This window comes from Arachis hypogaea, chromosome 15 (genome assembly GCF_003086295.3).
Source record: "Arachis hypogaea cultivar Tifrunner chromosome 15, arahy.Tifrunner.gnm2.J5K5, whole genome shotgun sequence".
NCBI lineage: Eukaryota > Viridiplantae > Streptophyta > Magnoliopsida > Fabales > Fabaceae > Arachis > Arachis hypogaea.
Window position 1 is genome coordinate 14,593,622 of NC_092050.1, and position 63,720 is coordinate 14,657,341.

At 32.0% G+C, this 63,720-nt stretch overlaps 5 protein-coding genes across 5 annotated transcripts; 2 read left to right on the plus strand and 3 right to left on the minus strand.

Moving 5' to 3' along the window:
* Positions 1–1,355: 1,355 nt before the first annotated feature.
* Positions 1,356–3,287, minus strand: LOC112749594 (MYB-like transcription factor ODO1). The gene is made up of 2 exons (XM_025797890.3): positions 2,790–3,287; positions 1,356–2,338 (listed from the first exon to the last, which is right to left on the minus strand). The coding sequence occupies exons 1-2, from the start codon at positions 3,050–3,052 to the stop codon at positions 1,819–1,821; spliced, it is 783 nt and encodes a 260-aa protein (XP_025653675.1). The 5' UTR covers positions 3,053–3,287; the 3' UTR covers positions 1,356–1,818.
* A 36,635-nt stretch (positions 3,288–39,922) lies between these two features.
* Positions 39,923–41,782, minus strand: LOC112746898 (non-specific lipid transfer protein GPI-anchored 7-like). Its single transcript, XM_025795012.3, has 3 exons — positions 41,417–41,782; positions 41,265–41,309; positions 39,923–40,188 (listed from the first exon to the last, which is right to left on the minus strand). The coding sequence occupies exons 1-3, from the start codon at positions 41,730–41,732 to the stop codon at positions 40,091–40,093; spliced, it is 459 nt and encodes a 152-aa protein (XP_025650797.1). The 5' UTR covers positions 41,733–41,782; the 3' UTR covers positions 39,923–40,090.
* Positions 41,783–44,710: 2,928 nt separating this feature from the next.
* LOC112749595 (uncharacterized) lies at positions 44,711–46,590 on the plus strand. The gene is made up of 8 exons (XM_025797891.3): positions 44,711–45,183; positions 45,263–45,409; positions 45,502–45,599; positions 45,670–45,742; positions 45,820–45,880; positions 45,961–46,046; positions 46,143–46,232; positions 46,310–46,590. The coding sequence occupies exons 1-8, from the start codon at positions 45,067–45,069 to the stop codon at positions 46,370–46,372; spliced, it is 735 nt and encodes a 244-aa protein (XP_025653676.1). The 5' UTR covers positions 44,711–45,066; the 3' UTR covers positions 46,373–46,590.
* A 619-nt stretch (positions 46,591–47,209) lies between these two features.
* LOC112749596 (pectinesterase inhibitor 9-like) lies at positions 47,210–48,397 on the plus strand. The gene has a single exon (XM_025797892.3). It carries the CDS (start codon positions 47,628–47,630, stop codon positions 48,243–48,245), a length of 618 nt encoding a protein of 205 aa, XP_025653677.1. The 5' UTR covers positions 47,210–47,627; the 3' UTR covers positions 48,246–48,397.
* Positions 48,398–52,642: 4,245 nt separating this feature from the next.
* LOC112749598 (hsp70-Hsp90 organizing protein 1) lies at positions 52,643–55,984 on the minus strand. Its single transcript, XM_025797893.3, has 7 exons — positions 54,790–55,984; positions 53,927–54,215; positions 53,700–53,785; positions 53,381–53,604; positions 53,221–53,287; positions 53,049–53,108; positions 52,643–52,975 (listed from the first exon to the last, which is right to left on the minus strand). The coding sequence occupies exons 1-7, from the start codon at positions 55,702–55,704 to the stop codon at positions 52,862–52,864; spliced, it is 1,755 nt and encodes a 584-aa protein (XP_025653678.1). The 5' UTR covers positions 55,705–55,984; the 3' UTR covers positions 52,643–52,861.
* Between the last annotated feature and the right edge of the window lie 7,736 nt (positions 55,985–63,720).

Here is a 63,720-nt window from a genome sequence, read left to right on the forward strand (position 1 = left end):
TCCGATCTAATGAGTTTAGTGCGAATCGAATTGAAATTTTGGTCATATATGATCTGCAAACATTATTAGCAATAGTAATTAAAAAAATTTATAATAATTATACTTTTAATTAGGAGGAAGTCCAAAAAAAAAATACTAAATACAATATAAGAAAATTGTACTTTAAGTCAGTTGGACTTTTTTTGCTCCTATAATAATAATATGGTAATTGTTTTATATGTCACACAAATATAAACGTTTTTTATTATTTTTTTATTTTTTGTGAACTTAAGAAACGTGATGTGAATCTCTCTAGTGCTATTATCAATTTTTTTGGGGTGAATTATATGGTAAAGATATAAGTTTACAGATGTTTTCTTTAATAGAATGAAATAGAGATTAATAAAGGTAGGACCCACATTTTGAATAACAATAAAATAATACAAAATAACTATAAAAAAATTTATATTCTCTCTCTGTACCACTTCAATCTATATAGTAGGGTGTTTTGTTTTTTGGTATTAGTCCTATCATCGATTTGATTCATATATAATTCAGATGATAAATTATTTGGTGATGTGCTTCCGTTTTAGTTTTTACTGTGATATACTTCTTTTGTATAAACAATATTTAAAAAAAAAAACTAATAATTAAGCTATTTCACTTTTTGTTTTAGCCCAATTCAATTTTTTTGGAAAAAAAAATCTTTTAAAAAGTTTAATAATATGTGAAAAGGAATACAGAATAAGTTACATAGGAACAAATTAAAATACAATACAAAACTATTATTAGCAAAAGATGAAATAAGAATTTTTTACCTGGGATTTGGCTCTTCTAAAATTATATTGTCACTTTAAAAAAAATACACCATTAATCAGTCTTAGACTAAGACAGTGAGGCTCACAAATAATAAATGTTACAAATTTAAAGGTGATTAAAGCATCATTTACTACTTTATTAACATTGTCACTTTAGAGAATTTTTTTTTTACCTAAGTGGTCTTCTTAAAAAAAATTAATTAATATGTGTCCTAAAGACATATGATAAGTTTATCACTAATAAAAAAATTTAAATATTTTTATTAATAAATACAAAATAAATACATTAAAAATTTAAATTTTGTATATTTTCAACAATTTTTTTTTTAATTTGTAATCTTAGCAGGTACTCTTAAATCTTAATAGATAAATTCTTAAAAAAAATTCACGTTTCAACAATTAACACAATTAAAATGAAAGTATGACATTAACCACTACTTTATTTAGGTTTAAATGCCGATGGTAACTGCTTAATCATGCATGTTCATCTCAGAGTTCTCCCTGTCTAGCCATGAGGATGTGAAATAAACAAAGAAATGGAAAGAAAAAACAGCAAAATTTATAACCGCAATAAAAACAAGATTTACCATTATATCTGCTTCAAGGTCAACATCCATGTACAATAGGTTTTATAACCGCAAAAAGCAACACACAGTTTGCAGTTCACAGTTCCCAGATTTTGTCCCTAAACCTAACAGAGACACAAATGATTACAGCATTTTTAAAATTACAAGCAATGCGGCATTGGGGGGATTTGGTTTGCTATCACTTTTGCATTTTGGTTGGCGAGGAACCTCATTAAGAGTAAAGGTTCACGTCCACCTTCCTAGAATATTCCGGAACATACAATAGTAAATTTCAACTTCACTTTAGTTTAAAACCATGGTATATATTTACGTATTTATGTACGTATATATAGATTGTATTTTAATTAAAAGGTTATATCTGTTATATATATATGTTCACCTTCTTAAACATACACAGGTCACTCATCACCGTACTCCATGTATATCCTAAAATGCTAATGCCATTTTGTTTCCTCTGTTTCCAGAGTTTGGAGAGCATTTGACTCAGTCTCATTGAAACAGTTAAAACCAAAGTCATGAATGCCAAAGTCTTGACAGTCCAATAACCAAGATGTAGGAGTAGTATCCCATAATGCATCAATGAGTGGAGTATCATCAAGCCACAAGCTGTTCAATATTAGAGATTCATCCCCATCCCCCGATGCAGAACAAGAGTTTTCAGTTGGTGGTGACGAACTCGACGAGTTCTCCTGCTGTGAATTGATGGGAACCGGTACCCCATTATTATCGTTGTTGTTATCAACAGTTTCCCTGAGCTGTTGTTGAGGTTGTGGCAATTGCTCTGCTGATTCGGATGAAGATGATGATGATGAAACTAGTTGTTGCTTATCAAGAGGTTCATGAGTAACAGGGTCAATACCCATCTTAAGGAGCTTTTTCTTGATGTGTGTGTTCCAATGATTCTTAATCTCATTATCTGTCCTTCCTGGTAACCTTGAAGCTATCTTAGACCACCTGAGACAAAGAAACTTTACCATAAGTAGTTAAGTAAGCTTTAGGGTGCGTTTGGAATGGAGATTAGGAAACAGAGACTTAGAATCTGAGATTAAATTAAGTTTTTATATTATGTTTTTGTGTAAAATATATTGAATTATATCTAAATATTATGTTTAGTTTAAGATAAATATAAAAATTAAAGAATAAATTTAAAATTTAAAAAATTAAATAAGAATATTATTAAAATTTCAATTTTCAATCTTAAAAATTTCAGTGTTTTCTATATTGAAAGGACTAAATTTTGTGTCCCAATACCAAAATTTTAATTTTAGTAAACAAACACTACCTATGTGTTTTGGGCCTTCCTTATTTCTTGCTTTGCATCCAAAGATAAGTATTCATATATATAAAGTTAATCTTGTGTATAGCAAAAACAAGGGAAAAAGTGTTGGAATAAGATTGTATGTACCTGTTGCCAAGACGGGCATGGAGATCGATGACAAGTTGCTCCTCAGAATGAGTGAGGAGGCCTCTCTTCAAGTCAGGGCGAAGATAATTGGTCCAACGAAGACGACAGCTCTTTCCACAACGCTTAAGGCCTGCAAGCTTAGGCACAGTTCTCCAACAGCACTGTCCATTGCTCATGATGAAGTTCATAAGCTTCTTATCTTCTTCACTTGTCCATGGACCTTTCTTCACCCCAACTTTGTCACAGCATGGTTGTCTCCCCATACTGCTATACCAACACACTACTTTCTTAACTTTGATTGCTCCAATAACCCAATTGCCCCACACCCACCTATATATATAACAAAAATTAAAAGGAGGCAGAGACCAATTGGGGGCCACCAATAGGTTCTGAAAGCCACCTTGGAACTAATATATATATTTAAGGGGTGTTCTCGTGTTTATTATATATATATATGACGCTGACCCAAAGACACACCTACATGTGTTATATCATCCCAAACAACTCTTAGAGACGAAAATGATTTATCTTTTTCCCATCTCCCTTTACTGATCCACTCCCCTGATTCAAATCTTACTCAACCATTTCGTCATCACCACGTATATGTGTCGCTAATTTATTGATGGAGTAGGGTAAGAGATGATGAAAAATAATACTTGTGTAACTCTTTTTCTCTTTTTGTTTAAATATAAAGTATATGTAAATTAAGGTTTGCTTTCAAAGTGAGTGGGAGTCATCATACATTGTTTGATTAGGATTACAAAGTAGAGATGGCCATCGTATCATTAGTTCATTACTACTAACACAAGTCTTTGATGTAATGGATATGTAAAGATGTCTATGGCTTAAAATTTGATGTGCTTGAAGAAGGTTGATCAAGATCATTGTCGTGTGTAGTATACGGTGTGTGTGGGACAAGTAGCTGCGCCAGGTGTGAAAATGTTAAAGCATTTGAAGATCTTTATCTATTTGACATTATTGGTGTTATTTTGAATGGACAATAATGATCTATTGAGTTTCGGTGGCCACAATTTTGATTTGATTTTCCTCTCACAAATAACCATTCCTAGCCCGCTCGCTGACTTTTGTTTTTCCTATGCCCCTGTTTATAATGAATCATAATCTCATTAATGCATTTGGTAGAAAGAAAGATATAATACAGAGGGGACATGCATGCCTAATAATATGACTCAATTCAAGGGTTAAGAAAATATTCGTCAAGGCTTAATTAGGACTACAGGGAATATGATGTTCCAGGGATAAAACAGTACAATGACAGCACCGCTCATTAATTGAAGCAAAATATAAGTAGTTATTAATTATTACAGATGGATATTTATCTAACTAATAGAAAAAGATTAAACAATTTCTTTCACAAATCTTCTGTTACACTGCTATATTTTATATATGATGCTCTATGGCTCACTCCACTGCTGGACAAGTATAATAAGGATGCGTGCATGAGTTGGTAAATTAAATCACAATTTTGGTTTAGTATCTTTGGCAAGTACCAAACATGCATGAACCGTAAAGCAGGCTGTGTATTATAAGCTAAGATTATTCCATGCATTGATCAACTATGAGGTTTATATTCAGGGCGTTTTCAAACATTTTTGCCTACCGTAACAAATGAAACAAATTAAATTTTAAAAAAGAAATGGGGGTTGGCAAGGTTATCAACAAGGCCAAGAGCCATTATAATATGGCAGATTGGCAGTAGTATCTTAATTCCGTGCGAAGAATAGATCATATCAAAGTCAAATCTCTTTTATCAAACAACATTGAGGTAGTGATGCATACATACATGTCCTTGTTGTGCATCTGCCATGCGGCTATTTAATTTAACATGTTAATATTTTATTACATGCAGAAGATTAGAATAGGGTAGGTGACAACCCCAATTTTTGGTCTTTGACTTTATAGTCTTCCCCTGCGTCTAAGCTTCAAATATCAAATTATTATATTAAAAAAATGATAAAACTTCTTTGTGGTAATTGGTAGAGGACTCATCGTATATAGCTGATGCAGGGGAGATGTGGTTTTATTTGATTTTGTTATTTTCTCTTATTTTCGTGTGGAAAGCTCTGAAAAGGAGAGGTTATATATACACTCAAACATTTTTTGTAGGTTATTATCACATTTTGAGGTTAAGGCAACTCAAATAGACAAATGCCACATAAATGTATGTTAGCTTTCAAGGCACTGTATTAAGATAGTATATTCTAGCATCATTTTGTTTTAATTTGTGAATTTTTAGAGACCATAATATACATATACTATTAGTATATTAGCTAAAGAGAAAGTGAATATTCAACATAAAAGGATTGGCCTCAGAGAGTACTCAATATGGAAGTTAGGTACAAAGACCAAGGGTGATATATATATATATGTATATGCAGCAATAATATATAATGGTCATATCAATGTATAAGCTAATTATGATTAACACGTTGCTTGCAAGTTGGAGCTGTCTGGAACCATATTACTGTAGCAGTTGTGAGTTCATTATCACACGACCCTTCGCCAAACATCTTCACAATTCTACTCAATTCCTTCCCTTTTAAAATCTCTTTGGCGCACTCATTCTCTTCCCCTTACACCATACAGAATTTAATATTTATGACCAATGTACATGGTAAACAATAATAAGCAAATATTGAGTAATGCCGTCAGTTCTTCTTATTTTATGTATATATAAAAAGAAAGGAAATTATAAAATTCTAACTATATTTTGGGGTAAACGGTATAAAGTCTTATCTCTTCTGTTGTACTGTTGTAAGTTAATCAAATCTTAATTGATTAGACATGTAAGTAATAAGCTTTATAAAAGTTTCGATAATCTTTTTTCTTGATGTGTTGAATCACTCACAGACCATAAATATAAAATATATATAAGTATATAACTTATAAGCCATCACAACAGTGGAATAGCAGGTGGACTGGTTGAAACTAGGACCAAGATACACAACGAATGCAAGAAAGTATAAGATAAATTACTTTAATCCATTTACTTTCACTTTAATGTTTATTAAGAGTATATTCATCCAAGTCAACGAATTATAGTTTAAATGTCTTTATACTCATCTAAGAGGTCGCGAATTCAAGTATTTCTATTTATATTCCAACATGTATTTTATACTAGTGGCTGACTTTGATGGCATGGACGGATCCAGAAATAGTATCTTGAGGGGCCAATAATATATATAAGAGGAATGCTAGGGGACCAGCAACTTTTGTGATTTGTAGCCATCAAATAGCCATCAATGATGGTTTTAATGGTGTGAGATTTTATCCAATGGCTCACATTTCTTTGCTGGTTACATGCTGGCCAGAATTTAATAAAGTTGCTGGCCCCCTAGACTTTTCCTATATATAATATTAAAAAATTATGCAAAAAATTATATAATGTAAAATGCATTACAAAAATATAGTGATAGAGAATATATTTTAAAGTACAAAAAATATATATGTACTTTTTATTAATGAAGTGGTCGATTCCTCGTTTCATAAAATTCATCGATAATAGAATTTGTGTCAAATTTTTCTGCAATTTTCTTTTCAATATAATTAAAAGACAATTAGCAAGAAATTTATCTTTCATTTTGTTTCTGAATTATTCTTCACAATATTCATAGCTGAAAAAGAACTCTCAGTTGTAGTAGTTGAAACAGAAAAAATTAATACCAAATGAATCAAGAAAGACGCTCACAAGAAGAAAAAAATCTACTTTATGAAAATTGAAAAATTTTATTTAATTAAAAAATATTAGTAATAATATCTTTTCATATTTTCTTAATATTGTTACTTACTTTTTAGATATTAGAAATCATTAATATTTAGGTTAGACTGAATTTTTATTTATATTAGACTAAACACTAAATAAATTTAAAAAAAATAAATCATACTTAATAACTTATTACTATTAATCTTTTTTTAAAAAAGATGGGGCCGAAGCCTCCATTCGCCCCCGGTAAGTCGTCCCTGTAAAATTGATGGCTGATTTTAATGTATACGTAGCATAACCCTTTTAATAAAAGTGTTTAAAACTTTTAAAAGGGAAGCATGCAATAAAAAAGATATAACCAAGCATTTCATGGATTCCTTACCAGATCAACCATATCATTGTACGACCACCATTGTCTACTGGCACCAAACAGCAAGTTAGTAAGTTTTAATTTTATTGATGTGTTCAAAGTTCAAACTCTACACTCTACATTATCCACACTATATATATATATATAGTACTTCAAACTCTACACAGCAATTAAAATCTTCATCAAGCATACACTACACTGCATACAATACCAATTTTGCTACTTAGTATTTTAATAAAGAAAAAATAATAATTATTATATACTGTTAGATCATGTAATTTTGTGTGTATAATGTGGTTAAAAGGATAAAGATTACTCCATGTTATGCGGTTAAACTGAGATTAATGTGGGATTGGAACCCATCCCCATTGGAGTGATATCCATGACAGCTTTAGCTAGCAAACAAAGGCGCCCCTTATATTCTGCTGCCAATACCACAAGACACTGATCTTACCACCAAGGAATCATCATCCTGACTGAACTTCAAAACAAGTGTCCATTTGAAAAGTCACAACTATAACTATGAGTATTTGGTTTAATATTTTATTCAACAAATATATGTTTTATTTTCTTTAATGGCATTTCTTTTTATTTGGCTTGGCTTTTTTTTTTCATCAACTTTTAGTATTTTTTGTATGTACGTTTTTTAAAAGTAATATTAGACTTACTTCAACATTCAATGAAGAATGCTGTTGAAAATTTATAACATACTAATTTATTGTTTACTAATCATATCCTTTTCTTCTTTTATCAAATTTATATTTTAAAAAAAATAAATAAGTTTTATCTTAATTTCATTCATATATTTATATTTACACATCATTCTATATACATGTTTAAACTACTACAATACACCAAAAAAAACTAATTTGTTAATCATTTTATCATACATGTCAATTTACACAACACATAATGTCATATTTATTTTATACTTTCTCATAGATATATATATTTAATTTTTTTTTTAAATTATATAATAATATTCATTATTTAAATACATTTTAATTAACATATTATATTTATATAATAATATTTACATGTAATAATATTTAACTTTTGTATAAATAATATAAAAAATGATATAAATTATGTCTTTTTTAATAATTTTATATTCTAATGTGATTTTGGTCAATATAATTTAAATATGATTTATTTTCTCGAAAACACATTTTACAAAAAATATTTAAATATAAATTACATTGACACCAATCTAATTTTGATTAAATTTAATTTTATAAAAGTACATTTATATCAACGTTCCTTTGGAAACTTAATCCAAACACACACTAAATCTATGTGTTATGTATAGCAATACATCCTCCCAAAAGATATATTAAAGGTGCATGTGCTTGTTCAAATTGAATTCAATTATACACGAAGTAGTTCAAATTCTTCATTAATAAAATAACTTAGTAACTTCCCAATATAAAATAATTGTTAAAATGCATTGTCACCGAAGAATCCCTATGACCTAATACTAACTATTTAAAGAACATAGCTAAAAGTAATTAAGTTATAATGTAAGAAAGTAATTTGCGTAATAAGAGAGTAATGCAGTCGTCATTAAGACAAACATGACTCGAATTAAAAATCTTATATACCACTACTATTTGACGAATTTCAAGGCTAGTTAATTAAACAAACAGATTATTAACTTTGGGATAATGTTCAATTCATTCTCGAAAAATTATTTATTCTTCAAATTATTTTTCTAAAAATTAAATTAGTTAATTGATCTTTAAAAATTATTATCACAAGTCAAATTAATTTTTCTATAAATTAAAAAATAACATATTACATTAAGTGATACGTGATATGATAACAAATTAATGTTATATATTATAAAATAATTGATTGATGTGTCATTATAGAGTTAAATTAATCCCTTAAAATATACAAGACTAATTTAATCTTTAAAAAATTAATTTAAAAAATGAGTGACGAATTTGATTATTATATGATCCTTTTTCTTTTAAATTTTGTTCAATGTGTTAGTGCATCCTCGTGTATTCCTGTGTACATTTGTGAGGTGTTTTCATTTCTTTTCAACACATTGAAGGAGTTGGATTAGAATTTGGACCCATTGGTCCAAAATTTCAACAGCGTAATCTTTGGTGTGACAAGAGCAATTCCCAGAGTGCATTCATGACACAAGGACTTTTGAAACACAAGTGTGTCTATATATACATATTAGAAATTTGGATGATGGTGGGTTGATATGAAAATTTGAAGCACAAGCAAAAAGAACGGGACAAGTGTATTCTAATTGACCAATAAGTATGTCCCACATTAAATAACGTCATTAGGATGGATCAATTTTAGTTCTATTTATATTATATAAAGAAAAAGTTTAGAGATCAACAACTTTATTAAATTTTGATTAGTATGTAATCAGCAAAACAAAAATGAATAATCCTATATTATTAGATGAAATTTCACACTATTAAAAATATTATTAATGACTATTTAATAACTATAAATCACAAAAATTATTGATCACCTAACACTCCTCTTAAAAGTTAACACTAATATTCCTACATAATGAAAAGTTGACAACTTAACATTTTATAATTTTATAGTTTTGTCATATAAATATTATTGTATAAGTATCTATTTTTTCTTTGCATTACCATCCAAATTTAATTATTTTCTATCTATAATGATTCTAATTAAAAATAGTTATAATTACATTTATTTTCTCGTTAATTGTAATTATTAACTCTTAATTAATTACCATCATTAACTACGGATACATATATATTTTCTCTCATTTATTTTAAATCATGATCATCAAATTCATTTTTTTTATCTTTATATTTACTTCTACAGTTTTACTCATTTTTATTATATAAATCAAAATTCACTTCATATATTTTTTTATCTTCTTCTATGTAATTCTATATCTCTTACTCTTTCTCCCTTCCATTATATTCTTGCTAATTTGCACAATTATTTTTATAATCAAATTTTTTTCTTACTTTGGATTTTCTAGAACAATAAAATGTATGTTTTTACAACTTTTTTTTTTTTACTTTTGTCTGTCTAATTGTATTTTTTCATTGATTATATATAATTTTTGTAATATATATATCATTTTTTATCATTTCATCAACAACAACAACAATAATAATATTAAAAATACATAATATCATCATTTATGAAAAATAAAATTAAAAAATTAAATATTATTTTTAATTATAAAAATATTATATACACGTTTATATTACATCTAATAGTGTTATTCTTATTTTAGAGTATTTAAATATAACCTAAAAAGACAAAAAAAAATAAAGTGAGTAATTAAAAAGAATGAAAATAAAATTGATTATATAAAATTATAACTATAGTAGGTGTACACTACTAAAACTAGCACCAAATTAGTCATCATATAAAATATATAGTGAAACATAAAATTGTTTTGTCGATTTTTAACAAATTGAAAGTGGTTCGATAACTAGTGGTCTGGGAGCAAAATCTATTCCGCTTTTTGAGTACTAATTTTATTAAAGTACATCAAAGAACCTATTCGATGAAACAAAATAAAAGGAATCTGAAAGATAAACAAAATAAACTTTGAAAATAAATTGACTGAAATCGAAAGAAATTGCATTGAATTTAAATAAAGCAGTAAATTGCTTTCGACAAGATCAGAGGACTTTGAAATTGAAAACAAAGTACTAAAACTTAAAAGAAAACAGAAAGAATAAATTTGCTTGAAAGATAAATTTGGATAAATTTTCAGAGAAAATAAAGGTTACAGAAAATGTAAATGTAATTTAAAAATAATGAAAGGAACCCTACAAAAAAATGACTCAAATGCAGACTCAGAAAGTCCCTAGGATGTGAGTGTTTTTTCTGAAGCAAAGTTTCAACCCTTTCTTCATTGGTCTTTCATCTATTTATAAGAATCTTCGACCAATCAGATTTAAGAGTAACTCCCTCGCATGCTACTCTTCGAGTAATTGTTCCCGCTCCTTTTGCCTAACATGAGTAACCACTAAAATAACCTTCAAAATCTTTAATTCTTCAAATGAACACACCAACCAGCTCCTCAACTGAATACGTCAATTAGCTCCTGCTTCACATTCCTTGACAAAACTCTTCTCGATACAAACTTTATTATTTGAAATACAAAATCATTAGATCTTGAATATAGTATTTCTCGAAATTTAATATTTTCGATCAACAAATTGTCCCATTTGGATTAATGTGTTCTTCGATAACATTTTAAAATAAAACACTTAATCCTATCTGCTCTAACTTCACCACAATAATAAATAGATTTGTTTTAAATGAAATTTATTAATTTTCATTTATTTGTGCCCACTCCGACACGTTCCCCACTACTAACAGTTTCTCTTCCTTCCACTTTCCCTTTTCAAAGAAGTTTCTTTATTTCAAAATTTAAAAAATGCAAAATATGAAATGGCAGGGTGCCTCCTTCATTTTTACGCGCCTCCTTCATTTTTACTTAACAAAATTTCCACTATTACTCAACATTAATTTTTCGTCTCTCAACTTTCACCTCTCTTTTTAAAATTTTTTTACTATTTCTGAATCTTCCTACGCAAATTTTTTTCTTCATAGACAAATCAATCATCAGAACTCCCTTCATATATTTATTAATGGTTTCTTCTTCTGCTCCAAAAACCTTATCTGCTCAAGAAAAAAGCAAAGGCCTCATAACCGAAACCTTTGAACAACCTGATTTGCAGGTTTTGAATCGATTCAATGACATTATTATTGAAGATCCCAAGAATCTGCCCAAGAACAAAAGAATTCTTATCCCTTTTTCACTGCCGATGAAAAAACTTGTTGTTTCGTCGGTCCTTTACAAATCTTGCAGCATACCAAAAAGAATGCCCAAGTTTTTTCCAGTGCCAAAGGAGAGGATTTGCTCATCAAGCAGGACCTTTTCATTGCCCCCTTTACTGATCACAAAAAATCCTTCAGAAATAACCCAAAAATCACCCCCGAGGAGATGACTTCCTTGCCTGGTATCAACACCTCAAACCATCAATAGGTTCTGCTTGGAGGGCACAAGGTATCTACAACCTTCTTCGTCTCTCCCATTTCACACCTACCACATATCATTGGATGATTGGGGATGTACTGAGTTTCTGGAATGAAACCACCAATAATTTTTATCTTCCTTGTGGAATGGTGGGACCCACATTATTTGATATTGTCGCAATTACTAGACTTCCAATAAACTGTCCTGAGACTACATTCGGTATAAAACCAACTCGATCATATCAGATAGTTTAAAAGAACTCTTATAGTGATTTCATCAATTACCACATGGGTCACGAAAACGATCCTGTGACTGATAAAGAAAGTGTTGCTTTCTTATACTACTGGCTGAATGCAATTATCTTTTACTCGATGAGTATTCATATGCAGAAATTGTTCCTCCCACTGGCTACCTTACTTCATGAAGGTCACAAATTTAACTTGGCCAAATTGATTTTGAGAAATTTATATGACAAATTAGGGCACTTAGTTGACTGCCTTCGAAACAAATCCTCAATCAATGTGGGTGGTCCTCTTTGGCTTCTACAAATCTGGTTAAATGCTGTTTTTAAAAAATTCATGAAGCAAGATGGGGGCAACGTTTTAGAGAAACAGCATATAAAAGATTTTCGATTAGCTCCTTTTCAACCGAACTTCAAAAACACCACTTCGACTGAAGATCTCTTCTGGGCTATATTTTCATTATTCCACTCTTGCAAAAGCTTCCAGAATGATCGAAGATTTGACGTTCACCCCCTTTTTTACGTCGAAGCTGTAGACCACCTTAGTTCGAATGTCTCATTTTTTTCGACGACGATGATGAAAACGACGTGGCAAGTGCAACTTGGGAAAATTTTCTTGCTGTTCAGGTATTTTCGATAGAAATACCTCAATACAAGAAAGAGCAATTCAAGGTGACTCTCCATTCTCCCCATTATGTTGCAAGACAAATGGGATTTTCTCAAGCTATTCCATCACCTGTCCCTCGAAAACACAATGCTCTTTGTCATTTCAAATTCAAGTTGAAAAAATACATCCAAAGGTATCTCGACATGAACCAGACATATAAAAACAACTATTCCCACTTGTCTTATGTTTGTAGTGCCTTCATCCCTAAGTCTTTCATCGAGGGGTGTAACAATTACTACTCTTAATACAATCTTACCTTGGATAAGATCAAAGAATCTTCAATAAAAACTCTCCAAGTAACTGAGACCTCACCCAAAAAAGCTCCAAAAATAAAAATTGAAGCTTCTATACAACTCAGACAACCAAAACAAAAAGTCCAGAAAATTTCAACCAAAACTTCAAAATCTGTAGAGGTAAACATTCAATCAACTCTTCCTATTTGAACTTCGATAGTCATATATATTTTAATACACCTTATATCTACTGTGCAACTTCTGATTCAGAAGCGATCATCAAGTTAAAGCACTTCTGATGAAAGTCAACAATCATCTCGTTCTAATATTTTTTCTTCATCTTCCAATGGTTCAGACTCAGATGATTCATCAGAGGCCTCTTCATTCCCACATCTTCAACAAAGAAAATCTGTCCAAGTATAATTATTTTCTAATTTAAACATTTCTTTTCAATTTTGAATTGGTTTTACTTACAAACATTTCTATCATGACAAAGGTTGGAAGGGCTACTCAATCTATTCCTTCCTCACCGATTACACAAATCAGCCTAGAACGACAAGGAGAACAACATGAACTAGAACTTCAAGAGTCTCATTCCTCTGCTCAAACAGTCATTTCGGCCAATCCTATCCAGATTATTCTTCATTCCATCAAACATCGAAAAACAAAACCTGGTGGATCTAATTCCTCAATTTTTAAATATTTCTAATCCTTCTTCTCCTATAATTAACACCAATTCAATTATCAACTCTCTAATTCCACAAACTCTCGATTCACCTTTTTGAGAGATCAGAGAGACCATACCTTCTCCAAAAAAAACACCAAGTCCAATAAAACTAACTTAACCATCTTCTTCATAAGGTCCCGAACTTTCGAAAGAGGCTCTCGACATTGTCCCCGAAGTTCAAGATGTAAACTTGGCTAATCTAGTAGCTGTCTTGACCAAAATCACTCAAGAAGAAGAAATTTCTGCCTCGAGTCCAATTACTGAAGATTTACCAACATCAAATCTTCCTAAAAATCTTAAATCCAACACACTCGAGCAATTAACTTCTCTTCTTAGGCTGTTAACCCACACTGCTGATGAATGGGTAGCATAACATAATTTGAACAGCCTTTTATCTAACATCTTGAGTTTTTCTCTTGAATTCCAGATTCCACCTGAACTTTCCTCCATAGTGAGAAGATTTACCAAGGTTTCGAATAATTTTGTTATCACTCAGGATAGAATAAAGGAAGCCAAAGAAATAACAGCAAAGATCGAAATGGAATCAAAAGAAATGGGTGTTGTCTACCAATCGATTCAAAAGTCATACAAAGAGTTTGACTTAAGAATTGCCTAAGATGCTAGTACCCAAGCCTATTTTGACAAGCGAAAAGAAGAACTCAAAAGAGAACTTGCTAGAATTCAAGAGAAGGAAGCTAAATTGGCAGGGCATTATGCTGCAGCACAACAAAAGAAACAAGATCTCTTCAAAAAATTTTGCAAAGTAGAAACTAAACAAGAAGAGATCGGGAGAAGATATGACAGGGCACAAAACGAAGAGCATGATAAAGTCGAAGCTTATTCTACCTTCAATAGTGAAAGAGCTCAACTTCGAATGGAACTCGAGGAGCTATTAGCTCCTCACTTGCCCAAAATTTGGTATATTGTTCGAATTGAATATTTACTTCATCTGTACTTTCTCTAAACACTACTTTCTATACATCGATATTGTTTCAAGTATTTTCCATTTATCGATTTCACTATATTGCTAGAACCAATATCTTTAATACAATATGCATTCCTGAAATACAAATCAATTACCTAAAAAGGTCCTTCCCAATTATGGGACCATTTACCAAAAAATTTCGATTTCTTTTTCATTGGTAAAATAACTTTTAAAACCAACTCTCCCATACTAAAGCACTTCTCTTTTGCTCGACGATTATAACTTTGAGCAATGTTATTCTTCTGATAAATCATATTCTCAAGTGCCAAAATACTTTCTTGATTTAAATCATTCAACTCATCATACATTGCATTCCAATAATCTTCAACCGGTTAATCATCTTGCCTCATTACTCTTAAAGTATTAAGATTAATCTCTAATGACAACACTGCATCATGGCCATATACCAATTTATAAGGAGACGTATTCGTCGACCCTCTAGGTGAATTTCGATAAGCCCACAATACTTGACTCAAAGTCTCATGCCAAGTTCGAGGTTTTTGACCGATTTGCTTCTTAATCAAATTGATCAATATTTTATTCGTTGCCTCAACCTAACCATTTGCTTGTGCATAATATGGAGTTGAAGTTATCATAGTAATATTTTCCGTGGCAGCAAAATTTTTAATACGTTGACCAGTAAACATACTCCCCTGATCAGTACTCAAAGTTTGAGAAATTCCAAATCGATGAATTATGTATTCCTTTATGAAATCAATAATTTCATTTTGCCCTGTCTCTATTAGAGGAATAGCTTCAACCCACCTTGTAAAATAATCAATTGCCACTAGAATAAATTTATGATTTTTCGAAGAAGGTGGGTGTATTATTCTGATCAGGTCCAAAGCTCAACCTCGAAAAGGCCATTGCTTAATAATTGAGTGTAATTCAGAGGCTGAAATCTGTTGTATTACTCCATGTCGCTGGCACTCCTAACATGCTTTCGCATAATCAATACAGTCTTTGATCATAGAAGGCCAATACACTCGATCTCGTCGAAGTACCCATTTCATTTTCATTCCAGCGCGCGTGATGGGCACCACATATTCCTCTATGAACTTCTCTAAGAGCAATATCTTTTTCCAATTGACTTAAACTCCTAGAAAGGCTACCATCGATTCCCTTCTTGTACAATTCATCAACCATCAACAAAAATTCATTGCTTTTAATTTAGTTTTTCGATCCACCCAAATATTGAAAATTTTCAAATATTCAGCAATTAGTTTTCTCCAATCATCATCATCCCATTCGTCCAAAATCAAAGCCTCTTTTTCTTCAATGGGTACCAGAATTTGACAAACTTTTGCCAATTTTTCCAACATCTCAGGGAGTATTTTATATCTCGATGTGATTTAGGCCAACTCATTAGCAATCTCATTTTGAACCATTGGAATGCGAACCAGAGACACTTTTCGAAAAGACACTAACAACTTCCATGCTATCCATAAATACTTTTGTAACTTCTCGTTATTGCACTTAAACTCTTTAGATAGCTGCTTCAAAACCAATTGGGAATCCCCAAAGATTTGAACATCCAATGCTCCTTTACCAACCAAAATTTCTAAACCCAATATCAAGGCCTCATATTCAGTGACATTATTCTAACAAAGATATTTTAATTCAAAAAAAAATTCTGATGGGGAACCTTCCGAAGAAATGATCAAAATTTCAACTCCGGCACCATCTTTGTGTTTTAAACCGTTAAAACATAGTTTCCAACAATCGGAAACTACATCAACTATATCTTTTTCCTGGTCATTGAGATTGTTCGGTCAATTAACTAGAAAATCTACAATGACCTAACCTTTCACAGTCTTGGCTGGCATATATTGCAAATCGAACTCTGTTAAAGCAAGCACCCACTTTTCTAACCGACCTTTTAATATAGGATAAGATAACATATACTTTATCAAATCTGTCTGTGCAATTACTTTCACAATTTTAGCTACCATATAGCATTTCAACTTTGTACAAGTATAGTACAAAGACAAACACAACTTTTCAATAGGAGAATATCTTGTCTCAATATCGGTTAGTACTCTACTTAGATAATAAATAGCTCTTTCACATCCCTCCTCATCATCCTGAGCTAGCATGCATCCAATAGTACTGGTAGAAGCTGCAATATACAACTTTAAAGGCTTATGAGAATGGACCGTTGCCAATACTGGTGCTTTGGACAAGTAAGCTTTGACTAATTCAAATGCTTTTTGGTGACCTTTTGTCCATTCAAATTGAGACTCATCTTTGAGCTTAACCAAAGATGCAAAGATTCAAGTTCGACCAGAAAGATTTGATATAAATTGTCGAAGGTAATTAACCCTCCCAAGAAAAGATTGTACTTCTTTTTTTTACTTAAGAGGAGGCAAATCTAGAATTGCTTTAGCTTTATTTTGATCAATAGCAATTTTCTTTTTTATGAACAATAAACCCAATTTCCTGCAGATATACCGAATGCACACTTCAAAGGATTCATTTTCAACCCTTTTTTTACGCATTGTAATAAATGCATGCCTTGAATCATCGAGGTGTTGATTTATCGAATTTGATTTAACCATAACATCATCAATATAAACTTCCATGAATTTCCCAATAAATTCATCAAAAATGGTATTCATGGCATGTTGGTATGTTGCACCAATATTTTTTAAAACAAAAGGCATTACTACCCATTCATATGTCCCTAATGCCTCAGGACATCGAAAGACAGTTTTCGATACATCATCCTCAGCAATGAAGATTTTGTTATATCCCGAATAACCGTCCATATATAAAACTTAAGATTTCATTGCCTGCTGCAGAATCGATCAACATATCCGCTATGCGCATAAAATATTCATCTTTTGGAGTTGCATTATTTAAATCTCGAAAATCAATACATACTTGCAGCTTTCCATTATTTTTCATTACTGGAACAATATTCGAAACCATTCAACATAACAAGTGGTTCGAATAAATTTTGCTTTAATCAATTGCTCAATTTCCTCTTTAATTTTCTGATTGATTTCAGGAGCAAAACGTCGAGGAGTTTGCTTCACAGGTCGAGCAAATAGTTTCAATGCCAATTGATGTTCTACAAGAGAACGATCGAGACCAGGCATCTCATGATAATCCCAAACAAAACAATCTTTATATTCAAGTAAAAGAATTAACAACTATGCTCGAAGTGGTTCATCAAGATTCTTAAAAACATAAGTAAGTCGAACATCATCATCAGATCCTATATTAATTTCTTTAAGAGGATATTGTGATTCGAAACCTTTTATAACGTCATCATCTTTTACTGAATATTTCTCAAAACCCAAAGGCTCCAAATTATAAATACAATCAAAGGATAAATCAATAGGCTCATTTGAAATAAAACAAACTTTATTATCAACCAGATCAACAATTGAATCATTTTCAGTACAATGGGCTTTGGCTATATCAATAGTAGCCTGATTGATAATACTATCATGAATAGAAACACAATATGAACTTAAACCGTGACTAAATTCGATTGAAGGAATCGAATCTGTCCTACTAACTGAAAAAATTGAATTGAAATTCCTACATGATTCAAATTCATCAGAAGAATCATCTTTATTTTCAACGGAATGAAAATTACTTATATATTTATTTAAAGTTACCAGGTAATTCAAGGCATTTTGTTCATCTGCCATGGAGAGATGTCTTTGAATCACCTCCTACGCATATTAACAATCCCAACCAGTCGGAGAAAAATCAAGTTGTGGATGATGGAGCCTCACATTCAGACCCTCTGAAGTCAAGAAGCAACCTTCACAATTGTATGAATTGAGTACCCTGTCGACATTTAAAGGCTTTAATTTATCATTATACACCTTAAAATCGACATGTAGCTGTTCAACATACAAAGTGAAATCAGCCTTGATCACTTCAGGTTTCCCTTCACCCGTCCACAAAAGGACACTTTGATGCATGGTTGATGATACAGCTCCAACACCATGGATCCAATTGCGTCCCAATAACGCATTATGATGAGTTTGGAAAACTCTAATTTAATTTGATGATGAACAAACATTATTAAAAATAATTAATTACAAAATTATTAATTTGATCTTAATTCATACTTGCTTAATTAATAATTTTGTTGTGAAGATTTTGTGTCGGGCCGAAAAAAATAGCAAGCCCAATGGAGAAATAAAATTCAGCCTTGTGCAAAAATATATCTAAGAATATGTGGCAAAATTTTTATTGTGATAGTTGGGTCAGATTTAATGGTGTAAGCTTAAATCAATTGTTGGTGCAAGACCAAATAGGTTGGTCCAAAATTAAAAAGGAAATGGGGCCCAACGGTTAAGCTATTCTTTTATCATCATGGTGAAATCCAATTTTTGTTATATAGCTGCATGTTTCCACGGACACCAATCTCCCACTAAGGAATGGATTTCAAATTTATTCAATTGTGTTTAATGTCTTGGAAACATGAAAGAGAAAAAGCAAAGTGATTTGATGGCATTGATGGAAGTCTACACGTTGCCATACAAAGCATGAAAAGTTGCACCTAATTTAATTTATCTTGATATCACTCATAGCTTTGCTTTTCTTTTCTCTTTCTCTACTCTTTCTTCTTTCTCTCTCTCGGTCATTTCCATCAGGAAACATGGAAGCATTAGCAAGCTACCAACAACAAGAAGAAGGAGCTAGTATCAAGACCATCATGATGATGGCAAGAAAAAGAAGAAAAGTATGCTGTGGCTGAGATTTTCACCAAAAATGGTAAGATTTGGTGAGGTAATCTCGAGCTCTTCATACCCAAAAAGAAAGAAGAAGATCTCGGCCAGCAAGGAGAAAATCTTGGAGGCATGGCTTGTCTCTGATTCTACTCAACCACCACAGGAAGTAGCTAGAGTGGCGAAGTGATGGAAGAGGCAGAGATTGGAGCAGATGAAGCCATCATCATCATGAAGCATCAAGGGCCAGAAATCCATCTTAGAGAGCAAGCCAAGGATGAAGCGCTCGGATTGATGAAGAGTGATGACCAAGGAAGAACTAGAGGTATTTGCATGTTGGGTTTTGCATGAGTTATCTCTTCTCTCTCTGTGGCCGAACCGGTTATGTGTGAAGGAAAAGAAGTTAAGCTTGGGTTTTGGTTTAAACTGTAGAGGCTCCCCTCTTCTATAAAAAGGGAGAACAGCCACGATTTGATTTAAGGAGTTAGAAGTAAGCAGTGAGAGTGCAAGGCACAGGATTCTCAGAGCTACCTAAGCTTACAGATTTTCTTCTCCTTCAATGTATTATGTTTAGTATTTTTCTGTTTAATTTTGTCATGTCTTTAGTCTCATGGAAAAAGGCAAATAGTGAGGTTTGTATGAAAAAGCCATAGAGCGGAAAAAGGCAGAGAGTGCAAAATTAAAAGAAAAAGCCATAAATGTCTTAGAGTTCTTTTGTTAATCTATGTTGTGTTTCATGATTCTGTGGAAATCCCCTTGTAAGTTGGGTTAGCACTTTACAGTCTGTAATCAAGAAGATTATAGTGAAATTCCATCATGGTTGTGATGGAGACTGGATGTAGGCTGCACTGCACTTAGCAGCTGAACCAGGATATATCTGGGTGTAATTTTCTCTCTTCTCTACTCCAATTCTGTTTCTATTGCACAGGAGCTCAAACTGAAAAAATATCTCGTGCCAAGTGACGAGACAAAAAGAAAAGTCTCGTACCAAGTGACGAGATAAAAATAAAAGTCTCGTGGCTAGGGATGAGACAAAAATAAAAAAGTCTCCTGAAGTTATCTCAAAGGCCAGCAAGTGTTACTAAGCAAAAATGGGGCTAAGATTCAACCCCCCTTCTCTTAGCTACTGAAACCATCAATTGGTATCAGAGCTTGGTCTCAAAGAGATCAAGCTTTGCAGCTTGGAAAAAAGATCCAAATGGCAGAAAGCAGTGGCTCTAATCTGGTGTCCTACAATCTTACAGAAGGGTAGTCAAGCAACAGACCGCCTCTTTTCAATGGGAAAAACTATACCTATTGGAAAGAGAGAATGAAGATATTTGTGCAGGCAGTAGACTACAGACTCTGGAAGATCATCTTGGAAGGCCCTCAATTTCCAACTAACACAAGTGCTGAAGGAGTAGTCACTCTCAAACCAGAAGCAAGCTGGACCAAGGAAGATAGGAAGAAGGTGGAGTTAAATGCCAAGGCAGTAAACCTGCTCAACTGTGCTATCAGCTTCGAGGAGTACCGACGGGTATCACGATGCACAACGACAAAGGAAATCTGGGACAAATTGCAAATCACTCATGAAGGAACCACCATTGTAAAGAAGACTCGAACAGATATGTTGAACAGAGAGTATGAAATATTTGCAATGAAGGAAGGAGAGTCTATTAATGAGCTATTTGAACGATTCAATATCATCATTGTTGGCTTAGATGCTCTGGAAATTACATATCCTGATTTTGTGCTTGTGAAGAGAGTGCTGAGATGTCTCACAAAAGAGTGGGAAACAAAAGCTTTAATTATTTCTGAGAGCAGTAGCTTAGACTCCATGACATGTGATGATTTGAGAGGAAATCTTCTTGCTTTTGAAAACACCTATTTGAAAAAAGATTCAAAAAAGAAAGGAATTGCTTTTTCTTCTATGACTAACCCTCTGGATGAAGAATCCAGTGATAACTCCTCTGAACATGAATTTGTGTTATTTGCCAAAAAATTCAGGAAAATGATGAAGCTCAAAGGCAAAGACAGCAGCTCAAAGAGAATGAAGAAAGACCTTAGCAAAGTAACTTGTTACAACTGCAAGGAAATGGGAAATTTCAAATCTGACTGTCCCAAGTTAAAGAAGGAGGAGAAGCCAAAAAGAGGAAAGAAGAAGGGACTGATGGCTTCATGGGAAGATTTGGAAAATGACTCGGATGATGATGATGAGGAATCCGAGACCAAGTCACAACCTTGTCTCATGGCAGATCACATAGATCAGGTAGTCTTTCATAACCTTAACACTGAAGATCTTCATCTTATGATAGACCACCTTTCTGAAAAAATAAGATGCTTTCTGCTGGAAAATCAAGAACTTGAACAACAAATCACCATTCTTAAAGCTGAAAACAATTTTCTTAAAGAAAAAGTAAGGGAGGCCGAAACCGCTTGTGATCTTGTTGAAGAAATAAGCAGTTAAAAGCCCAAATTAAGAGCTGTGAAAATGATCATTCCGTTCTTGCATATGTAGATTGTTTTAAAAGAAATGAAGAGTTGCTTAAAGAGGTTAAAAGGCTTAATGAAGACTTAGCCAAGTTCACCCAAAGTTCTAAAAATCTTAATCAAATCTTGGCTAGTCAAAAACCTCTTTATGATAAGGCTGGGTTGGGGTTTTATAAATCTGAAGAAAAATCTCATTTTGAAAACATTGCTTCATCTTCAAATGATATAAGGTATCAAGACCCCACCTACTTTAACAAAACAGCAACTCCAAGATTTTGTAGATTATGCAATCGAAATGGACACTTTCCTATTCAATGTTTCTTTGGTGAAAGAATGATTGGTGATAAAGTTTGTAAAGTTATTTTTGATTATAATGGCTTAGGACATAAGAGATGGTTTAACGTGAAAAGATCCAATAAAATTTGGATACCTAAGGTTACTTAAGCTTGTTTTGTAGGTGTGCCTAGCATCCAAACGGAAAGAAAATATGTGGTATATGGATAGCGGATGCTCTAGGCATATGACCAAGAAAACAACCTTCTTCATAAAGCTTGATAAATATGATGGAGGACTTGTCACTTTCGGTGATGATGCAAAAGGAAAAATAGTGGCTATTGGGAAAGTTGGTAAAAATTTTTCATCTTGTATAAATGATGTCCTCCTTGTAAATGGCTTGAAACATAATCTGCTTAGTGTTAGTCAATTGTGTGATTTAGGTTTTGAAGTTATTTTTAGGAAGTTTGTTTGTTTAGTTGTTTGTGAAAAAAATGGGGAAATTTTATTTGAAGCTAAAAGATGCAATAATGTGTATGGATTGACTCTTGAAGACCTAAAAGAATAAAATGTGACATGCTTTACCTCTCTTGAATTTGAAAAATGGCTTTGACATAGAAAGTTGGGTCATACTAGCATGTACCAAATTTCTAAGCTAGTTAAGAAAAATCTGGTTAGAGAAATTCCAAATATCAAATTTGATAAGGATCTTACTTGTGATGCTTGCCAATTGGGCAAACAAGTAAAATCCTCTTTTAAACCTAAAGATGGAATCTCAACCAAAAGGCCATTAGAGATGTTACATATTGATCTTTTTGGACCAACAAGAACTCAAAGCTTAGGAGGTAAACACTATGGTCTTGTGGTGGTAGATGATTACTCTAGATTTAGTTGGGTACTTTTTCTTGCTCATAAAAATGATACTTTCCATGCCTTTTCCACTCTTTGCAAGAAAATTCAAAATGAAAAGGATTTAAAAATTGCTCATTTAAGAAGTGATCACGGAAGAGAATTTGAAAACCAAGATTTTGAAAAATTCTGTGATGACTTAGGAATTTCTCATAACTTTTCATGCCCTAGAACCCCCCAACAAAATGGGGTAGTTGAAAGAAGGAATAGAAGCCTTCAAGAAATGACTAGGGCTATGCTTTGTGAGAATGAGATTCCTAAATTTTTATGGGCTGAAGCTGTGAATACAGCTTGTTATATTTTGAATAGGACAATCATTAGAAAAGGGTTAAAGAAAACCCCTTATGAGTTATGGAAAGGAACCCCTCCAAATCTTAAGTACTTTCATGTTTTTGGATGCAAATGTTTTGTACTTAACAATAAAGAAAACCTTGGAAAGTTTGATCCAAAATCTTATGAAGGAATGTTTGTTGGATATTCCACCACAAGCAAGGCCTATAGAGTTTATCTCAAAGAGCATAGAACCATAAAGGAATCCATACATGTTACTTTTTGTGATTCTAACTTATTTTCCAGTATTGTAAAGGATAATGATTCAGATTGTGAAGAGGCTGGAACAAGTAAAGAAAATCCCAAATCTGTGCAAACTGAAGAATCTGTCAGTCCGGTTTTGTCTCGTCAGATTGGAGGAGATATTTTCGTTTTGTCTCCTGAGCAAGCACGAGAAACTGAAACAGTGAGACCACCAGAAGTTCATCAAAGCTCAACACCTGTCCAAAAGCCTAGAGAATGGAAGTCCATGAGGGGTTATCCTCATGACTTCATCATTGGTGATCCCTCTCAAGGTGTAACTACAAGATCCTCCACCAAAAGGCAAACCGAACCTAGCAATTTCGCTCTCTTGTCACAAATGGAGCCCAACAATGTCAAACAAGCCCTTGAAGATCCATCATGGGTCAAAGCCATGCAAGAAGAGCTTGCTCAATTCGACAAGAATGAGGTTTAGACACTAGTACACCATCCGGATGGTAAGAAAGTTACGGGTACTAAATGGGTATTTAAAAATAAACTTGGTGAGGATGGACAAGTTGTTTGTAACAAGGCTAGATTAGTGGCCCAAGGTTACGATCAAGAAGAGGGTATAGATTTTAATGAGTCTTTTGCTCCGGTAGCTAGAATGGAAGCAATTAGGTTGCTTCTTGCCTATGTTGCCCATAAGGGTTTCAAAATGTTTCAAATGGATGTTAAATGTGCTTTTCTTAATGGTTTTATTGATAGAGAAGTGTATGTGGCACAACCCCCCGATTTTGAACATAAAGAGTTTCCAAATCATGTTTTCAAACTATCGAAAGCTCTTTATGGTCTTAGACAAGCTCCAAGAGCTTGGTATGAAAGGCTTAGTGCCTTCTTGTTGGAAAACCAATTTCAAAGGGGTACCACCGACACTACTTTATTTATTAAAGCATCTAATGATGATATACTCCTTGTTCAAGTTTATGTTGATGACATTGTATTTGAATCGGCCAATGTATCCTTGTGTGAAGAGTTTGGAAAACTTATGACTAGTGAGTTTGAAATGAGTTTAATGGGAGAGCTTACTTTCTTTCTTGGCCTCCAAATCAAACAAACTCCTAGTGGTACTTTTATTCACCAAGAAAAGTATGCAAAAGAACCTATCAAAAAATTTGGCCTAGAAAATTCCAAACCAATGGGTACACCAATGCATCCCAGCACAAAACTTGAAAAGGATGATGATGGTCAAGATGTGGATGAAACAAGGTATAGAGGAATGATAGGTTCATTAATGTACCTTACCTCCTCTAGACCGGATATTGTCCAAAGTGTGGGTGTATGCTCAAGGTTTCAATCTCACCCAAAGGAATCCCATCTTACGGCCGTTAAACGCATCATTAGATACATTAAGGGGACTTACAATTTTGGATTATGGTATCCTAAATCTGATGACTTTTGTGCAGTAGGATTTTGTGATGCAGATTATGCAAGAGATAGAGTGGATAGACGAAGCACATCAGGCATGTGTTGCTTCCTTGGAAGCTCACTCAATATGTGGTCAAGCAAGAAGCAAGCCACAGTGGCTTTATCCACAGCTGAAGCAGAATACATTTTTGCATCTGCATGTTGCTCTCAATTAATTTAGTTAAAAATCCAATTGGAAGATTACAAATTAAAGATCAATAGTATACCCTTGTTCTGTGACAACATGAGTGCCATAAATATTTCAAAAAATCCTGTTTTGCACTCAAGAACAAAGCACATTGAGATAAAATATCATTTCATTAGAGAACATGTGCAAAAGGGAACTATTGATATTCAATTTGTGAAATCCGAAGATCAACTTGCGGATATTTTCACTAAGCCCCTCTGTGAAGACAGATTCTGCACCTTGAGAAATAGTTTGGGAATGATAGAATTAAGTTCTGTTGAGAATTTGTAAATTTTTTGATTCTGTTTGTTTTTGTCTCGTAGAAAATCAGAAGACAAAATTGAGGACGTGATGAACTGGCACTGATACAGGGGGAGACAGATTCTGATATTAATAATCATGGGCCCAACCAATTTCTTTTACCCACTCCATGACTCTGGCCCGTTTAAGTTCTTCATCATATTTTTATTAAAAAAAATTATAATAATAATAATAATAATAATTTTTGGAGATTATCACATCATATCTTAATAGGGGAGGATAGTAGAAAAAGAGAGTGACTGATCTAATGATACTCTGAATTTTCTGATGTTTACTGCCTGCCAATTTTATTTGATCTGATATGTTGGTTGAACTTTATGTTACTGGATATTTTTGCTTGATTGAATTGTTTGGCAGGAAATATTTTTGAGCATGTTGAGTTTTGGTTACCTATTGCTGCTGCTGAATGCTCTGTTATTCTGCTCTATGTGTATTTGACTCAGGGGAACTATTTTCATGTGTCTTGGATGACTGTACCAAACTTAACTCGATGCTGTTTTGTTTTATGCTTGAATTATTATGGATTGCATTGCTTTGCAGGGTCCCTCCTTGATGACAAAAGGGGGAGAAGAGAAAAAGAGCTGAATTGAAACTGTTATGTTTCATTAAACTTGTTTTGCTTTGTATAATGTGTTGCCCTGTTTTGCTTTGTTTTATGCTCTGATCTGGCTCTATTTTGAACACTCTGTATTAGTGGATTAATTTCGAGTTAAGCTTTTATTGTCATTTGCTCAAATGCATGTGTGCTGACTGGACCATTGTGTTTTGGTGAAAAACAAATATTTTGCCTTTTGTATGTTGTTCTCATTTATTTTGCAGTGCCCTTTGATGCCAAAAGGGGGAGAAAGTGCTGAAAATTGAAATTAACAAAACAGGGATGAAATTCTTGTTTGGATTCATGACCTCCCTCGTTTTAAGTTTCAATATTTTGTTATGTGTTTGATGTTAATAATGCATCTGATTGATGCTTGCTGTTTTGAGTTGATGCTTGAAGCTTTGAAGTTTGTAATTTAATATTTATTTTGGTAAAATATTTGTTGTGCGACATTTGACTTACCTTGATAAAATTATTGTTGTTTAGGTTGCTGTTTTGAATTGTCTTTGGCAGTTCCTTTAACTGTGATATAAATATGAAGTTTGAAAATTGCTATGGTTTGAAAGGATCAAGCTTGATTAAAAATATTTTTCTTATCATAATTATTTTGCTCTTATTTGAATGGAAAATATTTTAAACAGTAATTTATTTTCAAAAGACTTTTTGGTTGATTATAGTTTGAGCATAAAATCAATTTATTGATAACAAATGAGTTTTGATTATCATCCAATTCTGCTCATAAATCAAGCATTCAACATCTCAAAATAAATATGTTGAATAACATTGTTACTTGAAGCTTGATTAAAATTGTTATAGGTTAGTGCTTCCCTTGGTAAAAATGACATATATTAAGGAGGAGCCATGTGACAATTTGAAAGGGGGAGAAATTCAAAAATTTAAAGGGAGTATTCTTTACTCAAACTTTAAATTTCTTTCCATTTCAATTTTTAATAATGCTTGTCATCAAGGGGGAGATTGATGAGTTTGGAAAATTCTAATTTAATTTGATGATGAACAAATATTATTAAAAATAATTAATTACAAAATTATTAATTTGATCTTAATTCATACTTGCTTAATTAATAATTTTGTTGTGCAGATTTTGTGTCGGGCCGAAAAAAATAGCAAGCCCAATGGAGAAATAAAATTCAGCCTTGTGCAAAAATATATCTAAGAATATGTGACTGAATTTTTATTGTGATAGTTGGGTCAGATTTAATGGTGTAAGCCCAAATCAATTGTTGGTGCAAGACCAAATAGGTTGGTCCAAAATTAAAAAGGAAATGGGACCCAACGGTAAAGCTATTCTTTTATCATCATGGTGAAATCCAATTTTTGTTATATAGCTGCATGTTTCCACGGACACCAACCTCTCACTAAGGAATGAATTTCAAATTTATTCAATTGTGTTTAATGTCTTGGAAACATGAAAGAGAAAAAGCAAAGTGATTTGATGGCATTGATGGAAGTCTACACGTTGCCACACAAAGCATGAAAAGTTGCACCTAATTTAATTTATCTTGATATCACTCATAGCTTTACTTTTCTTTTCTCTTTCTCTACTCTTTCTTCTTTCTCTCTCTCGGTCATTTCCATCAGGAAACATGGAAGCATTAGCAAGCTACCAACAAGAAGAAGAAGGAGCTAGTATCAAGACCATCATGATGATGGCAAGAAAAAGAAGAAAAGTATGCTGTGGCTGAGATTTTCACCAAAAGTGGTAAGATTTGGTGAGGTAATCTCGAGCTCTTCATACCCAAAAAAAAAAAAAGAAGAAGATCTCGGCCAGCAAGGAGAAAATCTTGGAGGCATGGCTTGTCTCTGATTCTGCTCAACCACCACAGGAAGTAGCTAGAGTGGCGAAGTGATGGAAGAGGCAGAGATTGGATCAGATGAAGCCATCATCATCATGAAGCATCAAGGGCCAGAAATCCATCTTGGAGAGCAAGCCAGGGATGGAGTGCTCGAATTGATGAAGAGTGATGACCAAGGAAGAACTAGAGGTATTTGCATGTTGGATTTTGCATGAGTTACCTCTTCTCTCTCTGTGGCCGAACCGGTTATGTGTGAAGGAAAAGAAGTTAAGCTTGGGTTTTGGTTTAAACTGTGGAGGCTTCCCTCTTCTATAAAAAGGGAGAAGAGCCACGGTTTGATTTAAGGAGTTAGAAGTAAGTAGTGAGAGTGCAAGGCACAGGATTCTCAAAGCTACCTAAGCTTACAGATTTTTTTCTCCTTCAATGTATTATGTTTAGTATTTTTCTGTTTAATTTTGTCATGTCTTGAGTCTCATGGAAAAAGACAAACAGTGAGGTTTGTATGAAAAAGCCATAGAGCGGAAAAAGGCAGAGAGTGCAAAATTAAAAGAAAAAGTCATAGATGTCTTAGAGTTCCTTTGTTCATCTATGTTGTGTTTCATGATTCTGTGGGAATCCCCTTTTAAGTTGGGTTAGCACTTTACAGTCTGTAATCAAGAAGATTATAGTGAAATTCCATCATGATAAAAGTTATTCTTTTATCATCATGGTGAAATCCAATTTTTGTTATATAGCTGCATGTTTCCACGGACACCAACCTCTCACTAAGAAATGAATTTCAAATTTATTCAATTGTGTTTAATGTCTTGGAAACATGAAAGAGAAAAAGCAAAGTGATTTGATGGCATTAATGGAAGTCTACACGTTGCCACACAAAGCATGAAAAGTTGCACCTAATTTAATTTATCTTGATATCACTCATAGCTTTACTTTTCTTTTCTCTTTCTCTACTCTTTCTTCTTTCTCTCTCTCGGTCATTTCCATCAGGAAACATGGAAGCATTAGCAAGCTACCAACAAGAAGAAGAAGGAGCTAGTATCAAGACCATCATGATGATGGCAAGAAGAAGAAGAAAAGTATGTTGTGGCTGAGATTTTCACCAAAAATGGTAAGATTTGGTGAGGTAATCTCGACCTCTTCATACCCAAAAAAAAAAGAAGAAGATCTCGGCCAGCAAGGAGAAAATCTTGGAGGCATGGCTTGTCTCTGATTCTGCCCAACCACCACAGGAAGTAGCTAGAGTGGCGAAGTGATGGAAGAGGCAGAGATTGGAGCAGATGAAGCCATCATCATCATGAAGCATCAAGGGCCAGAAATCCATCTTGGAGAGCAAGCCAGGGATGGAGTGCTCGAATTGATGAAGAGTGATGACCAAGGAAGAACTAGAGGTATTTGCATGTTGGATTTTGCATGAGTTACCTGTTCTCTCTCTGTGGCCGAACCGGTTATGTGTGAAGGAAAAGAAGTTAAGCTTGGGTTTTGGTTTAAACTGTGGAGGCTTCCCTCTTCTATAAAAAGGGAGAACAACCACGATTTGATTTAAGGAGTTAGAAGTAAGTAGTGAGAGTGCAAGGCACAGGATTCTCAAAGCTACCTAAGCTTACAGATTTTCTTCTCCTTCAATGTATTATGTTTAGTATTTTTCTGTTTAATTTTGTCATGTCTTGAGTCTCATGGAAAAAGACAAACAGTGAGGTTTGTATGAAAAAGCCATAGAGCGGAAAAAGGCAGAGAGTGAAAAATTAAAAGAAAAAGTCATAGATGTCTTAGAGTTCCTTTGTTCATCTATGTTGTGTTTCATGATTCTGTGGGAATCCCCTTTTAAGTTGGGTTAGCACTTTACAGTCTGTAATCAAGAAGATTATAGTGAAATTCCATCATGGTTGTGATGGAGACTGGATGTAGGCTGCACTGCACTTAGCAGCTAAACCAGGATATATCTGGGTGTAATTTTCTCTCTTCTCTACTCCAATTCTGTTTCTATTACACAAGAGCTCAAACTGAAAAAATATCTCGTGCCAAGTGACGAGACAAAAAGAAAAGTCTCGTACCAAGTGACGAGATAAAAATAAAAGTCTCGTGGCTAGGGACGAGACAAAAATCAAAAAAGTCTCCTGAAGTTATCTCAAAGGCCAGCAAGTGTTACTAAGCAAAAAGGGGGCTAAGATTCAACCCCCCTTCTCTTAGCCACTGAAACCATCACATTATAACTGGCCTTCGATGATACAACCACGAAGACAGTATTTTAATCAGAAGATCCAACTTGCACACCAAGAGTTACTAACCCCTTTGCAGGAGTAGATACTCCACTATAGCCAATTACCGAAATGTTGGTTGGGATCAGATCATCAAGATACTTCCCTATCTTCATTAACATTCTTTCTAGCAATAAACTTATTGGCGCTCCCCCATCAATTAAAACCTTATTCATCTTGATTCCACTCATAGAAGCTATGATATTCAATGGACGAAGATGAGACTTTTGTTTTTTAGTAGGCCTCTGGAAATAGCCTGGTTCATCTCATATTGAATGAATGAGAAAATCTCCTCATCTTCTACATCGTAGTCTTCACACGGATTTCCTACATATTCTCCCAGATACTCATTTAGGATTATCGAAATAATGCTCACCATCTCATCATCGCCCTCTTCGAAATACTCCTCATCTAAATCAGCATCTTTCTTTTTAGTAACCTCTGGGGTTACCATCATAGCCTTGATAAAGGAGATGGAATCTCTTTCGAGTATGTTTCCCCATCAGTAGGGAATACCACCCTAGAATGAACAGAAGGAGTTGCCCCCTTGGTTCTGTCACTCTGAGACACCCTTGGTACCTAACGTCCATCCCTTCCTCTATGATTTCCTCTGGCTCGACCTTGGAAATAAGAATAACAACCTCGAGGGAGACCTCGATGGCTCCACTGTGAATTATGCATGTACTGAGCATCTCTATTACGAAATTCTTGGCAATTTTGTATCCATTGGACACCTAAAGCCTGTGAACAAATCAAAGGTGCAGAAAGATTTCTTTGAGAGACACTAGAACTCTGTCCCTTTACCCTTCGAGTTGGTTGCCTCTGATGAACCTGCTCTTCTTTATGAGCCAACTCTTTCTTCATTCATTCTTTCTCAAAAATTACCGCAGCCTTAGCATCAAAGATTGCATTACATCAAGAACACAGAGATACATCCTAATTTTTCAATTTTTGTTGCATTAAAAACTCCAACAACCCATCACTAACTCCAGGATAAACTGCTCGAACATTAGACTCGAAGTCCCCCAGAGTAGTATCAAAGTCATAAGAGAAACTAACTATATTAACACCAAAATATGGTTCAGCAAAACTACCTCCAGCATCGAAGGGATCGGAATCAACCTTCATTTCTTTGTTTCCATCATTGAATTTCAACCTCCCTTCCATGATTGTTTCTTGTATTAAGTCCCTGAAATAAACGCAATTATTAGTTGAATGGTTAGTTGCTTGATAAAATTTACAATAAGGTTTCCCTTTTAAATTCTTTATTGAAAGCAAAGTCCTGCCTTCTGGCAAGATTATCTGTTTATCTTTAAACAACACATCAAATATTTGATCTGATTTTGAAATATCAAAACTATACTTTTCCCACCTTTATGTTTCGAATCATTCGATTTATCAACATTCAAAATTTTCTTAGGTAAAGAACAAACATAAAGTGGCCCTTTCTTTAATTCAGCCAAATCGACTTCTGTTTCAAAATCAAATTCCTCATCCGAGGACTCCATTGCGACATATGACACTTTATTTTTTCGAGAAAAAGATTTACTTTTTAATTTTCTCTCATTTTTATACTTCTCTTTTTCTTTTCGCATAATTTCAACCTGTGGTACCCTTTCATCTAAATGGGCCAAATCAGGTATATGAACATTAAGCAACTTTCGGCGCATATAAAAATCTAACCCTATAATTGCTATCTTTACTACCCCATTCTCTAGGAGAGATACATAACTTCGAATTCTGGCATTTTTGAAACGGATCATATAATCATCAATTGTTTCTCCATCATCACATTTCAAAGCCACCAGATCGGTAACTGTTACGTTCAACTCCCCTCTATTAAATTGTGAGTGGAAAGCACTTTCTAACTGTGCCCAAGTTACCATCGAATCAGACCTAAGATTTAAAAACCAAGTAAATGCATTCTTCGTCAATGAAGAAGGAAAGAACTTCATTTTCAAATTCTCATCATTGGCCAAATTGCCTATCTTAACTAAATATCGAGTAATATGCTCAGTAGTCGATTTGCCAACTTCTCTAGCAAATTTTGTAATTATTTTAGAATTTTTCACCCCTCAAGGTACCTCTGCCATTTGAACAACAGCAGAAAAAGCCAAGAAAAAATAAGGTCGATTCATAAAACTCACATTGAATCCCACCCTATTGAGCACATACTCAACAATTCTTGTGACTTGATAATGCTCACCACCTCGATTAGCTCACAATCGAGCCAACACATCATTAGCGTTTTGGCCACGATGAATCATTCGAGGATTTTCTCCACCTAGGAAGGCATCATCATTTTCATTTTTAATCAAATTTTCAATGTCTTCATAGTTTCCTTCCATATTCTGCCTGTCACCCTCATCATAATCAACAATTCAAGAGATCCGCTCTACTTGTTTAGCAAGACGCTCAAACTTTGTCTCCTGATCTGCCATCATAGGGTTCAAGATTGTAGTCATTTGTTGGGTTAACAAGTTAACCAAATCATGACAACTTTCATCAACATGTTGTCGAAATGCTGCCATTGAATTGGAAGCATTCAATGTAAAATCCACATAATAATCTCGAGAATACTCGGGATATTGTTGTAATGGTTGAGCATTATTCGTCCCAACTGTGCCTCCAAATTGAACTAGAGGAGCAAAACCACCTATTGATGGCGTGTAACCTAGAGAAAGGCCAGAAGGAGGTCAACCAACAGTTACTGGAGGTTGAGTTTGTAATGTGCTACCACGTGGGCGTGTATTACGCACATTATTCCCTATTTGGGAACTAGTAACCACCACACTTTCATTCAACACACTTTCTTCCGGACGTGAAGTCACATCCGCTTCTGCCATGCGTACAATTCGTCAACTTCTCAATTGCATACACTATGATAGCAACACAAAATCATTTGACACACTTAAACTTTAAAACTGTCCCACCGGGCGTGCCAATTTGTTTTGTCGATTTTTAGAAAATCGAGAATGGTTCGATATCTAGTGGTCTGGGAGCGAAACCTACTCCTCTTTGAGAGTACCAGTTTTATTAAAGTGCATCAAAGAACCTATTCGATGAAACAAAATAAAAGGAAATCTGAAAGACAAATAAAATAAACTTTGGAAATAAATTGACTGGAATCGAAAGAAATTGCATTGAATTTAAATAAAGCAATAAATTGCCTTCGACAAGATCAAAGGATTTTGAAATCGAAAATAAAGTGATGAAATTTAAAAGAAAACAGAAAGAATAAATTTGCTTGAAAGATAAATTTGCAGAGAAAGTAAAGGTTACAGAAAATGTAAATGTAAATTAAAAACAATGGAAGGAACCCTACAGAAAAATGACTCTAATGCAAACTCAGAAAGTTCTTGGGATGTGAGTGTTCTTGAGTGTTTTTTCTGAAGCAAAGTTTCAACCCTTTCTTCATTGGTCTTTCAGCTATTTATAAGAATCTTCGACCAATCAGATTCAAAAGTAAATCCCTCGCATGCTAGTCTTCGAGTAACTGTTTCCGCTCGTTTTACCTAACATGAGTAACCGCTAAAATAACCTTAAAAAAACTTTAATTCTTCGATTGAGCACACCGATCAGTTTCTCGATTGAATACGTCAACTAGCTCTCGCTTCACATTCCTTAACAAACCCTTCTCGATACAAACTTTATTCTTTGAAATACAAACTCATTAGATCTTGAATATAGTATTTCTTAAAATTTAATACTTTCGATCAACAAAAATATACATAGAAAATAAGTTAAAAATACATATATTTATATACACATACATAATGACTTATTTAGTGATTGAATTTTGTATGCATATACAATTTTTGATAAACTTAAATGAATAAATTTTATTTAAATATTTTTCGTAAATTTTTTCATAACTTTATAAAATTTTTTAATTACATAATTATTAAATTTTATATTAATTTATATATCCATCTAAATTTCGTGCAACACACGGGTTTAAGTCTAGTTTTATATAAAGTTGAAAACAATAAAGTTGAATCCAATGAATGAAATTATTCACATTACTATATATCGTTAGTTGTCACGTTCTTTGGACACACTTTAATGTTCTCTTATTAACACTTAGACTCTCTTAATCTATTGAGTTAAAATTAAATTAGTCTAATTCTCAATATTTAACAAAAAAAAAAATTAAGAATACAAGAAAACACAAAAAAAAATAAAATTTTAATAAAAATAACACCTTACTACACAAGTATTTATCTCAAATAACTTGCACATCTAAACTTAAAATTCTCATGATATTTATAACTATCCACCTATTGAATAAACGATTAAAATTAAATCTAATTAATTATTTAAATGATGTATTCAAAACTTGTACTACAAATATTAAACATATCACATTTTTTTAAATTTTTTATATTATTATTCTAAACATCTCTTTATATTCTATATATTTATATTCTCTTAAAAGATGACTATCACCTTTTAAAATTTGTTAGAATCTTCTAAATTTTTCTAAAATCTTCCACCGTATTTAAAAATCTTTTAGAATTATTCATAACAACATTGTCAGACACTTTAGAATTTGTCTCATTTTTATCAGACACCTTAAAATAAAGTAACACATGCATCATTCTAAAATTTTTTGTGACATAGTACCATATATTAATATAAAATAAAAAATCAAGTCATTAGATCTTAGTAAACACTTGAAGTACACATACAATACATAGAGTATTAATATTATTGAATTTCTTTAGTGAAAAATAAATATCGTAATTAAATTTTTAAGGAGAGTGTACATTGCAGATAATAATATATTTATTTTTTATTTTTATTATAAAAAAAATATTTAGTCTACATTAAAAAAAAAAAAAAAAAACTCTTCGACATTTAAATGACTAATAAGTTTGCTTTTGAGATGAGGGTGATAATTGACATGAATGGCCATTATAACTATAATATGGTAATGCCAATGTTGGATCCATTAGACCGAAGTCTTACCTAGAACTGGATTTTCAATGTAGGCATGTAGCATATATGGCAATGGCATGAAACTGATGAGACAGCCCATAAAGTAAGAACATCCATATTTATGACTCGTGTCAAAAATGAAAACTCTAGTCTACGCCAAGTTCTGTGCTATCTTGTACCATAATCCTGTTCCCTCTAAAAAGCCCTTTAGTTTGATCATTCAATTTATTATGTATGTAATCTTTGAATTTGATATGAAGTAGAACCATCCGTTGATTAAACTACATTAATAATGTCAATCAACCCAAACTTTTTAAGAGAATATGATGCATCACTTCAACTGTTTGATTTCTAAATTTCACCAATCCAAATCAACTTTTCCCATCAGGTCAAAGCACAATGAATACTAATACTACTAATCCAATATAATTTGTACCATGTCGATGACCAAGTACATTCATTCAAATTGAAGAACAAGAATTCATGTAGATATAGGTGTCACTGCACTGGTAGCTACTGGTGTTTGGCAGTGAGCAAGTTCGGCAGAGGTAGTAAAATTTCATATCACAACTTTATATTTCTTATATTCACAAGTTTTTTAGTAAGTGATTATTACATACACTACTTGTAAAATAATATAATAATATAAAAAATACTATATATCTTTTAAAATTCAACCTTCAATCAACCTTTTAATTCAAATAATATTATTTAATTAAATTTTAATTAAAACATATTTTTAGTTTGTAATTAAACATATTGGTAATTAAAATTAATTTAAATTTTAAATACTAGAATTTCTCTAATTTCCTATTCACCTCGTAAAATAATTATTTTATCATTTTTTTTATTTTCTTTGTACATTTCTCTCTCTCTTATACGTTCTTTTCTTCTTCTCTCTCACGTCCTTTACAAAAATTTTCATACAAGAGTATTATTCCTCTACAGTTCATACTTATTATTATTATTATTATTATTATTATTATTATTATTATTATATGAGTCATGCTTGTTCCAATTTGACTCGAGTGATTATGCATGCTAACTCAAAACTCACTCATTATCTTTGTGGAATGAAATTTTAATAAGATTATATCAATATTTGAATTAAACAATAAATGAATTATCAGTTTATGCATCAATATTCTTTTCTTCTTTTTCACTTTTCTTTTTCTTTCTTTCTTTTATTTTTTCAATCTTTATCTCTAGAATAATTAGAGAAGACCACCAACATAAAATAATTAGACCGAATTAAAGATAAATAAAAGAACAATTGCAGGTATTCGAGAGAAAAAAAGATAACAAATAAAAATTTAATAAAGATTTATAGTTTTCAACAAATTTTTTTATTATTAGTTAGATTTTTTCATTATTTATTTGAATATTAACGCTTTTAAAATTATTAAAATATGTGTTCGTAATTTTTTTTTCAATTGTAACATATCTAAAATTATTAAGTTATACAGAAAATATTTTTGAAACACATCCAAAATCATATCATCTAAAATTTAAATTTAAATATTAAAAATAAAATTAATTTTTTATATCTTGTTCGATAAAAGCTCATCTAATATTTCTTTTTTAATCGTTAGATTTTTCGCTACTTATTTGAATATTAACGTTTTTAAAATTATTAAAATGTATGTTCGTAAATATTCATTTTTGTTTTCAATTACATCTAAAATTATTAAGTGATACATAAAATATTTCTGAAACACATCCAAAATCATAAATCAAAAATTTAAATTTAAATATTAAATATTAAATTTAATTTTTTTATATCTTATTTGATAAAAACTCATCTAATATTTCTTTTTTTTTTATTATTTGTTGAATTTTATTGTTACTTATTTGAACATTAACGTTTTTAAAATTATTAAAATGTATGTTTGTAAAATTGGTTATTTTTTCAATTATTACATATTTAAAATTATTAACTTATATACAAAATATGTTTGAAACACATGAAAATTATAAATCTAAAATTTAAATTTAAACGCTAAAAATAAAACTAATTTTTTTATATTTTATTCGATAAAAACGCATATAATATTTCTTATTTTTTATTAACGGTTTTAAGATTATTAAAAAAAATAATTAAGCTAAGTTTTTTAGATCTTATTCCATAAAAGTATATCTAACATATTAGTTTAAAATATGATCTCTTTTGTAGGATTTCAGATATGTGGATTAATAATTAAAACCTTAAGATTTATTTTTTGAATTTTAAAATTAAAATCTTTAATTTTACTGAATTTAATTTTTAAATATGTATTTAAATAATAATCTGTTAATAATTAAAAATGCTAAAATTGAAATAGAAATTTTAAATTTTAAATTTTAATTTTATTTAATTTATATTTTGGATATGTATTTAATTTTTAAAAAATATTAAATCTATTTAGATATATTTGTTTTAATTTTTTTTAAATGATTGTAATAAAAAGCTAAATAAAAAATGGCTTTTAAAAGATACCTAATCGTAGTGTAATAATATATGAGAAGATCTTTAGTGTTCAAAGTTATAGTAGCTTAAGAGTGGCATGACATGTGGAGAGTAGCATGCAGATTGTTAGTAAATTTGGTCGTGTTATATGTTAGGAATTACCGCGGGATAAAGTAGTGGGCCTTTTATGTAAAGAAAAAAAAAAGCTCTATTGAGTGGATAATACTAAAAATTGAAAATTCATTAAATGTTGGATCAATAAAAATTTTTTAATTATCAATGAGTTATAGCTTAAATGGTATAGTCTTTTTATACTCAATTAAGAGGTTGCGAATTCGAGTCTCTTATCTTTGGTAAAAAAAAAGTTAATTATTTATTTATTATCCATTATATATTATTAATTTTATAACTAAAATATGTCACATATCACTTTCTCATTGCAATTAAAATTCAATCTTTTCTTCTAAAATTAAAGCGTTCTCTCTTCTCCAAAGATTCAATTATTTAAAAAAATTAATTTTTTTTGGAAGAGATATAAAATTAAGTAATAGTTATTAATTACAATATTAGTATTTTTTTTCAAATTATATATAATAAATATTTAAAGAAAGAAATATAAAAATATATATTAGAAAAATAAATGGTAAAAATTTGAAACTAAAAAAATAAAAAATATATATAATAATAATGACAACAACAACATATTTTTTATGTAAATAATATTACAGAATTTTTTTAATTATAAATTTAATGTATTTTTTATAATTTTATGAATTTATTTGAATTATATTATTTTATTAATTTAATTTTTTGTAAAATATAAATGTAGAGAGAAATAGAGAATGAGAGAGAAAAGAGAGAAAAATAAAGAAGAAGGAGAGAGAGAGTTTGTTAATTTTTGAAAAAAAATATTTTATTTTAGCTGTAATGAAAGAATATCTTGTGACATATTTTGATTTGTCAAATTAATAATATAAAATATAAATGATAAGTTATATATAAATTGGAAGGATAGAGAGAAATAGAGAAGGAGAGGTAGATAAGAGGATGAAAGAAGGAAGTTTATTAATTTTTGAAAAAAATATTTTATCTCAATTTTAATGAGAAAATATCATATAATATATTTTGGTTGTTAAATTAGTAATATAATAGAATTATATTTTAATTTTAATATTTAAATTTTAATTTTAATTAGAAAATGTGATATTGCATATTTTAATTGTCAAATTTGTAAATTGTAATTAGTCATTGATAATGATATATAAGAAAAATAGAGTGGGTGAAGAAATAAGAGAGATAGAAAAGGAAAAGAGAAGAGGAAATAACACTCTAATTTTGAAAAAAAAGATTAAATTTCAATTGCAATAAAAGAGTGACATGTAACACAGTTTAGTTGTAAAATTATAATATATAATAAATAATAGATAATAGATTAATAATTAAAGAGTTTTTATTGACCCAACATTATTGTAATGAGTTTTCAGTTTTTGTTGTTACTCACTCAAAAAATACTAATAGAATTTTTTTTCATATAAAAAACCCATACAATATACACATAATTTTAGTCAACTTATTTTTTATTTTATGTCATTTCTAGTATATAACTTCACTAACAACCTATAAGTTACTCTTTACATTCTTCACATATCATGTATTTATAGGTTAGTCATATCTTAGCTGTTTTTAGCTACTATAACCTTGGCCATTAGAGATCTCCCTATAATATAATACATACATATATCAGTTAAAAAAAAGTATAGGATACCAATATACTATCTGTCAATTTGTTGCCAATAACAATTAATTATTATATTTTAATTATAAGAAGAGTGTTAGGGACCAGCAACTTTTGTAATTTGTAGCCATCAAGTAGTTATTAATAATGTTTTTAATGGTGTGAGATTTCATCCAATAATGTGAGATTATTCACTTTTCTTTTGCTGGTAGAATTTAATAAAGTTGCTGACTCCCAAGATTTTTTCTAATTACAATTAGCATTGATATGTATAAAAAAACACATTCACAAAGACATTTTCATTAGACATAGTTATAAAAAAAATATTTTTATTAAACACGTTTACAAAAATACTTCTATTAAACACAATTATAAACAAGAGTTAACAGAAGTTGGTAAAATCCTTATTAGTTAAGTAGCGGGATTGTACTAGTTAATAATAATGTATCCATCTTCAACACTGGTGATCACCATGACAAGAAGCTGCTTTTATTATTAGACTGATAAAGCATGAAGGCTCTACATCATATATATATGTATCTATGAAGACTGAAGAAACAATAATAGACACTAGATAACTAATTTTCTTTAGGAAATAAAACAAAATAAAACAGCATGCAAATGGGAAACAAAAAATTATCACAACAGAACACAGAATGCTGACATATATGATAATGAGACATGCATAAACTTGGATTCCAGTGTACAGGGTTTAGGGTTTTTCCTAATAAATAAACAGCACATAACACCAAAATAATAGTTGGAAGGAGAACCCGCTCAATGCGACTCTGCCTGCACCTCCTTCATCTGCTCCGGCTGTTGCTGCAACCATTGGAAAAAGAAAAGCATATATAGTTTTATGACTGTGTGATGAGTTCACTTCCTAACTGTGATGACGACAAAACAAAATTATATAAACCCATCTTTATAATATAACAATTTATGAAAGGATGCTTAGCTTTATATATATATACACGCATGCATGTGATTATTTTATCTATAAACCCTGTTTCTTAATTTTATATCTCCCTTCTTATTTTTATTTTTTATTTTGTCATGTTGTAGTGAATTAGATCCCTTATTATTAAACCGGATAATTTTAATGTTTGTTTGAACAAAGTAAATATGATAATAACTACAATTGGTTCAAAAAGTCCTCAGACTATATCTTTCATAAACACATTAATATCAAATAATTGAAAAATGGGTTCAATAATTCCTAACGATTATACAGATTAAACATTTTGGTCGGTAATAGGCAGGGCAGAACTAGATTGAATTTGAGGGAGGTGCCAAAAACTAATTTTTTAATAGAAAAAAAGTAAAATATTTTTTTATTAAAATATTATTCGTATACTAAAATCAGTTACTAAAATTAGTTATAAATACATATGTATGTGATTTAATTTATTTTTAATGTGTATTTATATTCTAATATATATTTTATACTAATGTTTAACTTTGATGATTAATTTTAATGTACATATAACATAATCTTAAAATTTTTAAGAGAAATTAAACTAAAATTTATATCTAATTTATAAAAAAAAATATGTTTGGGGGGTGACACCCCTTTTGTTGCATAAGGCTCAGCCCCTACTAATAGGTACTATTAGATATGGTATTGACTCACAACTTATATATATAGAATCTAATGCAGTGAAAAAAAATGAACACCAAATACCCTCAAATGTCATCATCTTCTAAAAGCACAGTTTGCATATAAATAAATATAAGAGAAAAAAAAACAGAGAGAGGAAATATACAGTTTAATTTATCTTCGCATTCAACTCTAACCTTTGAGAAGATGCAATGCAAGAACCAAGTACTATATGACTAAGCATTCTTTTCTATTAGACCAATGCAAATGATGCATCAAAAAATTAAACTATTATTACCTTTGGGCTTCACCGACACTGAAGGAGGCGGAGCTGAAAGAGCGTCTGAAAAATAAAGTATTTATTAGAAAAATAATCCTTAAACAAACTATAATATGGGCCTTACAAAGATGAGGAGATTGTTACATACATGATGGTGACTTATATAGTACCTTGGCACAAGGAGACGCTAAGATTGAGGTTACAAGAGCGGACAAATCGGATAGTTTGAGTGGTGTTGGAACCAAAACTCTCAAGGAATGCAGGCGTTAATACAATCTGGCAGAGGCACGCAAGCTGTGTTTGGAATACGTTTTTGAGAGGGTTGCAGCAAGCATTGGGTGGCTTCTTGGAGTTCTTATACTCCACGCATGGTACTAGCTCTGTAGCACAAGCTGGATATGCATTAGTCTGCGCCTCGCCAAACGTAACTACTATCATCAACACCACCGCTATCATCATCATCATCATCAACCTATAGCTATCCATTTTTTAACTCTCTTTAGATCTCTTCTTTTTCTTTTGCTTGTTCTTTCGTTCCCGCTTCACCCTTTATATATAGTTCGTTTTGCTATCCATGATACTCAGTCATTGGTTAGTTTGTCAATAGAACTACATTATAAATATTTAATTCTTTATTTTATACGAGAGGCTGCCAATGTTCAAATGAATTAAATAAATAAATAGGGGAGGTCTTGTTCTGACGTGCGGACTAGCTAGAAAAGAAAATTCGTGTGTCACAAAATATATGTATCACTATCTTGAAACTTGTTTGATATGAAAATATATGATCTCTGGCTAATTGTTGAGAGGAATGGGAACCATTACCGATTTCGTGAGGTCATGCCCGTGCAAATCGAATAATTAAAACTAAATAATAAAAATTGCCCATTGCTGTTAAGTTGACTGCACAAGTTTAGGGGGGCATGTTTAATGAAAATTAAATAATAAAAATTACCCATGCGGAACCTAGCCATTACCTGGCCTAGATACTGCATATACCAGACCTTTATAGCTCTCTAAAACTTTCCCAAAAAGACTTTTAACACTCGAAATCGTTTTAACTAGAACAAGACCCGTTACGCGAATATATATATATATATATATTCTCATATATATATATATATATATATATATATATATATATATTATTTTTTATTTATATGGATTTTTTTATTGTTATTATTATTTTTTTATACGGAATATTTTTTTTGTTTTGTATTAATGATTCTATTAATTTTATTAGAATACGTAAGAGCACTGAAAATACTAAAAAAATATTAAAATTTATTTATATATTTAAAATAAAATTATAAGATAATATAAAATAATTATTTAAATTCATGTTTTTTTCTGTAATTTTTTATCTAAAAGTGATTTTGAATAATGTAATCCAAACAATATTTAATTTATTATAATCCATTTTAAATAAAAATTACCAAACATAAACTATATTAACTCCCTTTTGATCAAAATGAATTTTATAAAATCAATTTTATACAAATTTCTATTTACGAACGTTAATCCAAACACACACTAACTTGTCAGGATACTATAAAAAACTAACCAAAAAAATGATTAATAAATATTATAAAAATAATTTTAAATACATAAATATGAACACAGATGATAAATAATTTTTTGAAAAGTATATTTTTGAAAGTATGAAAGTTTAATTACATAAAAATATCAATGGTAAACCTTTCAAGATTATATGCAAGATAGTTATTTGTATAATCTCTAGAGTAGTTATCCTTTACTAATTTATGTTTCAAAAATTAAAACTTTTTTTTATCTATATTATCAAAATAATTTGTATTTTTTATTGAATATGATTAAAACATAAATATTAAAATAAAATAACATTAAATAATTACTTTAACTTGAATCAATAAAAAAAATAAACGTTATAAAAACTAAACATAAGTTATAATTTTATCTAACATTATTATTATAGTTATTTGTGTGTTCTACTATAATACTATTCAAGAAAATGCAAAAAAAAAAAATATTGAATTATTAGACATAAAATTGATTGTGATAGTCTAAATTAGTAATAATATTTCTTTCTTATAAAACAAACGGTATAAAAGTAGCTTGACATCTGTTAACTATAGTATAAACTTTTCATTGGTTTTTATTTTGTGAAACAATCTAGCACACCTATCTCTCATCAATTATTTTTAAAAAATGTGATTGTAAAAACAAATGAATAACTAACTTATTTCATGTTTTTCTAAAAAAGAATAAAGATATTTTAATCTAAAATTTAAGATTCAATATATGTGATATTTTTTTTACTAAAAATAGGAAGACCTGCGACCTTTTAGATGAGTATGAAAAGATTATGTCATTTGAGTTATAACTCATTAGTTAATATATATGATGCTTTACATAAAAAAAATTGTTAATTATTATGAAAATCGTTATAAAAATATGAATTGAATAATAAATAAAACATTTAACATTACTAAAAGGAGATTTTAATTGCAAGAGTTATCTTACTACTTATTATGAAAACAGTTATAAGAATTAACATTGAGATTTTAAAAAATATATTTAATTTTATAATAGAATTACATCTAGGGTATGTGTTAATTGCCTCTAATTTAATTAGGTAATCCTAATTTGATTCTATTACTGACGGAAATCATGATTTGATTCAAATTTTAAATTGAAAATTACTCAAAATTAATTAATTACCTCTAATTTAATTCTAATTTTAATTTAACCCCATTATATATATTGTATAAAATATACATTGGCTTCTCGTACTTTTCCAAATCGAATATATCCAGGAAGAAGGTGGGACTGAAATAATGGTATTTTAATTTCCTGGAATCAAAGTATCAAACTTATTTGAAAATAGTTTTTTAAACTTTAAACCAAATATGGAAATATGATATTCCCATCTTAAAATTTTTGGAAATTATTTATAATTTTCCTAACCACACACACCCCTATATTAATATACTAATATGAAAAATTTCTGCCAACGAGTTATAATTCAAATAACATAGTTTTTCATACCCACCTAGAAATCGTGAGTTCGAATTTTTGGAAAAAAAATTATGGCAAAATTCTAAGAAATCTATATATTATTATTTGAAATATATAATTACTTTTGTATCGATTTTTATATAAATAAATAAATAAATAAAATAGATAGATATATAGATTTTAATCAAATTCGTTTAAAAAAAAGAAATTTGGATTTATTACTTATAAGTTCATAATGTTTACAAGCCAAATAAATTTTTATTTTATAAGTATTGTTAAAAAAATTGATTTCCTAAGCAAATGAATCTAATTCCGGATATTTCAATTTTCAAACTTACTCTATTAGATATTCTAAGCTTTTTTTTTTTTTTTTAACTTACTCTAATAGATATTCTAAGCTTTTTTTTTTTTTGTGTATCTTTCATTGGTCCATATATTTATACATGTGCTAGTATGTAATATGAAATGACCCAGCCCATAGCAGAAAGAACCCAATTAGACAATTACCAATTTACGAGATGAACGAAGGTCTTTTTTTTGTAGTGTCGTTTTTGTATGGGGTGAACAGGGTAGTAATTCTAATAGGGAAAACCGGAAAAGGTCCTGGTAGATAGTGGGTAAGACTTAAGAGCTAGGAGAAGAGTTATGTTCTTCCTGGTTTGGGTTTTTCGGGTCGGTCTCTCCGACCCGTGATCCATAAAAAAAAGACAATTACCAATTTACTATGATACCCTTTCCTAATCCATGATTTGAGAGTTGCAACTGGGAAGAAGGGATAATACAGATTGCAGAGCGAGTGTGCTTGGGAAAGAAGGGGATAAGAATGGCAGCCCTTAGCTTTGGCATGGCCACCACTGCTTGGAATCATGGCACTAATACTCATACTCATACTCGTCCTCGAACTCATACTCGCACGCCCACAATTCGATGTATTGGCTGGGTAACTATTCTCTTCCATTTATTGCTTTTTGTTGTAACTTGCAAGTGCCAAGCTTATCTGCTGTTTTGTGGGAAGAAAGGACCCTGAAGGCATCCTTGGGGCACCGCAAACTGGCCACATAGCCAGACTGGAGTTCAAGAGGCGCCTCGAGAGAGATGCCGACGCTCGCGAAGCATTTGACCGTCAGGTCCGTGAAGAGAAACAGCGTCGCCAAGAACTTCGTCAGGTACTCTAATCCTAACTTCATTCCCCCAATCTTCTTTTCTTTTCTTTTTTTTTTTTTTTTTTTTTAATCATTTGTTGTTTGTGAACACCTAGTCTCGCATTCCTCCTGACAATCCACAAGAACTAATTGAATACTTACTTGACACGGAAGCTCAGGACATTGAATTCGAGATTGCAAGAATGAGACCCCGGTACAATTTCACAATTTCATTCATCTACATTTCTTGGTTTAGCACATCTGACCTTAATTCACTTTTGTAGATTGAACGAAGAATTCTTTTCGCAACTTAAATCGGAGTTAGGACAGCTTCGATTCGCTGTTAACAAAACTGAGGTTCTCATCTTCTCTTACTTGTATGTTTGTTTGGACGAGCTCGTCAGCTTATTTTACTGTGAGCAGCATTTTCACAGGCCACAGAGGACAGGTTGATTGAGCTGGAGGCTCTGGAGAAAGCCATTCAGGAAGGAATAGGTTTGTTACTTTTTCTTTTGCTTGTTGTGTTGTAGTAACTGCACAAGAGAACAGAGCAATGATGTATAATAATGTTACAGATGCATATGATAAGATGCAAGGTGAGCTTATAAAAGCCAGAGAAAGCCTAACCAAAATTTTGACTTCTAAGGATGTCAAAGCAACTGTATGTATTCTTCGCCATCGTTCACTTAGTTGTACTTTTGTTATCCGAGTTGAACTTGTCAATCTAACTTTTACTTTTTCTTCAATGCAACATCAGTTGCTGCAGATGGTTGAGAGCAGTGAAATTAACAGATCTCTGTTGGCACTTCTTGATGAAAACATAGCCGATGCACATAGGAGTAACCAAGTAAATATATACCAATTGTGTCTCTGAAGAATAATGCTTGTTTTGACATAACATGTTTCCATGTTATTTTGTTGCAGAAACAAGCTGCAGAATATATGGAGAAGCTTCGCGGGGCTCTACTCAAGTACATTACAGTTTAGTGTGCATATCTTTTTTTGTGTTACAAATCCGTGGAAAATATTTGTTGTTGATAATTGTAGTATTTTATTATACAAAAGAATTGTGTTGTAGCAGATTTCTCTAATGGGATATGGTATCAAACAATTGTCAATTTTGAATTACAACTACGGTTGGGTTCTCGTAGTTGATCAAGTATGAAATCTAATTTGAAAACCACTTATGTACTTCATGCTCAAAATCTTCTCGCAATGAATTTCCCTTAATTACTATCAATTTTTTTACTTTGGTTATAGCAACTAGCCAACTACACCATTTTCGTCAGAACAAGTAGACTTCATATAGCAATGTTACCATATTGACTGAATAGGCCAAGTGTGCTGATTTCGTTGAAACCCATTGTAATAGGTTTGTGAACTGGATAAATGTTAATAGAGAAACTTCATTGACAAATAAATAACAAGATTTATGTTATAATAAGGGTAGGCATAAAGGAGGTATGGCTTTTCTTTTTCTCTTTGGTCAAGATGCCATTGCTTTTTCTTCTTTTTTTAAGGTCACTAACTAGGCATGCTAGTAACTGACTGAGGCTGGCCCAATCATGGCTTGATTTGATGCTCGAATTCCGCTTGGTAAGTAGCTGATATGTCGATACAAAATACAAAATAAAATTTAAAAATAAAAAGTAGCTGATATATACTTCCTATCCACAATCATCTAGAATCTCCCATTAGGCCATTACCCATCCAAAAATACAAGAAAAGAAAGAACATTTACTATTAGGCCAAGTTCAGTAGTGAGAGATTTAATCAGTTTCACTGTCACGGGATCAAATCTCAATAACCTTACACTTAACCCAATGTAGTAAACTAAAAAAATTTTGTAGATTGCTCCTTAATGCGCGACTCAAGAGTCCTGCTGCTGCTTTATTGTTAACTGTCTTATAACTTAAGCAAAGCATTTTAACACTGAAATAAAAAATATATATATATTTTACTTCCAAAGTCCAAACAATTTTCCATAACAAAACTACCTTTCACCGCTCAATAAGTTGGGTAAAAGTTAAACAGAATTTCCTTTAGGAAAAGTGGGAAAGCAGTTTAAGAAAAGACAGAGTATAGCCCGGTTACAATAATAATAAAAATAATATAAAGCAAAAGGCATGGGGAAGATACATTATTTGAGCAAGCAAATAGTGGTTGTTCAAGTTGTCAGTCCCTATATATTGGAACTCCATACCCCTCAACTTAGTAGTAATTGAAGTTTGCAATATCAGACATGGCTGCAAGAGTAGTAAGACATGGAGTTATTCTTGTACTGCCTCTCTTGCTGGCGAGCTTTGTAACTCAGGCAGGTGGAACAACCCCACAAGACTTCATAAAATCTTCATGCAGAGCAACACGCTACCCTGCTGTCTGCGTGGAATGCCTCATGAGCTACGCAGGCGTGATTGGCCAAAGCAAGAGGCAACTAGCCCTGGCGGCCTTATCAGTGAGCATATCAAGGACACGTTCGTGTTCATCGTTCGTGAAGAAGATGGCGAAGGAGATGAAGATGAAGCCAAGGGAGTTAGGAGCGGTACAGGACTGCATAGAAAACATGGGGGACAGCATAGACAGGCTGAGCCAATCGGTGAGGGAGATGGGGCGCGTGGGTGAAGGAGTGGGAGAGGAATTTGAGTGGCACATGAGCAACGTGCAGACGTGGGTGAGTGCTGCACTCACCGACGACAACACATGTCTTGATGGCTTTGGTGGCCGTGCCATGAATGGGAACGTCAAGGCAGCCATTAGAGGCAGGGTCCTCCATGTTGCTCAGCTCACAAGTAACGCCCTCGCTTTGGTTAATCGCTTTGCTTCCACACACTCTCTTCAAACTTCTCCAATCTTAAACTAATAAATGCTTAGTTTCAGCTGTTGGGATGTTTAAGTTTTAAATTTGGTGATGACTAAGACTTAGGTGTGTGTTGGTTTGAGTGTCGTTTTCTGTAATATATGGATTTTGTATGATGTATCATGTATCTAATCTAAGTTGTGAGTTGATGTTTCTTTTTTTGTCTTCTTTTCCTTGATGAACCCTGCCATTGAGCAAAAATGAGGTTATAACGTCTCTCAATTCTAGAACTTGTGTTAATAGTCTATGTTTGCATCATTGGTTATTTTGCAATTTGCACAGTCCAAGTTCCTTCCTCTCAATAACAGAGTCTGGAGGAATAAGAGAGTAACAGACTAACAGGTGTGATAATTTTATAATCTGGTCTTAATATGAATGTGTCTTCTTTTGCTTTCCACCTTTGCTTTTTGGTCGTACTTTACTAAGATAATCATGGACTTTATTTTCTCGCATCCGCAGGCTACTAGATATGGTTGAAGTACACAAATTTGATGCACGCAAAATCTTTATGTAAAGGTAAATAATTGAAGTAGTGGACATCAGATAGTGGATACTGTACTAATCTTCCTGTCCCACTTGGATTTAATCTTTGTCATCAAGATCCTGATTTAGTGATCAACTATACTGAAGTTGGATAGTTAACTATAAAATAACAACCTGTCGCGAGTTGATTTAAAAAGAGACGGGATGATTGAAGGGGTTTGGTTATGCATGTTACCAAATGATTTGTCTTTAACCAGCTTATATGAGAAAATAGCCAACAGAATTTCAGATTCCGAAAGCGAAAGAAAAGGATGACTTTGAAATCAAAATGAAAGACGACAAAAATGAAGCATGAAATGTCGATAAGCATCATGAGTCTCCTACTCTCCTCAAGGTCATTTGTAGTCATGAGGGCTCAACTCCCCATAAAACTAGTAACAGATCTATTATTTGATTTATTTCAACGTAACAATAGCGTACTCACTTCTCAGCTTTTTTTAGAACAAAGGACAAATAGGTCTTCACTTTGTTTTCTGCAGACATTTTTGTTTTTTGTTATTGAAAAATACTTTTAAGTTAAAAGTTGGACGGATCAGTCACTCCGTTTAAATGCCTAGCGTATATGTCGCCTGACAAACTTCCCTCTCACGCGTACGTGTGACACACGAGTATGCGTCGTCATGAATTCAGCAAATCCTCATTTTTTTCATGAATTCTCCACTTTGCATGCTTTTTTTCCATTTCTTTTAAGTCATTCTTGCCTTCAAAACTTTAAATCACCCAAACAAACATATCAATGTATCGAATGGCAGAAAAGTAAATTAAATTTAGCCCTAACCTCGTTACAATCCTTGAAAAGACTTCTTGATATGTGTATCCATGCATTGAATATATGTTGATTGGTAGAAGAAGAGCATGCCTTAAAAAGCAAGATTAGTAGAAAATTGAGAGAATCGACCCTCAAACACTAGAGAGATTAGAGTGCAAACACTTCTGGTGAGGGTTCGATACTCAATCCCTTTTTTCTTGCTTTCACAAGTTTTCTTCTTGCAAGTATATTTATACTTCATTTTGAGATTTGAATTAGTGGAATTCATAAATCATGATACTATCTTAGCCCTACTTGTTCGTATATGTTCTTGGAGATTGATTCATTTTTAACCAAGTAGGTAGACGCATTTTGCATATTAGTTGATGAACCATAAGAGTTTAGCATGAGGACATGCTAATGTTTAAGTGTGAAAAAATTGATGAACCACAATTTTATGGTTTATATTGTATTGAATTTGGTGGATTTTATCAACTTTTTCCACATTTATTCACTAAAATAGAATGGTTTTGTGAATTTCTCCTAAGTGTGCTTAATGATTGAAAATATGCTTCTTAGCCTATTAAATTGCTAAATTTAATTTACTTTTTTCCCATTTGATGCCTTGATATGTTTGTTTGAGTGATTTAAAGTTTTGAAGGCAAGAATGACTTAAAAGAAATGGAAAAAAAGCATGCAAAATGGAGAATTAATGAAGAAATGAGAATTTGCTGAATTCATGGCGACGCGTACGTGTGAGAGGAAAGTCTGCCAGGCGACGTGTACGCGTACGACAAGCATTATGGGAGCCACGTCAGACTTTTTCGTTGGGTTTGACGGAGGCATTTGGACGGAGGGACTGATCCGTTCAACTTTTAAAAACGTCAGGGACTTAAAAGTATTTTTTAATGATCAGAAAAAAAATATCCGCAGAAAAAAAAGGCCAGAGACCTATTTATCCTTTACTCTTTTTAAAAAAAAAAATTATATTTTAATTAAGGTTGAAATTTTTTCCACTATCTTTATATTTTAATATAACTTTCAGTTTAACATAAAAATTCTATCTTATTATCTTTGATGAAATAATTTAAGTAGTATTCCTGTATGACAAGTCTGAGAGAGGTATAGCTCATTGGGTCCGAAGTTGCTCATCTTTGTGTGAGTTGAATGAGATATACATCGACTTCAAAAGAAATGACGACTGTAGATACCTACAAAAATATTCTGACGCTCAAGTTAAAAAAATGTGAGATGAAATATATATTATTCAGCGTGAATAACATACCTTGTTGAGTTTTGTGCACCCTCTTTCATAAAATGGTTCTTGTTCCGTTTCACCCTATAATATAGTTAAGTTTGTTTGACCTAATCTTGATTCAGTGTATTTTGAAAGTTACTTATAACCCCCTTTTTTCTTTTCTTTACCTCAAGGATAAGGACCCCTTGTTTTTCTGTACGGTTCCGCTACGTTATCAACAGCATATCTGCCAACTTCTGCCAATTCTTATTTATAATTGTGTTTTATGGAAGTGTGTTCGTGAATGTGTCTAATAAAAATGTCTTTTTTATAGCTATGTTTAATAAAAGTGTCTTTATAGATATATTTTCTGGATGTGTCTCTTTATATATGTATTTAAAATATATTAATTATTAGATACATCCACGAACACACTTCCATGAAACACAATTATAAATAAGAGTTGGCAGATAATATGTTAGTACCCTATACTTTTCCTTTTCTGTATTATTTAGCACGTTGACAAATTATAACATTAGTTGGTACGAGATATAATGAACGGATCAAGTAGTTATTAACTTATATACTTCAATCATGCAACTGAAATTAAATAACGATAACTACCTTCTTATTATATGATATCAAATATGGTAAATAGTAATTCTTTTTAATGTTCTTTCGTAACTTTTTTTTTTCTTCCCTCTGTAATGTTCTTTATGAATGACTTATTGTGTATGATATTGATACCTATCACTGAAGGATAAGATAAGAGAGAAACAGATCTTCTACGCTATGTAGCCGATCAAGGTCTATACCATGCTCTCAAAAGCAGAGGAATGGAAGCATACAGAAACCGAAAAAAGCTACGCCTAAGTGATGTGCATCCATTTCTCTATGCCTTTATGGAAATGGGCATGGGCATTTTAGCATTCGCAACCACCCACTTTTACTTTTGTTTATGGTCTGACATTTTGACCATGACTTAGACAGCGTATTTCTTCATCTTGAACTCGATTGATACCATATGCATTAGTTGTTAGAGCTACACAATTCGTAATGAATATATATTAAAAGATTACACTCGTGAATCATGATGCAAATTTTTATGTAGCTCACTGTGTACGAATAAACCAAATAATCAATAGTGGTGCCCGATCATTGGTCACTGCTGAGATATTAAGAAATAATCAGCTATTTATATATTAAAAAAAATATAGATAAACAATGAAAATACTAAACAATAACTAAGTTATATGATCCACACAATTTAAAGGATAAAGAATGATCAAGTTATATCACCTATCTTCGGTCGTAACTCATAGGTGGAAATAAGAAAAAACATAAAAAAGAAAACACCAAATTATATGGTCCACACAATTTCCTTGATATTCAGTTCGTCTTTGACCAAAACAAAAACGAAGAACCCTGATTAATTAGTTTTTCCGTTCCTCAACCATCCTTTTCTAAGAATTTCACCAAACCTTCTATAACACCAAATATAATTTATTTATTTATTTTTTTTTGTCATAAATACCGTCATTACTCATTTTAAACTTTTTGATATTTGGTTAAACCCTGAATAATCAAATAGTACGGCCGAAAATAACAAACAAAAAGTAGCCCAAAAGGTCTTCGGCCGGTAAACTAGCCCAAATCTGAGTCCGTATAAACAGGCCCAAATTCCTGAAGTTGGTTTACAAACTTTACATTGTAAACGGACAACGGACCAAAATTCCGGGGTCGGAACCGCCTGACAAAACAAACCAAATCATGCACCACCTCAAACTACCAAGCCCAGAAGCCACAGACTACCCCGGAAGATTATAAATAAAAAATCAAAATCAATATAAATTGAACCAACAACCGCAAAAGTACGAGGGGGTAAAAATGTTCAAAATTTTACTCGAATCATCTGGATTCACTATAAACAAGGCAAAGACCAAAAAAGAAAACCTTAAACAACCCAACATTTCCCAACCGTTTTGTAAATCAAATCGAATCTACAGCAATACAAGAGTCGCAATGGGAAATATAACTGTCAATTACTCCTTAATTAGCTTGAACACCCAGCCAGCTCAGTTGCCATAAATTCTACCTCATCTGGACAATCCCAGCACTGATGAGTTTTTGGATTTTGTTCATCACCATTGGATTCTTCGTATGTTCCTGTGCAGCCTTTGGATTTTCTTGGAAATCAACCAATACCTGCATGCAAAACCAACTCTAATTAGCATATCTACATATTCGAAGTACAAAATGCACATAAATGGATGCATACCTGTCTCATTACTGGGTCTTGGAGGATGTTCTGTATCTCTGGATCTTGCATTGCCTTCGCCTACAAGAATACAAAACGTAATATATATGTTCATTTAATAGATAAAGATTTATATGCCAAACTGAATCCACTACAGCAATTAGAGGCTTCAAAGAGTGACTGTAAACCATACCTGTCTCTCCTTCAATTCTTCGGGACTTAAATCCCCACGGCTTGCCTTATTAATTTGTTGTACACATCTGAAATGAATATTATACACACATTACCGCAGTGTGCATGGGGAAGTTCAAATAGGTAAACATATGAATGGAGCAATATAGACAATAACGTACCTTCCAATGCCATCAAGTAACTCCTGATTGTTGGGGTCGTGTTTCAACCCCTCCTTATATGTTTCCAAAGCCTTGTCATATTCCTTCATGAAAAACTGTACCGCACCTTTCCTTGTATAACCCTTTACAAAGGTTGGATCAAGCTCAATGCACTTCTCAGCATCCTTTAAACCTTCCGGCATTGCCCCTAGTTTGGTGTAGCATGCAGCTCTGTTACTGTAAGTCTGAGAAAAACACAGCATCCAAATGAATTAGCATATGCAATTCCCAATAAGAAAAATACTACCACCAATTCTCTTCAATGAGCATTAACAATTACCCTAGGATCTTTAGGGTTTCTCCTCAAAGACTCTGTGTAATGCCTCACAGCCTCGGGATACTTTTGTTGCTTGAAGTATTCATTTCCTGCATGCCAACACTCGCCAAATGAGAAAAATAAAATGGATAGAGTATACAGCTTACAAAACCTAATGCCATATATATATATATATATGATAAAAAAAATCACATTCATAAAAGGAAGTGAAAACCCATGAGCAGACTTACCTTTCTCTCGCTCCTCATCAGCCAAATTTGGATCAAAATATTCTTGTTGTTCTAGATCTTTCTTAGCCTTTTCAGCTTCATTAAGTTTCTTCAATGTGTCTGGGTTCCGGTGTTCTGTAAGTGCTTTCTGGAAAGTCTCGATGGCAGGTTCAAAATCCTTTGAGCATTTAGCCATCTTCACCAAGGCAGTTCCTTTCCGGGTCAAAGCTCTTGCTATCATCTTGAAGTCTGATCTTAGTTCTCTTCCTCTTTCAACAGCCTTATCACAGTCTTTTATGCATTCCTCATACTGGGAAGGAAAAAGATTACATGAATTGATGTGAGAATGCAAAATACAGGGGGAAGATAAGCTCTCCCTTACCAAAAAGAAAATAAAGATTCCATAATTCCCGCCCCCCTTTTTTCCCATATAACTTGCTAAAAATCAATACAAGCCATATAAATCACACAGAACCTTGATTAAACCCTCCCAAAAATTTGAGTGTTTTTCCGTAGCCAGCAAACAAGTTTCATTCTTATCATTCATCCTCTAAACTCATCTGCCAAACATAGCCTAACAACAATCCTAAACATTACCAATCTCAAAACACTATGGGGGTGTAACAAAGTATGCTAAACAAAGGTATCCTGAAATATGAAAAAAGCAGTGTTTAATTAAAAGATTATGTGAACCATTATACACTGATGCATTATACATTCTATGCCGTTTTCACGTATACAAAACAAAAACAAAATGGTTGCATCATATCTCTAATTGAGTCACTAACATTACCAAGCATGCCATAAACCACTTACACTAATTACTACTCAGGACAGAGCAAATATCAATGAATGATGAAAATTGAGTTAGAATGAAACAATACCTTTCCCATTTCCAAGTAAACAGCAGCACGGTTTGTGAGATAAGATATATCCTCATCATCCAACTCCAAAGCCTTCGAGTAATGATGAATAGCTGTATCAAAATCCTTCTTCTTGTACGCTGCGTTCCCAGCCTCCTTCTGCTTCTGCGCCTCTGCCTTCCTCAGCTTCTTATCCTTCTCCTCCTCCGACAAGTCCATGGGCTCGGGCTCTGGCTCAGGTTCGGGCTGCCTTGGAGGCTCCGCTTCAGCCGCCCTCTTCCTCTCGGAGGGGGAGGGGGAGGGGGAAGGGGAAGGAGAAGGAGAAGAGGACTCTGGCATGTCAGCATCATCGGTTGGGGTTCGAATCTTGACATTGAGCAAGACGCCAATGGCCTGCATAACCCTCTGATCCTTCAAGTACAAGTTCAATTTGTTTGGATCCTTCTGAATATCCTGCATCATCTTCACGAAATCCGGCTGCTGAAGATAAACCCTAGTGGTTGGGTCTGCAGTGAGCCGAGCCCACATCTCTGGCCCTGAGAAGGCGTCCCCGAAGGGGTTTGCAGGGGCCGAGCGGGCCCTGGAGGCGGCTGCCTGGGCATCAGCCAGGCCGGATTTGAGGGGCTCGTTGTTGGGGTCGATTTCGAGGCCCTTTTTGTATGCTGCAATGGCGTCGTCGTATTGGGAGAGGCCGAGGTGGGCGGCGCCGAGGCGGCTGTAGCCCTTGGACCAGTCGGGCTTGAGCTCCACCGTCTTCTTGGCATCGGCTAAGGCGTCGGAGTACTTCTTGAGGGAGGCGTAGGAGGCGGATCGGTTGGAGTACAAAACGTGGTTGTCCGGGGAGAGAGCTATGGCATCGGAGAAATGGCGTACGGCGGCGGCGTAATCGCCGGAGGAGAAGGCGGCGTTGCCTTTGGCTTTAGCTTCGTCGGCCATGAATTGCAGAAAATGAGAATTATGGAATTAGGGGTTTTGATTTGGGGTTAGTTTAGTTGTTTAATTGTTAATTGAGGAAAATAGTTGGAGAGGAGTTGGAAGAGCTTAATAGGCGAGCGTGGTGAGGACTAGAGACTTCTGGGGCTCACCTTCTGGAATGTTCTCCCACCATCAGCATAACTAAATGTATATTTTCATCCCTTTTTTTGAGTTGCATGCATATGCCTAATTGGCTAATGGCTATCCTCTTTTTCTCTAATTTTTTTTTTTAGATATTTCCATCTTAAACTTGCGCTTTTTATTTTTAATATTAGAGAAGAATGTATGTTTTGTTGTATTATAGAGACGAAATATCACAAAATTGTGAAGAGAAGTAAAAAAAAAAAATTAGAAAATAATATTTTAAAAAAAAATTTAAAAGTTAAATTTGTGTTTATAATTTTTTTATTTTTTAAAATTACATATTTAATTCTCAGATTTATGTTATTTTTGTTTTTTATATCATAAATCTAAAAGTTAAATTTGTGTATTTATAAAATTTGACCCTCAAATTTCTTATTTTCACATTAAAAAAATCACTTAATTTATCCACACCAATAAATAACCTATCATATTTGTTCATTTAAAAAAATTAGCTTCTTAAACTTTGATATAATCCAAATATTTTTATATTTTATTTTAATTTTGGCCTTGATAATTGATATATATTTGAATATCTTTTTATGCAAATCAGTATTTAAATTGACAATTATTGACTCCCAAAATATAATCTCTAATTCTCTTGACATGGACTAAAGTATAAAAAAAGAGAAAAATTAGTATCATTTTTGAAAATTTATATCGGACTTCATTCTTTGTCTAATCGATGGAAGTTTTAACTATGTTGTGATAAGAATGGAATGAATGCCCATTTATTTATTGGGCGGCTAATCTTTCCATGTAAAAAAATCACCTTTCAAAACAAATTAAAAGTTAATGAAGATTGAAAACAAAGGCTTATTACTTGTATAAATAGGTGAAGTCTCACTTGAATTTACACACAGAAATAAAAATCTTCTCTCTTTTATATTACTAATACAATTCTCTCTCTTTTTATTTTACAAGTATTTTTTAATACTTTTCTCTCTCATTCTTTACATATAATATTAGTAAATATATTAATCATCTTTATTATATTGAGATAGTAATTGTGGTACTAGAGTCTTCTACTTATACTTCTTTATTTTATATTTATTTTACAATACATTATTAGCACGAGACTCTAATCAAATTTTTAGGAAGACTCGGGTAACAAATTTTCATTATGTCAAAACTCTCTCATCTTGAATTCAATGCTCTTGATATATCTGGAAACAATTATTTATCATGGATATTAGATATTGAAATCCATCTTGATTCAATAGATCTTGGAGATACCATTAAGGCTGAAAATAATGCATCCCAAAAGGATAAAGTCAAAGTCATGATCTTTCTTCGTCGTCATCTTGACGAAGGATTGAAAAATGAATATCTCACGTTAAAAAATCCTGCAGATCTTTGGAAAGACCTTAAAGAAAGGTATAATCATCAAAAGACGGTGATACTTCCTCAAGCCCGATATGAATAGACGCACTTGCGTCTACAGGATTTTAAATCCATAAATGAATATAATTCGGCAATGTTTCGAATCACCTCACGAATAAAATTATGTGGGGAAAAGATATCCGATAATGATATGTTAGAGAAAACTTTCTCGACCTTTCATGCCTCGAATGTGCTCCTGCAGCAGCAGTATCGAGAAAAAAGATTTACAAAATATTTTGAGTTAATTTCTTGCCTTCTTATTGCTGAACGTAACAATGAGTTGCTTTTAAAGAATCACAAAGCGCGCCCAGCTGGCGCCGCCCCATTTCCTGAAGTAAATGCGGCAAATCATTACCCCATAAGAGGTAAATGGCAAGGTTTTGACAATAAGAAAAATTATAGAAGAAAAAGAAATTATGTTCAAAAGAGAGGATCTCATCAGAAGTGGGATAAAAAAAATATTGGGCAAAATAAATCAACAGAGGATAAGTATTTCCATTGTGGTGGAAAGGGCCATTGGTCACGTACCTATCGTACACCAAGGCACCTAGTCGATTTTTATCAAGCATATTTGAAAAAAGACGACAAAGGAAAGGAAACGAATTTTGTTTCAAATGATGCTGAAAATTCCACCACTCATTATGATGTATCTACTTTCTTTGAGGATCCTAAAGGAAATATTAGCCATTTGATCAATGATGAAATAGTTTAATATGTAAAATTGTTAAGTATTCATGTAAATAAATAATGTAAACTTCTTGTTAAGTTTTATTTTCTATACATCTGAATAATGTATATAAATAATGTTTAATAAAATATTTATTATTGAATGTATCAAGATAATAATAATAAATTTTTTTAGTATATACTATACTTTTTAGAAAAAAATTTTCAATCAAGAATGCGCATATTCTTCTACTCATTTTATTATTATTTGTCTTTGAAGATAATGATAAGGATATATAGTGAAGATATTTGCCTTACAGATAATGCAAGTTTGCACACCATTCTCAAAAGTAATATATATTTTACCCATCTTTGCCAAAAGAAGAATATGTCAATACTATTATTGGCTCAGACAATGTGATTGAAGACTCCGGAAGAGCTATAATTTTGTTTTTCGGAGAAACAAAATTCATAATAAAAATGCACTATTGTCTACCAAGTCTCTAAGAAACTTGTTGAGTTTTAAAGATATTCGCCGAAATGGATATCATATTGAGACTATGAATGAGGAAAATCATGAGTACTTATGTATCACAACTCATTATTTAAATAAAAATGTTATATTAGAAAAGTTACCCTCACTTTCATTTGGGTTATATTACACCAAAATTAGTGCAATTGAATCACATGCCATTGTAAACCAGAAGTTTACGAGCCCAAATGAATTCATAATTTGGCATGATAGATTGAGTCATCCGGGAACAACCATGATGCGGAGAATTATTGAAAACTCCCATGGACATTCACTAAAGAACCAGAAGATTCTTAAATCTAGTGAATTTCATTGTGCTGCATGTTCATAGGGAAAGTTAATTTTAAGGCCATCACCAGTAAAGATTGGATTTGAGTCCCCTGAATTCCTAGAAGGGATTCAACACGATATATGTGGACCTATTCATCCACCATGTGGATCTTTTAGATATTTTATGGTCCTAATAGACGCATCTTTGAGATGGTCACATGTGTGCTTATTGTCTTCTCACAACTTGACATTTGCGAGATTATTGGCTCAAATTATTCGATTAAAAGCACAATTTTCAGAAAATCCAATCAAAGAAATTCATCTTGATAATGCTGGTGAATTTACTTCCCAAGCTTTTGATGCTTATTATATAGCCAATGGAATAAGTGTTGAACATCCAGTAGCTCATGTTCACACACAAAATGAATTAGCAGAATCACTTATTAAACGCCTCCAATTAATTGCTAGACCCTTACTTATGAGAACAAATCTCCCAACCTCAGCTTGGGGGCATGCTATTTTACATGCCGCAACAATTATTCGATTGAGACCAACGAGTTACCATCAGTTCTCTCCTATGCAATTAGCTTTTGGCCAGCAACCAAATGTTTCCCATTTAAGAATATTTGGGTGTGCGATATATGTTCCCATTGCACCACCTAATCGCACCAAAATGGGACCCCAAAGAAAATTGGGGATATATATTAGATATGATTCTTCCTCTATAGTAAGGTATCTTGAGATACAAACTGGAGATGTATTTAAATCCCGGTTTGCGGATTGTCATTTTGATGAATCAAAATTTTCAACATTAGGGGGAGAGAATAAGCTTCCTAAAAAGGAACGTAATTGGAATGCATCATCCTTGATGCATTTAGATCCTCGATAAGGGCAATGTGAACTAGAAGTTCAAAAGATTATACATTTGCAAAGAATAGCAAATGAATTGCTTGATGCATTTTTCGATACAAAGAGGATAACCAAGTCGTATATACCAGCGAAAAATGTCCCAACTCGAATTGATGACCCAGTTGGATAAATTACCACCGAAGCAAATACACGGCAGAAGCGTGGCAGGCCTGTCGGTTCCAAAGACAAAAATTTTCGAAAGAAAAAAGAGGAAAATACTATTCCTATTGAAAAAGACATAGTAAATACACCTGTAGTTGTCCAAAATTCTGATATAATTTTAACGCCAGAAGACGTTCAGGTACCTAAAAATTGTAAAAATGACGAGATCTCGATAAATTATGTCTTTACAGGAGAGAAATAGAACCGAAATAAGACAATTGTCAATGAAATATTTGCATATAATGTGACATTAAATATCATGCATGATAGTAAGGATCTTGAGCCAAGATCAGTCGAAGAATGTCGACAAAGAAATGATTGGCCAAAATGGGAAGAAACCATGAAGACTTAGTTACACTCACTTGCAAAACGTGAAGTCTTTGGACCTGTAGTCCGTACACCAGAAGATGTAAAACCTGTTGGATATTGATGGGTATTTTATGAGAAAACGAAATGAGAAAAATGAAGTTGTGCGCTACAAAGCCCGACTTGTGGCACAAGGTTTTTCACAAAGGTCCAGTGTAGATTATGAAGAAACGTATTCCCCTGTAGTGGATGCGATAACATTGCGTTATTTGGTCGATTTATCTGCATATCATAAACTACATATGCATTTAATGGATGTGGTAACAGCCTACTTATACGGCTCATTAGATCGTGATATCTATATAAAAGTCCCTAAAGGACTAAAGATATCTAAATCATCCAATGAATATTCGCAGGGGTTATACTCAGTTAAATTGCAAAGATCTTTATATGGTCTAAAGCAATATGGACGAATGTGGTATAATCATCTTATTGAGTATCTGGCCAAAAACGGATTCAAGAATGATGATATCTGCCCATGTGTGTTCATAAAGAAATTTGCATCTGGATTCATTATAATTGCTATGTACGTTGATGATTTAAATATCATTGGAACTCTTGAAGAGATTCCAGCAATTATAAAAAACTCTAAAAGAAGAGTTTGAGATGAAAGATCTTGGAAAGACTAAATTTTGTCTCGACTTGCAGATCGAGCATATAAAAAGTGGGATCTTTATTCATCAAACAACATACACAAAAAAGATCTTGAAGAGATTTTATATGGATAAGTCACATCCATTAAGTACCCCAATGATCGTAAGTTCTTTGGATGTGGAAAATGATCAATTCCGTCCTAAAGAAGAAAATGAAGATATCCTTGGTTCTAAAGTACCATATCTTAGTGTCATTAGAGCGCTAATGTATCTTGCTAATAATACACGACCTGATATATCATTTGCTGTGAATTTACTAGCAAGATATAGTTCCTCTCCAACCAGAAGACATTAGAGTGGAGTCAAACAAATCTTTCGATATCTTCATGGAACGGTTGATATGGGATTATTCTATCCTTATGGATCCAAGTCACAAATAGTTGGCTATGCAGATGCTGAATACTTGTCTGATCCACACAAAGGGAAATCTCAAACAGGATACATGTTCACATATGGAGGTACAGCTATATCATGGAAGTCCACGAAACAGACGATAGCAGCAACCTCCTCTAATTATGCTGAAATACTAGCGATACATGAAGCAAGTCGCGAGTGTTTTTGCCTCAAGAGTTTGATCCAATATATCCTGTCATCATGTAGACTGATTGATCATAAGATAGCTCCAACTGTCCTATTTGAAGATAATACAGCATGTATTACTCAACTTAAAGGCGGATACATCAAAGGTGATAGAACAAAGCATATTTTTCCCAAATTCTTCTTCACTCATGATCTTTAAAATCAAGAGACAATTGATATTCAACAGATTCGTTCAAGTGACAATCTGGCAGATTTATTCACAAAGTCACTCCCAAAATCCTCCTTTGAAAGATTGGTATATGAGATTGGGATGCGTCGATTTCGAGACATTAAATGATATCAACAAGAGGGGGAGATTGTACTTTTTTTTCCTTGGTCAGGTTTTTTTTCCCATTGGGTTTTTCTTGACAATGTTTTTAATAAGGCAGTCTCCATCACAAAGGATATTGTACTCTTTTTCCTTCACTAAAGTTTTTTCCCATTAGGTTTTTCTTTAGTTAGGTTTTAACGAGACATAATCCTAAATGGGCATCCAAGGGGGAGTGTTGTGATAATAATGGAATGAATGCCCATTTATCTATTGGGCGGCTAATCTTTTCCATGCAAAGAAATCACCTTTCAAGACAAATTAAAAGTTAATAAAGGTTGAAAACAAAGTCTTGTTACCTGTATAAATAGGTGAAGCTTCGCTTGAATTTACACGCAACAATAAAAATCTTCTCTGTCTCTTTTATATTACTAGTACAATTCTCTCTCTTTTTTTATTTTACAAGTATTTTTAAATAATCTTCTCTCTTCCTCTTTACATATAATATTAGTAAATATATTAATCATCTTTATTATATTGAGATAATAATTGTGGTACTAGAGTCTTCTACTTATACTTTTTTATTTTATATTTATTTTACAACAAACTAAACATTTATTATATGTTTAACAAAAATTTTATGTGAATAAAAAAATTAGTTATTAAATTAATTATATATATATATATATATATATATATATATATATATTGTTTTACACACTTTTAATATATATTTTTTATCATAGTATATTTTATTCAAACAATTAATTTAATAATTAAATTTTAATCGACAATATTACGAGACCAAAAAATCTTAATGATAAATAAAATTACGCACTTAATAATATTCTCACTTACAAAAGAGTATAAATTATTTTCTTGACTTAATTAACACAATTAATTCTTTTATTTAATTACACAAAGAATCATCAATTTCAAATTCTATTAAAATCAAATCCCATAATATTATTCATGATTATATTCATAATTATATATTTTTTCCAAATAAAAATTTTAAATTTTTATATTATTAACGCTAAAAATAGTCCCAAATCACCATATTATATTTTATAAAAAAATTCCAATCATCTCAAATTTGAAATGTCTCAATTTATTGAAAATCATAAAAATCCAAAAATAATTAATTGTAACCTGAAAAATATAAATAATAAATAATTTCAATTTGTTATGTCAATTATGAATGTTATATGTTTAAAATGATAGATATTATACATATAAAATTTTAGATGTTAAATTAGAGATATTTTAACAATTTTTATACAACTCATATTTTTTATAGAGATTATTATAAAATAAAATATAAAAGAAATTATAAAATAAAATTTTAAATATAATTATTAACTGCTTAGATTTTTTTTTGTGACTATTAACTACTTAGATTTAAATCAATAATTAACTATACATATGAATATAAAATAAAAGTATTAAAATATTTAAAGAATGATGACTTATTAGCATACATGAAATATACAATAGGATATAGTTTAAAATTTAATAATATTAATTATAAAAATTCGTTAAGTATTAATTATGAACAAAATATATATATATATATATATATATATATATATATATATATATATATATAATTATGAATATTATGAGTGTAGAATTATAAATATTATGTGTGGATAAAATTATAAATGTTAAACTAAATTTATTTTCACAAATTCTACTATATAAAATAATTAACAATAAGTGACAAAAATAAAGACAATGTTTACAGAAAATAAAATATTACATCATGAATAATGATTGGTACTTACAAAATTAATGAGTGAACAATTTTTTTTTTATGAAAACAAGATATGTTTTATATTTTTTAAGTTGAAAATAAGAGTTAATATTCAATTTTGTTTTTTAAAAACAATTCATTCTCTAAATTAAATTAAAAAAATAAAAAATAACACCTATTGAATGAAAAATAACAAAGGCAATGCTTATAAAAAAATGATTACATCAAGAATAAAGATTGAACACTTACAAAACTTTAAAATGGATGATAATTTTTTTTCTTTCAAAATAAT

Bases quoted from the DNA above. Each gene is read 5' to 3' on its own strand.
- LOC112749596 (XM_025797892.3), top strand. From the start codon at position 47,628: ATGGCTGCAAGAGTAGTAAGACATGGAGTTATTCTTGTACTGCCTCTC.
- LOC112749595 (XM_025797891.3), top strand. From the start codon at position 45,067: ATGGCAGCCCTTAGCTTTGGCATGGCCACCACTGCTTGGAATCATGGC. The intron at 45,410-45,501 runs GTACTCTAATCC...GTGAACACCTAG, and splicing joins GTCGCCAAGAACTTCGTCAG to TCTCGCATTCCTCCTGACAA. The intron at 46,047-46,142 runs GTATGTATTCTT...ATGCAACATCAG, and splicing joins CTAAGGATGTCAAAGCAACT to TTGCTGCAGATGGTTGAGAG.
- LOC112746898 (XM_025795012.3), bottom strand. From the start codon at position 41,732: ATGGATAGCTATAGGTTGATGATGATGATGATGATAGCGGTGGTGTTG. The intron at 41,310-41,416 runs GTACTATATAAG...TTTATTTTTCAG, and splicing joins TAGCGTCTCCTTGTGCCAAG to ACGCTCTTTCAGCTCCGCCT. The intron at 40,189-41,264 runs GTAATAATAGTT...CAATGGTTGCAG, and splicing joins AGTGTCGGTGAAGCCCAAAG to CAACAGCCGGAGCAGATGAA.
- LOC112749598 (XM_025797893.3), bottom strand. From the start codon at position 55,704: ATGGCCGACGAAGCTAAAGCCAAAGGCAACGCCGCCTTCTCCTCCGGC. The intron at 53,786-53,926 runs GTAAGTCTGCTC...GTTGGCATGCAG, and splicing joins TGATGAGGAGCGAGAGAAAG to GAAATGAATACTTCAAGCAA. The intron at 53,605-53,699 runs GTAATTGTTAAT...TGTTTTTCTCAG, and splicing joins GAAACCCTAAAGATCCTAGG to ACTTACAGTAACAGAGCTGC.
- LOC112749594 (XM_025797890.3), bottom strand. From the start codon at position 3,052: ATGGGGAGACAACCATGCTGTGACAAAGTTGGGGTGAAGAAAGGTCCA. The intron at 2,339-2,789 runs GTACATACAATC...TCTTTGTCTCAG, and splicing joins CATGCCCGTCTTGGCAACAG to GTGGTCTAAGATAGCTTCAA.